The sequence below is a fragment of the Eutrigla gurnardus genome (genome assembly GCF_963514095.1).
Source record: "Eutrigla gurnardus genome assembly, chromosome: 22".
NCBI lineage: Eukaryota > Metazoa > Chordata > Actinopteri > Perciformes > Triglidae > Eutrigla > Eutrigla gurnardus.
The window spans coordinates 19,943,387-20,015,234 of record NC_139933.1 but is presented as its reverse complement, the minus strand read 5'-3'; the positions used below and the strand labels follow the sequence as shown (position 1 = coordinate 20,015,234).

At 43.8% G+C, this 71,848-nt stretch overlaps 4 protein-coding genes across 4 annotated transcripts in view; 2 read left to right on the top strand and 2 right to left on the bottom strand.

The window, feature by feature from the left end:
- Positions 1-26,663: 26,663 nt before the first annotated feature.
- Positions 26,664-32,616, bottom strand: nat9 (N-acetyltransferase 9). The gene is made up of 6 exons (XM_084002139.1): positions 32,472-32,616; positions 30,019-30,128; positions 28,605-28,742; positions 28,441-28,500; positions 27,322-27,416; positions 26,664-27,221 (listed from the first exon to the last, which is right to left on the bottom strand). The coding sequence occupies exons 1-6, from the start codon at positions 32,546-32,548 to the stop codon at positions 27,072-27,074; spliced, it is 630 nt and encodes a 209-aa protein (XP_083858265.1). The 5' UTR covers positions 32,549-32,616; the 3' UTR covers positions 26,664-27,071.
- A 446-nt stretch (positions 32,617-33,062) lies between these two features.
- syt15 (synaptotagmin XV) lies at positions 33,063-39,092 on the bottom strand. The gene is made up of 8 exons (XM_084002132.1): positions 38,966-39,092; positions 38,678-38,873; positions 36,848-36,996; positions 34,949-35,241; positions 34,695-34,862; positions 33,597-33,705; positions 33,322-33,504; positions 33,063-33,213 (listed from the first exon to the last, which is right to left on the bottom strand). Exons 2-8 carry the CDS (start codon positions 38,866-38,868, stop codon positions 33,074-33,076), a joined length of 1,233 nt encoding a protein of 410 aa, XP_083858258.1. The 5' UTR covers positions 38,869-38,873; positions 38,966-39,092; the 3' UTR covers positions 33,063-33,073.
- Positions 39,093-60,574: 21,482 nt separating this feature from the next.
- On the top strand, positions 60,575-63,785 carry LOC311033361 (uncharacterized protein). The gene is made up of 2 exons (XM_084040705.1): positions 60,575-60,748; positions 61,501-63,785. The coding sequence occupies exon 2, from the start codon at positions 61,517-61,519 to the stop codon at positions 63,569-63,571; it is 2,055 nt and encodes a 684-aa protein (XP_083896831.1). The 5' UTR covers positions 60,575-60,748; positions 61,501-61,516; the 3' UTR covers positions 63,572-63,785.
- A 4,121-nt stretch (positions 63,786-67,906) lies between these two features.
- The window catches only part of LOC311008444 (elastase-1), a 6,296-nt gene continuing 2,354 nt past the window's right edge, over positions 67,907-71,848 (top strand). Inside the window, exons 1-4 of the mRNA XM_084002137.1 lie at positions 67,907-68,276; positions 68,402-68,511; positions 69,365-69,459; positions 69,562-69,842. Coding sequence (XP_083858263.1) covers positions 68,141-68,276; positions 68,402-68,511; positions 69,365-69,459; positions 69,562-69,842 — 622 coding nt within the window. The 5' untranslated portion in view covers positions 67,907-68,140. The remainder of the gene's footprint in view (positions 68,277-68,401; positions 68,512-69,364; positions 69,460-69,561; positions 69,843-71,848) is intronic.

The window sequence follows — 71,848 nt, the reverse complement described above, 5'->3', positions numbered from 1 at the left end:
TATCAATAAATAAATCACTGTCCACACTACAATCAGCTTCTGGTAAGTTTATTAATGGAATAGGGCTGGAGCTGTGCAGTGTGGGGGACGCCGTGAGGTCCTCGTGGCCGTCTGAGTGGTGGTCGTCGGGAGGGGCGCGAAGGTCCGGGGGCGGGGGCCGATGAGGCGGCGTCTTTGGGCGAGTGCGGGGTTCGGTGTCCGGGCTCGGGTAGTCCTACGGTCCAGGGTTCGGCAGGGGGAATGGCGGTCAGGCAGGCGTGGGTCGGTACACAGGGGGGTTCTCAGACGATCCGGGGGTCGGGCAGCCAGCAGCGTTCTCCGTCCTAAGGGGGTCATACACAGCACTTTGTTTCGTCTCTCTCTAACTCTCCTCATTCACCTCTTCAACGTTTTGCCGTAGCTACTCCAGCGTCTCTGGGCATCACTTTCTCCTTTTATCTCCGCCCCCCTCGTTGCGCCAACTCTCTCCAGCTGTGTCTTCGCCGCACAGGTGAGGCCGCTTCCCTCATCGGAACTCCTTATCTGGTCCTCTGCGGAGGGAGAGCATACAAAGTGCCCCGCTGCTCTCGCATTGCAAGGGGGGGGTGTAAACACCATTGATCACTTGCCCACATTCCCTTTTCCCCATTCTTACCCAGCGGGCACCACAATATATATATATATATATATATATATATATAAATAAAATCTATTCATTTTACAAAATAACACGTGCTACCCAATTAATTTTTTTAACCATGATTGCAGCTAAATGTATGTCAATAATTATCAATATCAATATTTTTCATGCATCATTACTTTTTTGTGTAGTGACAGAAAAACATAAAAACTTCCTCTTGACTTGTTCGTGGACACAAATGGCCACCTCCTCTTTGCTTCTGCAAAATGCTATACAAACACTATACTGAAAATATTTGCTTTCACTGCTTAAACGTTTAATTTAGCATCACTCCTGATTAGGGTTGGGCATCGTTTGGATTTTACCGATTCCGATCCCGATCCCGATCCTCTGTTTCGATTCCTGTTCTAAACGATTCTCGATTCCGATTCTTTGAGGTGCAGGTCAACAGGTCCAGTGTTGCCACAGTTACTTTGACAAATTAATCTGACTACTGACTACTGACTACTCCTTTAAAAAGTAACTTGGTTAAGTTACTGACTACTTGATTTAAAAAGTAACTAAGTTAGATTACAAGTTACTTTATTAGTTACATTCAACAGCTGCCGACTACCGATTTTGTCACTTTATTGATGTGCTTTTTTAACAGTAACATCAACAATGTATCCACTGACATTTTAAGTTGCACTTGAAAACTATGTCCTGATAGAAAATACATGTTTTTATATAAAAAAATAAAGACAGACAGTCTTTCTTGACTTCACTTAACTTAAATAATTGTTTGCATATTGTAATGGCAGTAACATCATGAATGAACATTTTATGAATATTGAACCAGCATTAGAGCAGCAAGGATTGGTTTTATGAAACAAATGAGCACAGTCCTCAAGTATGAGCGGCGTGATGGCGAAGGGAGGGGGCGGGGCCAGCAACCAGCGAGACATTTCTCCACTAAACACTGTCAAGAGAGACTCCGCTCGCATTTCAGCACAGACTGAGTTAGCAGGAGCTCCGTGAAATCGAGAACTCGTCTTGTTTATTCACACGCTGCGCCTTTTCACCGCCACCGTCTATCGCGGAGTGTATGTATTCTCCTCACCCCCTGATGAAGCGGTATAAAGCTCCAGCTGGTACTCATCATCAGTGGTGATGCTGTCATCCTCTGAGGAGGGTGTCCCCTCATCTTCAGGAGAGGATGTGTCCTCATCTTGGGTAGAAGATAAGGTAAGCCATCATACGCCCCTATTGGAAATAAGAATTGTTACGGCCCCAGCCCATGGCTGTGTCCTGTCTGTGTATGTCTGTGTATGGTGGGTATGCTGTCTGGGTGTGTTTTACAGGCTGCTGATTGTGGGCTGGCTGGAAGCACCTGTGTATGGCTGATTGGCTTGCAGATATAAACCCCTGACGTGGGCTGCCTCGCTCTCTCACTCATCCCTGAGACCTCGATCCTGCTTGTCTAATCAATAAAACACATTGTATTTCGCTACATCGCGCTGCCTTTGCCTGTGTGTTGTTGCGGCCTCAGAGCCGGGCGTAACAGAATATTCGATGAAATTGCTCCCTTGGCCAAAAATGGAATATATAATCTGGTAGAAAACATTATAAACTACAATTTAACAGTGTTGACTTTAGAATTAAAGCATTTTACCCAAAATGTATGATTTGTTACTGTGAATAACAAGGAATAGTTTGCATGGGTTTCAATTTGCCAAAGGTGTCCACAATAGTCAAGAGGTTCTATTTTATTTAAACAGCATATTATTGATATATTTAAAGAGCTGAAGAATCATAAAAAATGCAACCATAGAGGCCGATATATATATATATATATATGTGTGTGTAGCGCTTCCCTCAGTAGTCATATTGATGAGGGCAGGGCTTTGGGGTTCTTTTTAGGTATTTATCAAATATTGCTAACCCTGATTAACTCAGTTTTAAGTATTATCACACTTGAAATGTTTTTAACCTACCTATGAATTCACCATTCTTAAGTTATAGTTTTAATAAGGAGTTTTAACCAAATGTGTCTCTCTCAGCATGAAATGATAACTTCTTTCCAGGTAAGTAATAAAGTAACACACACAAAGCTTGAGAAAAATAAGTCTCATTTATTTACTTAAGAAAACAATCACCATTTCCAATGAAATAATAAAATTGAATAAAAATATAACTGTTCTTTCCTTAAACCTTCAAAATAAAATATCCCTTTTCTTTGGGAAGACACTGTAAATTAATTCTCCCTCTCTTTTAAGGAAAACACTGTAAATACTGTAACTTCTATCAATGCACAGACAACAATTTAAACAACTTTAAAGTCACTTAAACACAATTTGTGGGCCCACATACACCTTGATGCACTATCTAAAGCCAGCAACTAAAATTATTATAAAAACCAAAATACTGTAGCAGGCCTGATGCGGTGCTCTTGGTCGTTGTGGCCCAAAACTTAATGGTATGACTTCTTAAAGTGTACTAGGGGAAAAGGTGCATGACCTAGTTTAAATTAACTATTGCCAATCTTAATGATAACACCTCTATGCACAATAGTGAGAGGCTGATCTTTTGCCCTACCAGGCTCATAATAAGTTAACCTAATGACCGTTTTCACTATCCTTTTTGGACGGTTTTCAGGTTTGCTAATCACTTTTGTCTTAGTGACTGTCTCTGGGTGCTCATCGTGGCAAGGGTTATCAGACTCTGGATCACTTTCTTCCTCAGGAACGGAATATTGATCTCCATCCTCTTCTCTCATACTGTGGTGTTCCTCCTCCAAACTGTTTCCATCTGACTGTTGAGAAGAATCCCTATCATCTTGGATGAGATTTGACTGTCCAGCAGTATCTCTTTCCTTTTCCAGGATCTCCTTCAAGTAAGTACTGTAGGGTTTTTTAGGTCGATAATATCTGAAGAGGAATCTGTAAACTCCTGTAACTCTTGAAGAGCTTCCTGTACTTCAGGCAAGACTTTCTTTGATTTCTTTTGTGTCTCGGCTCTTGTTCTTGATTTTGTCCTGTCTTGTGACTTGTCCTCAGTCTCCACTGTTGGCATTCTCACTGACTGTCCAATCGGCAGGAGATGATCACGATGGAGAGTTTTGACTCCTCCTCCTCCATTCTCCGGTTTCACTATGTACACTGGAAGGTTGGGCATCTTTCCCAGGACCACTTAAGGGATAGAACCCCAACGACTCTCCAACTTATGTTTTCCTTTCAATCCTAAGTTTCTTAGCAACACTCTGTCGCCGATATCCAGTGTCTGGAATCCCACTCTTTTATCATAGGACCTCTTGTTCCTCTGATGTGTCTTGTAGGCCGCTTCAGAGGCAAGCTTGTAAGCTCTTTGCAAGTCATCTTTTAGCTTGGCTACATAGCATGAATGGCAACCGACAGCTTTGCCATCAGGAGAGGTTACAAAGCACAAATCTATTGGAAGCCTTGCTTCACTGCCAAACATTAAGAAATAGGTTGAGTACCCTGTAGCATCACATTTGGTACTGTTGTAGGCGTGAACCAAGTAGCCAACATGTTTAAACCACTGCTGTTTCCTCTCACAGCCCAGGGTTCCCAGCATGGAAAGAAGAGTTCTGTTGAATCTCTCGGGCTGCGGATATCCCTGCGGGTGGTAGGGAGTGGTCTGTGATTTCTGGATCCCCGTCATCTTCAAGAGTTCTTTGATTAACTGACTCTCAAAGTCTCTTCCCTGATCTGAGTGGATTCTTGCGGGCAGGCCATAATGCAGGAAATGTCCACGAGGATCTTTGCCACCGTCTGCGCTTTCTGGTCTCGGGATGGGAATGCCTGAGCATAACGGGTGAAATGATCCGTGACCACTAACATATTGCTGATACCTGCAGAATCTGGCTCAATGGACAGAAAATCGATGCATACCAGATCCATCGGTCCATTGCTTGAAATGTGACGTAAAGGTGCTACCCTCTGGGACAGGGGGTCTTCCGAGTGACACACTCTCCATAGTTCTTTAGGTACTGCTCAACATCACATGCCAGTTTCGGCCAAAAGAACCTGCTCCTCAACAAGTCTGTAGTTCTTTCAATACCAAGGTGTCCAAGATCATCATGGGTGGCCTTCAGCACCACTTCTCTGAACTTGGCAAGACAAGTTGCGTGACTTCTTCTCCGGAGGGCCACTTGCTTAAGCAATGGAGTAACCCATTTTTCATCATCAGTTTCCCCATCTCTTTTCTTTTCTCTGAACAGGATCCATTCTCTTCCAGCCATCTTCCATTTTTAACAGCTTGTATGGCAGATCGGATGGCTGAATCATCCTCCTGAGCTTCAATCAGCTCCTGTTTTGACATCTGCCCCAATGATTTCAACTCCAGGTGAGTCAGCAATGCATAAATATCGGGCACACAATCTGGAGAAGCTCACAAATGATTTACATACCTCGGTGGACTGCCCACAGAACCAGGGATGCAGATTCGTTTGCAAATGGATCTCTGTCCATTCCTCTGAACTCTCATCAGGCATATTCCTTGAGAGCAGGTCGGCATCTATGTTGTGTCTGCCTGATCGGTACTGGACATTGAAGTCATAAGTGGATAACGCAGAGAGCCATCTGGACCCCACAGCACTGAGCTTGGCGGTCGATAGCACGTACGTGAGCGGATTATTGTCGGTACGTACGGTGAATCTGACCCCATACACATAATCATGGAATTTATCCACAACTGCCCATTTAAGCACCAGAAACTGATGAACGGGGTAGTTTCGGAGTAGTTCCTCTCAGATGTCTTTAGCTTCCTGCTGGCGAAGGCGACTGGTCTCAAACCCTCACTGTGTTCCTGATAGTGGACTGCCAAGCTTTTTCAAGCTGGTGTCAACATGTAGGACATAGGGTTTATTGGGATCCACAAAGGCCAACACAGGTGCATGAGTAAGGCAGTGGATAATCTTGTGGAAAGTCCCATCTCTCACCAAAGGGCTCGGACTCTTTGAGGTAAGTCTTTGTGTTGTCTTTCTAAGGCTTCTTGCCCCACTGTGTTGGAGCGTAGCCTTTTGTGAGCTTGGAAAATGGCCTTACAATGGCTGCATAATTGATGAAACGCCGGTAATATCTGCAAAATCCCAAAAAGGATTGAAGAGCCTTCAGGTGCGTAGGCTGTGGCCAACTTTTAACTGCCTCTATCTTGGCAGGGTCAGGCAATATTCCATCGGCCGATACAATATGTCCAAGGTATTTTATCTTTGGGAGGCAGAATTGACATTTGTCAAGCGAGATTTTCAATCCAACCTCTGCCAGACGATCAAGGACTTTAAGAAGTCTCTCTTCGTGCTCTTCTAAAATTTGGCCAAATACAATCAGGTCATCGAGGTAGACAAGGACTTTGAGCAGGTTCATGTCACGCACAGCCTTCTCCATTAATCTTTGGAAGGTGGCTGGAGCTCCAGTTATCCCCTGCGGCATCTTCTCAAACCCCAGTGGGCAGATAAATGCCGTCTTTTCCTTATCTTCTTCAGCCATGGCGATTTGGTAATAACCGCTCCGCAGATCAAGAATGGAGAACCATTTGCTTCCGGTCATTGAATCCAACACAACATCCATACAAGGTGTTGTGTACTGATCTGGGATTGTTCGACTGTTTAACAATAGGTAGTCAATACACATTCTCACGGCTCCATTCTTTTTGCGAACAATCACAATTAGGGATGCATAGGGGCTAAGAGATTCCTTAATGATCCTTGCATGCAACAGTTCTTGGAGGTGCTTTCTCACGTCTTCCAGGTCAGTTGGAGCCAGGCGACAAGAGCGTTCCCTGAACGGCCGTGGTTCTGACATCCGGATCGTGTGCTCTACTTCCTTTGCCAATCCGACATCCCATTCGTGTAGAGAGAACACCTGGGAACCTTCTGGATAGCTTTTGACGGAGTCTCTCCTTCCACTCATCCGAGACAGATGAGTCTCTCTGAAGTTGATCAGGTTTGCATCTAACTTGGTGGCAGCTGTCTTGAATGGAGAGAGAGGAGTGACTGCATTTGTCAGATACATATGCCCGATAACTGTTCCCACTGGTATGACTGTCTCTGACAACGACTGATTTTGGACCAGGATTCTGAAAAAGCTTCACTTCTTCGGTACCACCATGGGCTTAATAGGATAGTTTGGAATTTTGGACATAAGACCTATTTTCCAACTCAGCGGGTGTGTTCAAGACGTCTGGAGACGTTTTCAAGACATTTCATTCAGTTCTTCTAGTTGCCGAGTTCGCTTGTGCTATGGCTAGCACAAGTCAATTGTTCTAGTTAGCATGGCATTAAAAACAGTCTTGCCCACTCCACAGTGCACCCAAGGCAAATCAATTAAAACACTAGACTGTCGATGTACATATCTGTGTTGATAGAATAATATTTGAAACAAAACTAACCTCGCATCACATGATTCATCCATTTTTGGAGGGACTAGTTTCTCAGCAGCAGCAGAATTTTACTTTGCTCCGTCGGACTCAAAACTCTAAGACGCGCTGCTCGGAATCCAGCCCGTAAATACACACCTGAACACCGCTGATTTGTCGGCCCTTAAGCCCCCAAGGTTGTCTGAAAAGCGCTTGGACCTCACACAAACACCGGGCAGCACACGGCCATGCAAATCCACACATGCAGACTCTCCATCGGACTCAAAACTCTAAGACTCGCCGCCCGAAATACTGCCCCGTAAATGGGCAATCGAACCGGGCCGAATTGTCGGGCCTCATGCCCTCAGACCTGGGTGAAAAGCGATTGGACCTCACGCAAACACCGGGCAGCCCACGGCCCAGCCAACCCACAATTATGCACCGCGAACCCGAACCTCCCTCTCGCGCAATTCTTCCTCTGTATATTCAGGCTCGTACAGGTACGGTTGGGTTTGGGTGGAAAAAACTCCTCATCAGAGTCTTCAAAAGTTTCAGTATATTCTCCAAAAGTGGCCATTTCTGTGAGATTGAAGAATGACAGCAGGTAACCAAACTATTATAGAACCGGTAACTTATAAGTGCTAGGTGATATCAGTCCGCCGCTGCAATAGCCTACTAGGAAGTATGCTGCTGCTGCTGCTGCTGAGACATAAATCCTTAAAAATGCAAGGTTGGTTTTATTTCAAACATTCTATCAACACAGATATGTACATCGATAGTCTGCCGTTACAATTGATTTGCCTCGGTTGCACTGTGGAGTCGGTATGAGTGTTTTTAATGCCATGAAATGTCTTGAAAACGTCTCCAGACGTCTCCAACGACGAGTTGGAAAATAGGTCTTATGTCCAAAATTCCGTACTATCCCTTAAAGCCTTCTTAACGTTACGTCATTCGTAATCCCCGTTGCGCATTGAACTGCACATTGCCAGTGTTGTGTTTCACCAATAGTTTTAAGTCATTCATGAAGAAAATAAAAATAAAATGTGCATGCATTTCATCACAAGGCTAAGCTTTACCTCAACCTCAGAAGGAGCCTAGGTATATTACAGTGTCATTTAAGGCATGCACAATCCTGCAAGCAATTTTGGGAAATTGGCACATTGTCAAACAATTAGGGTCTGAGTGGCTAAAATGTCATAAATGGATGCCGGTGACGGTTGTGAACGGTGGCAAAACTATGGCAGCGATACAATGCATCCTCGTGCTGAACCAAAGACGTTGCCGTCCCCGGAGCCGTTTAGTTGAAATACATAATTTCATAAGGATCAACTTCAATCCCATGGATATATTGACCGACGCGGCTATATTGCATAAGTTTCGACTACAACGGCAACAAATACGCATGTGATTAAGGATGTAATTGGCTCAATCTCCCCCGCTATTTCTATGTTTTCTGTGGTAACTTGTACACACAAAGAAAAAGGATCACGCGGACTTTATAGAGCAAACAGACTTTATACTGCAACACACGAGCAGGCATACATGCATACATGGCGAGGTGGCATCCGAAAGAACAGGAAGTAACATTCACCTGGCGTAGAAGAAGAATAGTAGAAGAAGAATAGTACCCCCATAGCTGCCTATGTGGCCAGCTAACTCATTTTAGTTTGTTCACAACACTTCTCCCTCCTTAAGTTCTAATTTCCCCCTTTTAGTACATAACATGGAAAACATCATAACCGTGACTTAAAGTGCTATTTCCACCATACTCAACACCTGTAAATATAACAAAATTAACAGGCAATATAACATTCAAACTTAACATGCTCCATCACAGAGCTAGTCTCTCAGGAGGTTTTCTCACACGCTGCGACCTCCGCACCACCTCTGGTGACCCAGAAGGCACCACTGCTGTGGGTGCTTCAGGTGTGACTGGTGCGAGGGGACTGCCTGTTGTCTGGGCCTCAGTATTACAGTGTCCAGTCCCTCTGAGGGCCACAGCAACATCTCCTTGGGTCTCTCTCTCTGGAAGACCCACTTCCACAGCCAGTGGTCCCACTGGGTAATCCATGGACATCTCTGTCTCAGTCCCTGTGTCATGCCGCAGGCGCACATGGTCTTGATGTCTGCGGAATGTACGACCATTCGTCAGCTTCACGACATAAGACACCGGCCCGCTCCGCTTGAGAATAACCCCAGGTAGCCACTGCTGGTTGATGCTACTGCTGAAGTTTCTTGCATAAACACAGTCATTTAGTTGTAACTGTCTGTCTCGTGCACGTCGATCATGTCTTTCTTTCTGTTTTTCCTGCTTCTCCACCACTTTCACTTTCATGTCTGGACGCAGCAGGTCCAGTCTTGCCTTAGGCCGACGCCCCATCAGCACCTCCGCTGGCGTGCGTCCCGTTGTGGTCTGTGGTGTGAGGCGATAATTGAACAGGAACCGTGAAAGCTGAGTGCTGAGTGAATCTCCTGCCATCCTCTTCAAGCCCTCCTTCACGGTCTGCACAGCCCTCTCCGCCAAGCCATTCGAGGCTGGGTGAAAAGGAGCTGTCTGAACGTGCTGTATGCCATTCTGGTGCATGAATTCCCTGAACAGCTCACTTGTGAATGTCGGGCCATTATCAGTGACCAGTGTGTCCGGCAAACCATGGACAGCAAACACTTGCCTGAGCTTGTCAATGGTTGTGGGCGCTGTGATATTGCTCATGATGTGGGCCTCAATCCATTTAGAATGTGCATCCACCATTATGAGAAACATTTGTCCCTTAAACGGCCCAGCAAAGTCCAAATGTAACCTAGACCACGGGCGGTCAGGCCACTCCCATGGGTGTAAAGGAGCAGGTGGAGGCATGTTCTGATTGGTCTGACACTGCGTGCATGTTTTCACCTTGTTCTCCAGATCCTGATCCAGTCTTGGCCACCAAATATAGGATCTTGCCAAGCTTTTCATCCGAGATACCCCTGGATGCGTCTCGTGTAATTCATCAACAATCTGTGTACGGCCTGGTGGGGGCACAACGACCCTTGCCCCCCAGAAGATGCACCCATCCTGCAGACTCAGCTCTGTTTTGCGTTTAGCATACAGCCTCAGCTCCTCTCCTTCCACCACAGTGGGCCAGCCTTGTAAAAGGAAAAGTTTGACTCATGACAGGACAGGGTCCCTCTCTGTCCACTGTCTGATCGGGGACGCTCTTATCGGTGTCTCTGCGAGCCTCTCTATCGAAAACACAGTCTCTGGAGGCACATAGGTAGTGACAGGTGTTTCAGGCAAAGGCAGCCGGCTCAGGGCGTCAGCGTTGGCATTATCTTTACCTGCTCTGAACACTATTGAATACTGGTAGGCTGACAGTGTGAGCGCCCAGCGCTGTATCCTGGCTGAAGCTAGCGGCGGGATGCATCTGGTCTCGCTGAACAGACTCATCAGTGGTTTATGGTCTGTGTGGATTTTGAAAGCACGGCCATAGAGGTACTGATGAAAGCGTTTAACAGCAAAAATGATGGCCAGACCTTCTTTGTCTAGCTGCGAATAGCCCTTCTCCGCTGCTGTCAGGGTACGTGAAGCAAAACCAACCGGTTTCTCTGATCCATCCTCCATCACATGTGACAGGACGGCCCCGACCCCGTAGGGTGAGGCGTCACATGAAAGGATTATCTCTTTATCAGGGTCATAGTGAACCAGGAGTGTTGTTGAGTGGAGGAGCTCTTTCACTTCCTTAAAAGCCTCCTCTTGCTCCGTACACCACTGCCACTTAGTGTCATTATGAAGAAGCTTGTACAGTGGGGCTAAGACTCTTGACAGGTCGGGTAGAAACTTCCCATAATGACGCTCCGTACACCACTGCCACTTAGTGTCATTATGAAGAAGCTTGTACAGTGGGGCTAAGACTCTTGACAGGTCGGGTAGAAACTTCCCATAATAATTTACTAAGCCCAAAAATGATCTGAGTTCAGCGACACACTTAGGACTTGGGGCCTCTTTAATAGCTCTCACCTTATCCTCCACTGGGCGGAGTCCCTCAGCTGTGATCCTGTGCCCCAGGTAGGTCACGCTTGATGCCAGGAACACACATTTGCTGCGCTTTAACCGCAGTCCTGCTTCCGAGAGCCTCCTCAACACCTGCTCCAGGTTAGCCAGATGCTCCGCCTCTGTGGTCCCTGTGATCAAAATATCATCCAGGTACACCGCTACATGCGGAATCCCCTGCAGCAGTGTGTCCATTGTTCGTTGGAAAATGGCAGGGCTGGACGCCACTCCAAACACCAGGTGATTGTATTTAAACAGTCCCTTGTGCGTGTTGATGGTGACATACTCCTTTGACTCCTCGTCAAGCGACAACTGCTGATAAGCCTGGCTCATGTCCAACTTTGTGAAAAGCTTACCCCCTGATAGGGTTGCGAACAAGTCCTCTATGCGTGGCAACGGGTACTCCTCCAGCTTAGAGACTTGATTGACGGTGAGTTTATAGTCCCCGCATATCCGTGCAGTTTTGTCTTCTTTCAAAACTGGCACAATGGGTGCTGCCCACCTTGAAAACTGAACAGGCTCTATTATGCCCAGCTTCTGCAGACGTTCTAGCTCCTCTTCAACTTTGCCTTTCATGGCGTAGGGGACTGACCTGGGTTTGAAAAATCTAGGCGCAGCCTCAGGGTTCACATGGAGCTTTACTGTAACCCCCTTAAGTGTTCCCAGCTCCTCCCTGAACACTTCCTTGTACCGCTGCAGAATGTCCTCTGCTGTACATGCATATTTTATCTCATGCCAGTTCAGACGGATTTTGCGAAGCCAGTCACGGCCCAACAGACTGGGGCCGCTGCCCTTAGCAACCACCAGCCTGGCGTTTGCCTTCTGACCCCCTGCTGAAATGTCCACATACAGCACCCCCAAGTGAGGAATGGGCTGGCCTGTATAAGTCCTGAGTTTGAGCTTTGATGGACTGAGGGGAGGCAGGTTAGACCCCCACGTCCGTCTGTAGGTGTCCTCACTGATGACGGATGCAGTAGCCCCTGAATCAATCTCAAACTTAATGTCCTTCCCTGTGACAGTGACGGTAGCATAATAGGGCTCAGGTGGTTCATCGTCCGTTTCCACCCCAAACATGTTATAGGAGCATTCAGCCTCTTCGTCAAGGTGGTGTGTGGCTGCTACATGTATGGCAGACAGCATCTTTAAATTTACAATCATTAGCATAGTGTGCCCCACCACACCGGAAACATTCCACACGCTTTGCCTGCTTACCAGTGTCTTTCTTGACTTGGTGCACTGCTGCTATCTGTGCTCCTCCATTTCCTTTTTGGATATCTTTAGCATTATTAGCAGCCATCTCCATACCATGGGAAATCTCCAGAGCCTTCTTGAACGTCAGTGGTGGGGTTTCCCCAAGCAGGCGGCGCTGAATGGCATCATTATTGATACCGCACACCAGTCTGTCCCTGAGCATATCATCCAACACTGTCCCAAAGTCACAATGCTCTGACAGCTGTCGTAACTCAGCAACAAAGGTGGATACAGACTGACCTTGCTTCCTGAAATGGCTATGGAACTTGAACCTCTGGACTATCACAGAAGGTTTGGGATTGTGGTGGTTTCCCACGAGTGCGACCAGTTCATCATACGGAATTTCCCCTGGTCTCCGCGGCGTGGCCAAGTTCCTTATCAACCTATAAGTCTTTGCTCCACACGCACTCAGGAGAATAGAGCGCTGTTTAGCCTCATCCGTAATCTCATTAGCAGAGAAAAAGTGTCTCAACCTCTCCTCGTATTCAGTCCAGTCCTCGTTTCCCTCCACAAATTCACCGACAGTCCCGTATGTAGCCATCCGAGCTTGAACTCCGAGCCCCGGCAGCTGTCCTGCTGCCACCGGCGCCTCTTGCCCCTCCTCGCGCTGCTCCGCCGACGGTTCCACCGCAGCCGCTGCAGCCGCTGCAGCCGCTGGAGCCTCTCGTGCCTCTCGTCCCGCCGTGTCCCCTCCGTCCGGCGCTGTCCGTCCTCGGTCTTGCCGCTCGCAGACAGCCGCCTAGCACGCTAGCTAGCGCACTTTAGCCTAGCTATGCTAATAACAAAACAAAACGGAGACGTTCCCGTCGACACGGCCACAAACCGGTTCACCTCGTCGCCAAAAATATGTGGTAACTTGTACACACAAAGAAAAAGGATCACGCGGACTTTATAGAGCAAACGGACTTTATACTGCAACACACGAGCAGGCATACATGCATACATGGCGAGGTGGCATCCGAAAAAAAAGGAAGTAACATTCACCTGGCGTAGAAGAAGAATAGTACCCCCATAGCTGCCTATGTGGTAAAGGGTGACCCCTAGTGGCCAGCTAACTCATTTTAGTTTGTTCACAACATTTTCTATATCTTTTTTTAAATCAGTATAGGCTATGGTAGTGTGTTCGACCATGGTTAAATAAACGTTTAGGCCTAGATGGATTTCTAGCAATGTTTTATTCGCAAACACTGCAATATCCTACATTTTATAATATAGTGCTGTCATGCACCTGCGCATGAAATGGAAAATCGAACTCTGAGCAATCGATTTCAGCACTTTCTTTCTGGACAGCGCCGTGTATGTTATAAGAATTTTGTATAACATAATGATTCTAGTTTTCCTTGTTATGGCCTTAACATTGTTAAGATTCCAGAGTCTTTGATATATTTGTAGGGTTTTATGACTCTGGCACCTTCGTTGACCTAAGGGGGGGCCCATGTTTTCGAGATGTGTTGAATTGTTTATCACTTTAGTAAACCCACTGCTGACCTGAAGCTCCCAAGCTATATCTTAAAGTGTCTAAATGTTATTAGAGGCCTGGTAGTCTGGAAGTCTGTTCTGCACAAGGATTAAACGCCAGTGACGCATTATCTCTTCTACCCTTTAAAAGACTCAAGTCACAACACTGATTTGAGCACTTTCTCTGTAGCATCCTCACACGTTGTTTGTAACTGCTCCTCTTGATCAAGATTAAAGTCAGACGTCGACTTTACTTCTGTCTCTGATCTCCTCCTTGGGTGAATTTATTCGTTTACGGACAAATTATTTTAACAGTGTATGAACGACATAAGGAGTGTTTCTTAAGAAGACTCCTAAGAGACCGTTCGGGAACCACGACTATAGAGGTAAACAACTTTGGTAAGTCATGACGTAGGAGTCTTTGTAGCGCGCTAAGAGTGGACGTTATCGGGAAACCGGGCCCTGGATAGCTCGTCTGCAGTTACACCAGCAGGAGAGGAGGGAGGAACGGGAGTTTCAGCTCTGGAGGGAGTTAGAGCTCAAAAGGTTGGAGGCAGAGACCGCTATTAAAATGCGCCAGCTGGAGGTGTGGAAGGAAACGGTCAGCTCTCCTGGCAGTGTCTAGTCATCTAATAGCGCCTTCGACGTGAGTGGGAATGTTTCTTTAGTTCCTCCGTTTCGTGATAGCGAGGTTGAGTCCTACTTTACGTCTTAACGTCTCGCGGTTGCTTTACCCTGGCCGAGGGACGTGTGGGCCATCTTGCTAAAGTGTAAGCTAACCAGCAAGGCTCAGGAGGCCTGTTCTTCTGTCGTGGAGGACAGCCTGAGTTACGATAAGGCTAAGAGCGTGATTCTCTGTGTGTATGAGCTCGTGCCTGAGGCATACCAGCAGCGGATTTGCAATCTCCGGAAAACATCCTGCCAAACACATGCTGACTTTGCAAGAAAAGTGCTTCTGTTTGACCGCTGGTGTTCTGCATGCACGGCATGATGACCTAACAACTGTGCGCAAGTTAATGTTACTAGAAGAGTTCAAGAACTGTTTGCCAGACCGTATTGTCATTTACATAAATGAACAAAAAGTGACCACTCTGCAGCTGACGAGTTTGCCCTCATGCACAAACCAGTGTTAGCACCAGTCTGCAACATTTTATTTATCATATTCACTGAAGAGTTCACTAGAGTTCACTAGAGTTGTGATGTTCACAAACTAACCGAATCTATTGATTGTTTTTTTTGGGGGGTTTTTTATTTTATTTTTTTATCGCTGTCACGCTCACAGCATGCGCACACAAGCTCCTCCTCCTACTCCATTGAGACGCGAGCATGCAGAGTGCACTCGTGGTGGAGTGTTGATATGCAAATTTCACATGTCAGTCAGAAGGGGAACACCGTTTGTTTGTTTCACGTGAGTGCGTCCGCGGCGGAGAGGCAGAGTACTCTCTCCCTGTCAAAGCAGAGGGATATAGCACCACCTTGTGGAATGTTTACAATGAATGCAGATCAGACATTCAAATCTAGACCACACATGTTAAATTAAATTATAATCAATATTTAAAATATATCAAACTCAGATATCTGATGTCTAAGTCTGAATAATTCAGATCCAGTGATTATTTCCCAGATAAAATGGGTTACCACTAGGCTAGCTTCTTAAAAATAAATTAATATAAATGAGCCAGTCTTTTGAACAGCTCTTTGAAAAGAACGGCTCCTCAAGATCCGGCTCCCGTCAAAGAGCCATAAATCCCATCTCTACTCTACGTGCATGTAGAGCCTGTTGTTTGTTTTGCAAAAATCGACAGCGCCCGGATCATCCTGTCCACTCAGTGCGCAGGGCTGTGTTTGTGCACACACAGAGCCCCTCCCCCCCATCGGGCTCGTTCCACTATCACAGGAGGGAGGCGGAGGGAAGTAGCAACAAGCTTCCAAATTCTCGGTTAAAAACCGAAACGAGGAGGTCCAAAACAACCCAGGAAAAGAAAACACCGGTGGAAAATAAGGAAAAAAAGAAAGATTGCGACGGTGCCCATGATAAAACTAGAGTCAACATCAGACCCGCGTTTCAAAGGTGGCGTGATCTAAGGGATTTCAAAGGGCACGAAGTCGAGGGGAAGGAGCTCGGTGGTCGTGAGGGAGGAGCGTGAGAGTAGTAAACATTCAAAATCTGACAGAGTGCCCTCGATCCGACAGACTTGCAGACTGGGACTTTAAAGATCACTAGTGCCCCAACGGTTACTGATTTGATATACTCAACAATAGATTAGGCAGTCTGGCTTTTATAACTCAGTGCCTAGCTTCGTACTGACCTCATCGCACGTTACTGTGTATCAGTGGTCTGTTGTCCAGGAATTAAATGTGATTGATTTTTACTGCATATGATTGGTACTTTCAACACAATAAGGTATTGCTACAATTTTATGGTCAAACAAGGAGCAGTGATTTAGAGAGAAAATTCTACATCTTAGGTCTTTAAAACTAATGTATTGGCTCCTGGAAATTGTAGTCAATCTCTTTCTGATACCATAGCTTTTTACGGAGCATATATCCAGAATCCCAGATGATAAAACAAGTGATATTTCAAACTAGTGATATAATGATGCACAGTGTCCTTAGACCATTCAAAACCCAGTGGCAATGCTCCAAATAGCAGCAAGAACGTCTCTTTCAAAGTGACTGTACTCTTTGTAATGTCCTGGAAGTTGAAGCAGGTGGAAAACTGGGGAAGTTACTCTCCACCACGTTGAGATCCAGGTGTCTGGGCAGCACATTCCACTCTATCCAGAACTGCAGGAGTTTCCCAAGGATGATTGGAGATGCTACCGAAATAGAGAAGAAACTCAACATTTATTTTATCGCCTGAAAATATTTTGTGTCATTCATGAATGAGGTTGATAAAAAAAAACAGCATTTTACTTAATTGTGACCCACCACGACAAAACCAGCAGCAAGTCGGGTGGGACGAATTCAAGTAAAAGACGAAATAAGCTTTTTTTTTTCAGAATTAGTGATTTTCGTTTTTTGCAGAATATGCAAGTTGAGATCATGAAGAAGCCACTCCATGTTTCAGATAACAGTATTGATTGCCTTAAAAGTATACATTTTTGTATTTGTAGTTTCGGAAAAAATCTGCATTGTCTGTGTCTCTGCAGGGCCGTGTACGGCGATGCAGTTAATTTCCATACTGATCACCATTGGCCATTCACGCGCTGTTGTTATTTTTTCAGCAAATCAGCTGCACGTTAGAAATGAAACACATGGCTACTTATTCAGCGCCCGTGTCCTTCGCAGCAGAGGAGTTGGAGAGGAAGATATCAGACGCTATATCTACGGTTACATTTCAATGGGATAAAGACAGCGAAATGGAGGAAATCCGTAACTTTGACTGCAAATGCTATAAGAAGAAAGGAGAACAAACTTTCTCAAGAGCATTGTAGTCCTCCGTCTTCTCCTTCTCCTCCGTCTGCGCCGTCTTCTGCTGCGGCGTGATAAATGGCGCAGTTGTGCCGTGCGCCACTCAGCTGAACTATCTACTCAAACTATCTCCCTCCCACCACGACTTTATTGATTTGGTTTATTTATGTTGTTTGCTTATTTTGGTTCGTTGTTTGGATTAAATATTTACTTTTGTTAATTAGTTAGTATTCGGCTGGTGGGCTTATTGTGTTAAAGGGACTATAGTCTACTCCCGGTCCCTGCCCACAGCTGAGAGTTGGTGTTAAGTTTCTTTTGTTTATTATTTTCTTGCTACTTTGTTTCTTGTTTATTCATATTTGGTTTGTGTTTAACTTAGTTATTAGGTTTATTCTTGTTTGTCGTTGTGAGTGTTGTGGGTGTGCGGATGTGCGGATGTGTGTGTGGGTGTGTGTGTGTGTGTGTGTGAGGATAAGATCCTGTTTTAACAGTATAATAGTATGTTTGCCTAAGTGTCCCTGTTGAGCGGTATTATAATTTTGTTTTCTTTCTTTTCCAGGACAGGAGCTGGTGTAGCGTGCGGCAGACTCCCCCAGTGGTGGTTCCCCTCTCACTCCCCTGAGTTTGGTCTGGCACTTGGTGGTTTTTAGTGGTTTTCTTTGATTTGAGTTGTCCCCCTATTTGCTTTCGGTCTGTCCGCTAAGCTCAGCCGTAGCCCTTGTCCTGCAAATATTGTTTAATCCTTTTTAAACTGACCGTTGTCGATCTAAAATAAAGACAGATTCAGCAACTGCATAGCTTATTTCTCGCATAAAATGTTTTCAGAAACATTTCAATGAACTATTGTCGTAAAATAAGAGAGAGTTTCCAAACGAGCCGCCATGTTGGTCGGTTTGAAATCCGGGAGCAGACAGGACAGCTGTGAAAGCGATCGTCCAATCAGGTGCAGCCATGAAGTGTGCACGTGATCGTATGAAGGAGAGCGCCTGTCAATCATCCTCCTAGTGGCAGCCCACCAAATGTGCAATACTGGCAAGCAGTAAACGTTGTTTACCGTAATATGGCAGCTGCGGAGCCAAAGAGGAGACTTTTTCAATAAATTAACTTAGTATTTTATAGGTTCAAATAGACACAAAATATCGTTTTTATTCATTCTACTGGTAGTCCGTTTTGCTCAAATAGAAATAGGGGCCTGTCTCTAATTCTGGCCTCCTTCCAATAAAGCCTATAGGCCGCGTTGCGCTTGAGTAAATAAAGGCCTATATTAGAGCATATATTATGCACAATGGTACAAATTGATGAAGCACAAGGTAAATGTTATATCCAAAAGCTCCAATAGATGGCATTACACTAGTCTAATGGACATAAGTATTGAAAAGCCATTTTCTATGGGAAGTGGAAAGTAATCCATTTGAAGTGTCCGCCTGGTTGTATCCTTACTAAAACCTTTGTGGAGGCTTAGCCCTTTGCTCAAATTCTATCAAATTTGATAAACACGTAGTCAAGGATTTGCTGAAGGTAATCAATGGCATCTGTCTGCATGGAATCATTGTTGGCATAGTTTTATCCTCTGTCAAATAGGGGGGGAAATCAGCCGAGGATAGAGATTTCACATTTCTCCACTGGTTTATTCCAATTTACTCAGGCATAGTGGCAGACACAAACTTTTTACACTGGGAATACATTCTCTGAAGTCCCTAGATGTCCAAGGACACCAAGAACATGCACGTTTTTATAGTGGAGTAATTCTTCATTTACTTTGGGTATGTCCTTTTCTGCATTTTTTCTGAAAATATGGCCAGGGCTTAAGAGGTTATATTAAATTATTTAATATACTGTAGCAGCTCCTTTCTTGGCTGATTATGGGAAGCATCCATTCCAGTAGATCTATCCATTCCAGGTTGTAGAGCGCAATTCAAGTCTCCGGGTGCCAGGTAAAGTAGCCAAGGACAAAAACAGGTGTCTAAAAAAAGACCTGAGAGAACTTCACACTGAATAGTTAGGTATCTGCCTAATCGATCTTCATCCACACTAATAAGATAAAAAAAAGCACAGAATTGTGTATCAGTGTAATTACTCCACGTGAGTGTGAACTGAAAGAAGCTGAAAATACTCAACCAGGCCACCTCCTCCTCACTTTGATTACATCTTCAGGGGTCAGCGTCTCCTGGATAAAAACTATTTTAGCTTTTAACGGTTTGATCCTACTCATAACCTCTTTTAGCTTGACAAGTTTATTTAAACCCCTTACATTCCAAGATGTAAACTGAAGTTCAGATGACAGTGATGTAGTGACAAAGAAATTGGCTGTAGTAAATTTGAAATGACTGAAAACTAAAGACAAAAAATAATAAATAAATGAAGTGAAAAATATGTGCCTTAGAACACATAATTGAGTGTACATCCTGTGGAAGAAAACTCTCCAGGTCCAATTCTCTGGCTGGTTTAGATGTGCTTTAATCACTGCCAGTGGACAATTGAAATTACAACTTGGTCAGGAAAATCCTCTCTGACAAGAGTGGGGCAAAAGAGAGCTTCACACAGAGTTTACAGAGAACAAGGAGAAGGTGTGATGAGTGGATTTGCATTGATTCAATACATGTCTCTTCCAAGAGGAAGACACGGTCCATCAATCGCTGGAATGTTGCCTCATTGCACACTCCAAACGGCATAACGTTCCACTCAAACAGTCCATTTCTGGTGCAGAAGGCTGCAGCTTTTTGCGTGCTCTGGGGGTGAGTTCGACGGCTGTATCTGGTGGTGTTGTTTCTCACACGCCATCCGGCGTGGTGGCTGCTTCACAGGGATGCCTGGCCGGGTTATGATGTCATGCTGCATCAAGCTGGTGCGGCCCAGGTCATCCGGACCGGTGAAGAAGGTGTCATAGGTGCACGGATCGGACCGGACCGGTGTCATAGGTGCACAGCAGCTGTGCTAGCTGAAGCTGCGGTCTTTGTGGATGGCAGGGCTTTAGCAGGCTGGAGAAACCCTGCAATTGCCCCTTCTTTAATGGTTATGGCTGTTTTTCCGGGATTTAAAAGGTGGAGGGGAATGGTTTTAAGGTGTTGAGCTTCCACCAGGATGCAGGCAACAAGCACTTTTTCTCTACAAAGCCTTTGGTAGGGTTCAACATCACCTCCCCATTAAAGGGGCCCTATTATGCTATTTTTCCACAAGTTAATATAAGTTATTGATGTCTCCAAACCTGGTCTTTGAATTCCTCAACTGGAAAAAACAATCGGAACATGTATTTCGGAGTGGATCACACTCCTCATTTTCAGCTTTTTTGCCCCACTTTTTCAAACGGGTGATTCTGTCGGGGTGTAGCCTTATGCTAATGAGATGACCCCCGACCCCGCTCCTACTGAGGAAGTGGTTGTGTCTCTCCGCCCCGTGCTGTCCGCGTCCAGCTTGTTGTTATGGTTATGGTTCTACGCTACAAACTAACAGCGGTCCAGCCGTACCGCTTCGATCCGGACTCCGACCCAGAACCAGGACCAGCTCCTGTAGAAGTTCTACGGCGTGGATGCAGCAGGACGAACCTGAATGGTTAGTTAACATGTCTGTGTAACGTTTTGGACGGTAACTCGATGTGTGTTAGCGTAGCTAGCGCTAGCCACAATGACGCTCATGCTGCGTTCTTCGCTCTATAAGTAACGTATCTGTGAGCTATTTTGGCAACAATTAATATCATTAGTAGTGCCATGTTGTTGACAGTTCACAGTTGCATGTTTTCCAAATGGGGACGTAACATTATATTTAAACGGATGAAAACCCGATGAAAACAGCTTCCTGTATGCGGTCAGTTTGTTTACATCACATTAACGGGATTAAAAACCTGATCCTCTACACACATAAAGATATACAAGCAACAGGATTTGGTCAGTATCATGTCGTCCTCCAGAATTATGTGCTGAATTGTGAATTATAGGCTGTGTGCTGTGTTTTATAAACGTGATTGTGCTCCATCTCAACATTATGTGCTAAACTTACTGTTACAAAATTCAAACATGAGGTTTACACCTCAGCTTGTCAGCAAAGTCCGTCAGGTTACCATATTAACAAGATTTGTTGTTGAAATGCTCAAATTCTGTACTATATTCATCTAGGTGACTAAGTAGGCCTTCAGACACCGAACATGTCTGCTGCATGGAGACACCACGGGTAATGTTACTGTGTTACACCAAGTTGTCTGTTGAGATTATTATTCATATAACATGACGATGAACATGATTCACACTAGGTAAGAAGACGGATGCAGCAGCTGGAGGAGAAAGAGGCTTGCATGGTGGGACATCCTGGTTGGAACTGTCTGTCTGAATGTTCTCTCTCCAAAACGCATGAAATATACAGCTGGTTATGGTGCTTTACACGTAAGAGGAATACAGCAGTCTGTTGTTTGTTTATCAATTGTGTTTTATAAAAAATAAATCCCTCTATGCAACATATTATGCAGTCTTCCTGACCATTACTTCAGTAATATTAACCATGACACATTTTACAATTACTGTAAAGACTTTATTGTCAAATTAATCAGCAGTTGAAGTTCACAGTTATATCAGAACACAAACGCAAACTGTTTGTGGCCGACGTCATATCAAGCTCTTCTGAAGTCAAGGAAGAGCTGCCCTCCAAAGTATCCTCCTCCTCTACCGGGTCCAGGCGAGCTCTCTTTGATGGTCTCCTTATTGGAGTGGTCAGACAGACAGACAGACAGACAGACAGACAGACAGACAGAGTTTACAACTACATCTGAAATGTGGAACACGTTACTATTTCACTATAACTGATGTTGTGACGCACCAATAGCTCGTAAAATCCCTTCGTTAGCGGTGCAAAAGGGTCATTCCGTGTCATTTCATCAAATTTCTGAAAATCTTCCCACCTGACCATCTCAGAATGTCCTGAAAAGTTCAAGTACAAAGACACACTTGTTACTAGGACAAATCCAAAATATTAGGTCTCTACTGTCAATACTTTTCTCATGAAACATCATTGAATGAAGGGTAGTTTAGACGGTTTTTGGCATCATGCTCTGAAAAGCCATTTTTAAACAGCAATATCTGGAAAAGTATCTCACCTGTGGCCTTCAAATTTTCTACACTGTATATCTGTTACTAATAGCCTCCAGACATGAAATATCAGGGGTGTAGCTCAATGATAACCTAGTATGGTAGGTACTTAAAATTAGGCTTTTTGAAATAAAGTAGTACATTTGAAGAGTGGCTGAGCTCCCATTTTTGCAGATAAAAGACTTCTATCACTTCTGCCTCTATCTCTGGTGTTAGCTTAAACATTCTACAAAATAAGGTTTCTCTTAGATTATTAGTTTCACAGATATTAAGGCTCAAAAATGGAAGTAAACACATCTTTGCCCAACTTCAGAGTCATATTCCAAAAAACTGACAACACGCATCAGGTCCAAACTTACTTATTTTGAAAGATCATATTCTTGTTGAAATCATATTTAAAAAATCGGGAGGGTGTTTTGCCTCAATTTGTCGCAGTGATTTTTTAAAATCCTGACATTGGTGGGGTTTTTGTGGCCGTTTTTGGTACTGCATGTCTTATTATCCTACCAGTAAACATCACAGGCGGGCAATTCAAATGTGTTTTTTACCATTTACCAAAGACTTACATGTGACTAAATGCTACTGATAAATTTAGCCTTACAAAAACATTAAAATGTAGCACAGTTGTAGTTACAGAGGCAATAAGTCCTTGAATGTGAGTTAAACATGCTGAAAGCAGCTTTTAATGTCTTATGAACAAATATAGTATAATATTGAAGACTGTACATTTCGTCATACTTTAAGTATATAAATTACACAACTAAACCAAATAATAATCTTAATTTGAGCATAAAGATTTTACATTACAGTAGAAAAGTCTCCAAAGTTTGATATTGAATAACAGTTTGTCTCTATATGCTCACTATGAGACAATATGTGAGTTATGATCAGAAATGGTGGATAGGAAGTATCAGAGATGTTTCAGATCAAGATGAAGATGTACTGGTTCAGTTCATGCACCCACATGGCCCTGCCAAGAGTTTCTACAGGCCAAGAAGAGAAGATGTGCAATGTCCCACTGCAGCATAGAATTGCAAGATTTGACGTTCCCTCTACAGTAACTGGGTGCATGTATGCCATCAAAAAAGATGAGCACAACAGAGCAGAGATGTACATTAGACAATTTCTAAAGTGACTGCCAAATTAATGAATGTGACGAAGGAATTGGATCTAAAAGATGAAAAATGTGTCATCCCTCACAGTGAGCATAGAGACAAACTGTTATTCAATATCAAACTTTGGAGACTTTTGTACTGTAATGTAAAATCTTATGCTCAAATTAAGATTATTATTTGATTTGGTTGTGTAATGTATGTACTTAAAGTATGACAAAATGTACAGTCTTCAATATTATGCTGTTTGTTCATGGTTTAAGACATTAAAAGCTGCTTTCACCATGTTTAACTCACATTCAAGGACTTATTGCCTCTGTAACTACAACTGTGCTACATTTAAATGTTTTCGTAAGGCTAAATTTATCAGTAGCATTTAGGCACATGTAAGTCTTTGGTAAATGGTAAAAAACACATTTGAATTGCCCTCCTGTGATGTTTACTGGTAGGCTATTAGGACATGCAGTACCTAAACCAGCCACATAAACCCCACCAATATCAGGATTTTAAAAAATCACTGTGACAAAATGAGGCAAAACACCCTCTTGATTTTTTAATATGATTTTAACAAGAATATGAGCTTTCAAAAAAAGTACGTTTGGACCTGATACGTGTTGTCAGTTTTTTGGAATATGACTCTGAAGTTGGGCAAAGATGTGTTTACTTCCATTTTTGAGCCTTAATATCTGTGAAACTAATAATCTAAGAGAAACCATATTTTGTAGAATGTTTAAGCTAACCCCAGAGATAGAGGCAGAAGTGATAGAAGTCTTTTATCTGTAAAAATGGGAGCTCAGCCACTCTTCAAATTGACTACTTTATTTCAACAAGCCACATTTGAAGTACCTACCATACTAGGTTATCATTGAGCTACACCCCTGATATTTCATGTTTGGAGGCTATTAGTAACAGATATACACTGTAGAAATTTTGAAGGCCACAGGTGAGATAGTTTTCCAGATAATGCCGTTTAAAAATGGCTTTTCAGAGTATGATGCCAAAAACCGTGTAAACTACCCTTCATTCAATGACGTTTCATGAGGAAACTGTTGACAGTAGAGACCTAATATTTTGGATTTGTCCTAGTAACAAGTGTGTCTTTGTACTCAAATTTTTTCAGGACATTCTGCGATGGTCAGGTGGGAGGCATTTGATGAAATGACACGGAATGACCCAAAAACAAACGTTTGGTGACGTTGTCTTTGCATCGGCGTGTATAAACAAACACAGATCAGCTGCTCTCGCTGCCGCATTCCAGCTACAAAACGTTCCCAAGCAAACTGATGTCTAGCGTTATTTTACAGGTTTGGGCCCCCGCAGTACTACGTATCGTTAACGGTCCTCAATATCAATACAATGGAAGCTTTTAACGCAACACGCCAATGCTAACTTTAGCGCAACACGCCAATATTAACACACCAATGCTAAGAAAGCGACGGTAAACTGTAACACGGCATTACACAATATTTAGAAACTTACCGCTTCAGTGTCTGTGGTTGGCTCTCGGACTGTCGGTACTGATCCAAACGTTAGCCTCAGGTTAGAGGCATATCCTGAGCTGTAGCGACCCATGTTGTCAAAGCTCCTGTCGGTGAAGTGCGTCGCACACACAAACACATATTTACGGACGCGTGCGCGCACATTTTCATCGTAGATGCTCCGACGATGCCAGTAAATATCAGCAATTGGACTGCCAACTGCTTTCCGTTGATTTTGGCATTTTGGTTCACTGGTTTGTATGTACATCACACTGACAGCCAACAGGTATGGGGATTATGTGGGCAGGACCACAGAGGTGGAGCGATTCTAATGAGCCGAGATGACCCATATAAGGCACAGCAAAATTCGGTCCTGACGTCATTTAGTGGACATTCTGCAAACCGTTCGTTTATCGGGAGGATTTCTTTCAAACTGAGAAAGTGAAACAGGGAGATGGTGGTCTTTTCTGATACTGTGGGGACTTATTGACACCCCAGGGACCCATTTTAGGGTTGAAAAACATGGAAAAGTCGATTTTTCATAATAGGGCCCCTTTGATGCATATGATGTGTATTATGCTATTGTTAGTTGATTAATATTTTGATGATATTTGTCATGAGATATGGGTTGATGTTATTTATTATTGATTATTGTGATTGGGCTATTATGGTGAGTGAGCTGTGATGTTTGTGTTATGCACCTGAGAAGCTGCATTCCTTACTTTTCAGGTTTATTACCTGCTTCCCTTTTAGAGAAATAAATAAACAAACAAAAGTGGAATACTGAGTAATATCCTTTGTACACTGGGTTGCCCTTTCCGTGTGGAGAAAACGGAACAAACCCTTTCCAGGTTTATGCGTCAACAATTCTTAATCGTACATTTTCAGAGAGCTCTCTTGTGCGAGGCATGGTTCACATCACATCATATCAGGCAATGCTTCTTGAGAATAGAAAACTCAAAACTGGTGTGTTCAATAAAAAAGTTTAGTTTTAGTTTTTTAGTTTGTGTTATGACTTTGATGAAGATCATAACACATTTTATGCAGAATTCCAGGTAATTTGAAAGGGTTCACAACTTTTGCAACTGTAGAAAGTATTGCGAGTGTCACAGCATGAATTACATAATCCCAACATCCATACATGTTCCGTATCTTTGATTAATAATTACTCAATTAGTATTTTTGTGTAGTTAGGAATAATGTAACCAATTAGAAATGCAGCCTAATTGGTGTCAACATCTATAAAAGACACCTGTGACAGGTATTTGAAAATGTTACATGGCTCATCTCGCATTACTGGAAGATTAAGTAAACGATGTGCTCCGCAGAAAGTTTTCAGTGCGCTGATCTGTTTGGTGAGAGAACAGAGTGGCTTCTGGGTAAACGCTTTCCGAAACAGCTACCTATTGCTAGATTTTTGTCGTGATTTGGGACTATTCCTGTGCTTATACAAGTCCAGTCCAGTCTGGGTTTTTGGCAACCGGCACATTTGTAGCATGCCAATCAATCTCAAATGCCTGAGATAGAAATGTCCCTAAACCTGAACTACATCCACTTCCCTTCCAGGAATCCACAACAAGCCCAGATCAAACAGGGATTTCACGCTGAATTTGAAAATATAATAGGAGCGATAGACTGCACACACATGGTAATAAAAACACCGTCACACAACAAATGTCGATAGAAAGGAGATTCATTCCATCAATTTACAACTCATATAATAATAATAATAATAATAATAATAATAATAATAATAATACACCTGCCTTAAGTGAACTGAACAAGTTTCTTTTCTTTTCACATGGTCCTTAAACAGATGTTTTGTTACCATATATAGTTAACTAGGAGCGTTTCTGAATGCAAATGACCCCAAACATGCACAAGCATGGTGGGGTTTGATGAATACATATTTTTTTGTACGTACACACATCCTAAACTTCATTCGTAAGAACATTTAGAAGTTTTTCTACGCACTATTGATGAATGAGGGCACAGGCCTCACCACCCAGCATCAATGCCCGACTGTTGGATAAATACATGAACTAAAGTACAATATTTATCTCTGTAATGTAGCGGCGGAAAAGTAGACTATATCCCCAAATTTAAATACTTACATAAAGAACCAGCACTTTAAAATTGTACTTGGGTAAATGTACTTCCCACCTGCAGATATGTGTAAATGTCTAAAAAGTTTAAAGCACATACACCTTCAATAACCTTCAATTATGTGCAAAATGATCTCCTTCACAGCTGGAAGTCTCTAAGTCGTGTGAGTGCAGCACAGCACTACGCTGTGAAACCAGCCCATCTGTTGCTGCAGGCGCATCTGTAGTCCCTCTCCTTCATGCCGGCCGCATCGTCCAGCAGCCTCATCTGAACGGATTCGTCCACAGTCATCTCTAGGGTCACCTCTTTGAACACCATGCACGTCGACACCTGCAATAGACATGAGGACGACGCTTTGATTTGCTTATGGCACGTTCACATTCTGGGTCCATTGCAGTGGTGAGATCGTGTGATTGTGTGATCTTCTTACCTCCCGGAAGTGGAGTTTCTTAAACATGGTGATGCTGACTTGGTTGTCCAGCCCAATTTTGGCTTGAAACTTTTTGACCCCAAGTTTGGTTACTCCTGGTCAAGACAAGACCACAACAATTAAAAAAAAAAAAATAGCAATAGCAATATGCAACCGCACAGGAGTACTACTGGCTAGGGTTGTTCCGATTCCAATACCAGTATCGGAAATGCCTCCGATACTGCCAAAAATGCTGGCATCGGGATCTGAAAGTACTGGAGTCCAGGCACCGATCCGATACCACGTAATTTATTAGAAATAGGAATTTATTTACTGGTTAGCTCCGTTCGCTTTGACACAGTTCTTCGCCGCTCTTAAAACAGTTGCACTGTGCTGCCATCAGCAGAATTGATCACCTGAAACCTGTTCAAATGAGCTAATGTTAGTGCATCATGTCGGCCGTTTGGCAGTACTTCCCAGTGGATGTTCCCACCAGTAAGACAGCGACATGCAACATATGCAAAGACTCAATTTTGGGGGGTTGCACAAGTGTTGCAAATTTCAACACCAGTAACTTAATCAAACATTTGAAGACGCGTCACGCTAAAGAGCACGACGAATTTATCAAGCCAAGGGGAAAAAGAAGGACGTACTGCAGCAGCAAAGTCTGGAAACTGCCTTCCAGCGACGAGATAAATTCCCCAAAGACAGCCAAAAATCAACAAAGATAACCGACAAAATGTGGAGTTTATTGTCCTGGATGACCAACCCGTCTGTCGTGGAAAATGTGTTATCGGTACTCGGTATCGGCCGATACCCACAGCATGAGTATCGGAATCGGTATTGGGCGGAAAAATGGTATCGGAACATCTCTAGAGCTGGCTGTAGCTGAAAGTGAATCATGAATGAATTATAAGGCATGATGTAAAGCTCAGGGGTATCATTCATGAAATATGAGGGAAATTATCAAAACGTTAGTAGCTCTGAACTTTTCGTAGCAACTAACAAAATCTACTCCTGCCTCTGACTGCTCGTAGGCAAACAAGGCAAGGGGGGCACCAAAAGACAAATGCTCAAATTTTACAAAGTAACAATACATGCGTCATTTGACAATCCTGACTGAGTGTATAAGCTGCTCACCGTAGCTCATCATCATGCACGTCACTTCTTTACCGATGCCCTTGCCTCTGTGACTGGGCTCTGTTCAAAACACGAAAGTATTAGGGAATGCAAACAGCTGGAGCGTTGAAACAGACAGATAAATAGCAGGTTAGCATGTAAATTTGTCGTTTTTTCGATAACACCTGCTATCATGATCTCCAACTCAGCCAGGGATGGGTCCATGGGGTCAGGCAGGAAGATGTTGACGTCTCCCACCATGCACTGTTCCTCTACAGTGCTGGCTGCCCACCGCTGCTTGTCCAATATTATAAACGTGCACTCTGGAGAGATGGAATTTAAAAAAAATTAATAACAATGAAAAAGCTTTTCTTTGAAGCTATGGTCTACGATTTGAAAGATTTGTCAATTGAGCCAAAATTAATCCAATAGGAGCCATCAGGTCCGCATGGCTACTATTGGATACATTTTCCAATCCAATCCTCGCTCACTCTCCTGCTCCTGCTCACACCTCGTCCCGACCCACTTCCGCATTTGAAACTACAAGCGGACAAGACGCTTGTTACCCTGAGCAGTTCAGGTATGGAGGGAAAGCACAGCGGCGGTAGCAAGCGTTCTCTGCTTGCCCCACCGGCAAAGGCTGAAAGAAAGAGAAAGTCTGTCACTGAAAAGACAGACACAAAGCGGAAGATGTGACGTAAAGAGGGCTCAAACCCGAGTAAACCTTGGGTCATCATTTGAACGGTGGCCAAAGCTCCGCGAAGACATGGATCTGAAGCGCGATGCTGATACAGCGGAGTTTCTGTTGAACAGCAGGGCTCTCAAGTCTCATGCATTTCAACCTGTTCACACGCTCACACGCCACATCTAGTATTTCTCACGCAGACAAATTACGGGGATAATTAAAAAAACGCTCTTATTTTACGCAAATAGTTCACCGAAATGTGTTTCTGAAAACATTTTATGCGAGAAATAAGCTATGCAGTTGCTGAATCTGTCTTTTTTTTAGATCAACAACGGTCATTTTAAAAGATTTTCGAGAGCTTGCGGGAGGCGGCGCCCTGTCTCTCAAAACGCGCCGCAATGCAAAGGTATTGCACGGTCAGCCAAAATCTCACTCTGGACTTAGTTAAAAACTTGAGAGCCCTGGACCAGGTAATCTTTCGTCTTTATTGTGGATGTTGTGACACATAACTCTCATGCCGATGCTGGCTTATGACTGAAAGCTGCCGTTAGTTTGTTTTTGTGTTATTAGGTATCGAGACTATTTCTGTCTCTGCAGTATTGTTTATTAGTTCGGCGGAGACGTTTGCCTGGAGGGGGGTGTGTGTAGGGGGGGAATGCTTTTTTCAAACCTTTCAAATCGTAGACCATAGCTTTAAGTAAAGATTGAAATAATTGACTTGTGCACGACCTCATTATGGAGTGATCTCTTATTTTCATGTCATACCTAATAATTACCAAGAGCAACGAGAGAGTCTGTTGGTACACGTTGGCTGATTTGCATCAATGACAACAGCTCCTTGTATTATTGTTTATATTATTAAGGACCGAAAGTTTTATTTTCTGTGTGCACATTACAGGAAAATGAACCCTTACTGTCATTATCTTCCCTCCAGCTCTTCTGCATGTCGTACTCTTGTTTCAGGGTCAGCGGCTCTGACGCAGTCAGCTGCTGCAGCTCAGGAGACTTCATCCACTCGTGATACCTAAAACAAGCGCATATAAAAGGTTTTGACTCATTAAACTGCTATACACTCTGCCATGTACTAAACATTTACAGAGTCTTAAAAACTAGATTGTGTGCTACGTCCTGATTGTACTATCTTTAGACAGTATTTTAGGGAAAAAAAAAAATCAAATGGGCAGTATTTACCATTTCGTAACCCTGAGGGCAGGGAGGCAAAGCTTTTAGTGTTGTCTTTATTTATTATTTTTAAAACCCGTGTGACTCGTTTTACACAAATCCAGCGGTGGAAGGCGTACTCATGAATGTTTAAGTAAAATAAGCAATATTGCAATCCAAAAATACTCTGTCCAAGCAACAAGTCCAGCATTTCTATTTCTGTTATATACAGATTATGGGTAAATGGATAAATTATACTTAAGTACCAAAAATAACTAAAATACTCATTATGCAGAATAGCACGTTATATTTTTATTTTTATTATTGTTTGTGTTGCGCTGTTTTTAACAAATGTACAGTGTCCTTGGGTGTCTAGAAAGGCACCTATAAATAAAATGTATTATTATTATTATTATTATTATTATTATTATTATAATATTGTATATAAACTAGTGGTCGACCGATATGGGTTTTTCAATGGCCGATGCCAATAGAGAGCAGGGCGGCCAATGGCTGATCAATAATGCCGATATCATGTTTTTGTTGTCATCATGTTTTACTTTGCATCTCTGTGCACTTGATAAATAAAGAACCTTGAACCTTGTTTCCTTTATCTGCCTCATGAGCAGTGATGGGAATAACGGCGTTACTTTTTTCAGTAACGAGTAATCTAACTAATTACTTTGACTGTCACTATAACGCCGTTATCATTGCCGACACCCCGTTACTGCACGTTACTCAAGTCGCACAATGAACTTTTTTTTAACTTCATGATAGGACTCGTGCGCGTGTTGTCATGAGAGAAGGGAGGATGAGATACCGGTAACCTCTCAGCAATTATTAAATTATTAAAAAGTAACGCAATAGTTACTTTTACTGGTAACTAGTTACTTTTATAGTGGAGTAACTCAGTTAGTAACTCAGTTACTTTTTGGGAGAAGTAACTAGTAACTATAACTAATTACTTTTTCAAAGTAACGTGCCCAACACTGCTCATGAGCGCAGGCCGATCGACATTGGCCGATGCCAATCATCTCAAAATGCCATTAATCGGCCAACCAATTAATCGGTCCCCCACTAATATAAACACACACACACGCCACTTTAATATTGCAGGGGGTAAAGGTGGGTTGATAGTCATCTAAATCGAATAGATGATCAGATAGCAGTGTAGCATTGACATAAATTGGGAATACTCAAGTAAATTATAAGTACCTAAAAATTGTACAGTACTTTGGTGTATTATAAGAACTGATATCTTCTAGTGATGTTACGAGATGTGCCGAGGCTTCAAAGCGTGTGTCGAGTAATGAAGGGGGCGTTTCCACGAAGCGCGTATCGAGGCTTGCTGGTGGTTTTACAGCTAAATAGACCCCTCAGGCTCCATTCAAAATGTGGGTTTTTGAAGGAGAGTTGCGATCAGTTGAAAGTTTGGATAGTTTGAAGAGTTTGGATACTAGAGTTTAGATAGCGTTTACATAGTTTGGAGATAGTTTGGAGAGTTAAGGGAGAGAGAGAGATTTAGGAGAGTGATGATATTACCATTTGGGGAAAATTTACACACAGAATACATTGAAACAATGTATTATACACATATGTGATAATTTATGTACAGAAATTATTTCGTCACGGGGCGGCCGGTGGCGCAGTGGTTAGGGCAGCCGCCCCATGTACAGAGGCTCAACGTCCTTGACGCGGCGATCCCGGGTTCGACTCAGTTTCCTGCAATGTCTTCTACCTCTCTCTCATGTTTCCACACTGTCTACAGTATAAAATAATAAGGCTTGAAGGATCTTTAAGAAATTATTTGGTCATACATTTTTTGTAATTCATAGTTATTCCCAACAGACATAACAGACACAAAAATGCAATGCATCACACATTATGTGGTTCAGATACAGCTGCCTGTGATTATACACTTGGCCAGTAGGTGGTTTCGTGTGCACATGAAGCTTCGAGAAATGAACCCTTTCTCGAACCAATTGGCTCAAGTGGTTCAATGCCTCATGAGGCTGCATCTCACCATCACTACTATCTTCATTTAGCACTATATTTGGGAACAAATTCAGCCTTTAAGCTTTAAGGTATAACACAATACTGTGCTTACAAGAGGACAACGGCAGCGCAACACGTGAAAAATAATAAATAAAGATAACAGACATGTCTCGTGCGTCTAGCAGCAGCTGCTCCCAGCCGTTGGTGTTACCTGGGCACGTGCTCTGCTTCGTAAGGCACCAACACGACTCTGTGTCCCTCCAGTAAAGTGTTCTCGTTTATCTTCATGGTCTCAAAGTAGATAGAAACTAAACATGTAACTCCTCGTCCATGATGTTGTTAACCTCCCCCTCCACTTCCGCTTTACCACTCGCTGGTTAAAACTGCGGCAGCAATCACTGACGCAATTGCAGACCGCGCCACCTCCTGGACTACACTAAGAAGTACGTTTACTGACTGAAAAAATAAATCTTTATTTAAATTAACCGAGATTTAGATATATTAAGCTCTTTTACTGAAGTAACATGTAGTAATAACACAATATAAAAACACTCCATTACTAGGCCTGCATTAAAACTCTAACTCAGTTAAAGAAAAAAAAGTGTTAGCATGAAAACGTACTGATAGTACCCCTATATTCCCTCAATATATCATATTTGTATGCTACTGGGAAATTTTACCATGGTGTGATAAATGTCATATCATGAAGGGTAAGAATGAACTTAAGTTCCTTTATTGGGCTTTTACAATCGATGATGTTAATTTTGACTTCATCAATCTTTGTGTATACATCATGGGTGTGTGAGATTGGTGTTAGGTGGCCCTGCTGAGACCGTGCCACAGTTCAACCGGCTCCTGTGGTGTGTTGACCATGTCCATCCAGTGCTGCAGCTGTGGGCCCCTGGCATACATGAAGGGACCCAAGACCAGGACTCCCAGCAGGCCCGGGGACTCTTGGAGAACCATAAAGATTGAGTGGAGGCAAAGTGAACACACAGCTTCTCTGATACTGAAGTTTATGTAGCAGTGCATCAGTTATAGCATGCACATTTAGGTTTCACCTGAGTGGATGTTGTTCGGCTGCTGCAGCTCAAATCTCAGACAGGCCTCGTCCAGGTGCTGTGAGCGCAGTTTAAAGGTCACCCTGTGGTCGAAATAGGGGTCGCTTTCACTTTTCACCACAGAGCTGCACTTTATTTTCACCACCTGAGTGTGAATCTGCAAGCTAACCTGGACACAGACACCTGGGAAACACACAGGTTGCTACAGGTTGCAACTTGCAAAAAGGATTCCACTGATCTCGCAGAGACTCGCCCAAACCTGAAACACCTCATACCTGCATCTTTGAGCATCTGTATGCCTCGAGCCCTCAGAACCACCACAGAGAGGTGCTGCAGAGATGGACTGTAGCTGAGAGATATCTGCACATCACCCAGCTCTGAACACTGAGAGGGATCAGAGATGGAAAAATAATTTTGAGCTTTCATGAATGAGCACATGGCTGCCATTGCAACTATTAAGATGCATAAAACCAGCGCACTCTACAGTGACGGCATGTCACTCACACATCAGTTCTCAATTAACTGATTATCTGGGGGTTGGGTTATGTAGGCTATTATACGGTAAAATGTTTTCTCTTGCACAGTAATTCAATGTTAAGAAAATAAAAGAACAATAAGGATCACTCCTGATTCTGTCTACATTTGAAACAAAGATGTCTTGCAAAACCTGTGTGTTTCTGTTTGTATATATATATGCAAGTCAAATATATGTGTCTGTGTCGCATTGTATTGCTGTAGAAGTTAAATAAATTATAATTTCAACTTCTTTCATAGACTATATTATTACTATATTATCTTATCAGGATGGCTGTGGCTCAGAAGTTGAGCGAGTCGTCCTCTAATCAGAAGATTGGCGGTTCGAATTCCGGCTCCTCCAGTCTTGCCGAAGTATCCTTGGGCAAGATACTGAACCCAAATACTCAACAAACATACACACTTGGGGTGTGTTAGATAATATTAGATCCTGATATGCCGGTGGCTCTGCCATCAGTGTATGAATGTGTGTGTGAACGGGTAAAAGTGACTGAATGTAGTGTGAAGCGCCTGGAGCAGTTAGTAAGCTAGAAAAGCGCTTTATAGATCTAGGTCTATTTATATAAAATCATCATTTAAATGCAGCTTTGCTGTCTCTGAGAACCATGTAGCCTATCTCTAAAATTCTGTGTTCTGCTGATACAAAAGGGTTTTTAAATAGTTTATTCAGCTTAAGAAGTTGGGAATGTTTTTCTCAACACACGAAGGAACACTGCATCCTTCAGTTTATCACAAACAATTAAAATCGCCAAATTTGGAGGTACGTGGTTTTCACCAAAGAGTGACTACAGCTGTCAGACAAATGCAGTGGAGTAGAAGGGTGAAGTGCAATCTTGTACCTGTGTGTCGTCCTCCGTCTCCAGGTCCCTCCAGAGCACCCTGCCGGCCTGGCCGAGCTCCCCCTCCAGAGGAAACAGCACCCTGCCCACTGCGTGGCGTTTGCCGTCCTGCTCCACACTCAGCACACAGACGCTCAGCGTGCTCTGAGGCACACAGACACCTGACACCTATTGGATGAGAAATATATACAGGAAGTGTGTGAGACACAAATTCTTCTTAAGTTTTTTTCTTCAGCTTACTTTGGCATCCTCACCTGGAAAACAAAGCAGTCGTTGAACTCCGGGTCCGGCCCTGTGCCCCGGGCCTTGGCCTGGCGGGGCCGCCGGTCGTCGGGGAGAAGCCGGAGCTCCACCAGCGTGACATTGCCATGGAAACGTGGTGGAAGGTTGCCGAGGCGAAGCAAGGAGACCATGAGCTGCTCGCTGCTGTGTCGGTACTCCACGGAGAAGCAGAGGCGGGTGGCCATGCCGGGAGGAGGGGCAACCACCTTGTTCAGGGAGGGGACGGAGTAGAGACCGGCCAGAACTGTCCCCACTGGGTACCATCCTGGTGGAGATAGGAACAACAAGAAAGAAAATGGATAGGATAGGATAGGAGTTTATTTATTTAAAACAGGGACAATGCACAAAAAACATTAATCTCATAAAACAAGAAAAAATGTATTGAGGCAGCTTATAGCAATTTTGCTAGTTTCCGCCTGTAGTCCTTGGGCAGGTAAGAACAATGAACAACAATATTAAAATCGTTGAGATATGACAGAATAAAAAATGATGTGATGGCCATAGTATTTTAAAAGTAGACAAAACAAACTAACAGAAACAGGGAACGAGAGCACCAGGGGCCTGTTGCACAAAACTAGGATTAAGACATCCAGGATAAGTGACTGAGCTGAGCTCAATCGATCCAAAACAAGAGCGTCCAGGCTTAATTGGTTGCACAAAGACCAAGCCAGGATGAGCAGAGACGGATTCATCAAGCCAGGTGAAACCAATCCTGGATAAGTGCGCGCTCACGGCTCCCTCAAATAGACCCCGCTGCCAATCACAGATTCATTGATTCACCATGGCAAATAGAGCGGCATACTTTTCCCCACCAGAGGCAGAAATCCTCATGGAGGCATACAAGGTCAGGCTGTTCTCACTCAGCTTTCGTACTAAAAAGTACGAAAAGTAAAGCACAATATTTTCGTATGCTTTCCTTCGTATTACACAGAGCCGTGGTCATGTTATGCTGGTTATTAGAGAGCATCAGACGTAAATCTAGACCTAAACCTAACCATAACCCTCCGAGGTTTAGCTCAGGAGATAGAGCGGGTTGACTGGCAACTGCAAGATTGCCAGTTCGATTCCCTGTCTCCTCCTATGTAGCATTTACCTAACCTTAACTCTAACCCTAACCAACGAAAGATCATATACATTCACTGAAGTAATAATATGAGAACAAAATGCAGATTTTTTGCTAGGAATGTCATCAAAACGTACTTTAATACTCTCCTCCTCTAAAACAACGGGTTACAATATTATGACTTTATTCTCTTAAATTCATGACTTTATTCTCGAAGTCTGTGAATTTTTCTCAGTGGCTCTAATATTCCGTAATTTTATATATAGCCTTATAGTCTATGGGTAACTGTAAATTACCTAATGATAGCAACATCATCTAAAATCGTAATTTATCCAAAATGATTGAAATAAATGATCACAAACGTTTAAATAATGACAGTGGGTCTAGTTATATGTGATAACAATGTGTAGTGGGCAGTGGAATAACTATTTGTTTCCGTTTGTGGTGACTGCTGACTGAGATAAGGGATGAGATTAAATAGATCCTGGAATTTAGCCTGGTCTGGAGCAGGCTCACTCCACAGAATAAATCTCCATGGTTACCTATACCATAACATATCCTACTGCCCCCTATCCCGCTTTTGTGCAACCGGATCACGGATAAATTGAACCAGGATAACCAAGATATCCCGGCTTAATCCCTTATCCTAGTTTTGTGCAACGGGCCCCTGGTCATGAAAATGCACAACAGAGCTTAGCCCAACATCACATACTCTCTCTTATTTTCATCACACATTCACACACATTGTGAAACTTTGAAAACCACCACCATCTTGACATGCTGTCAAATAAGTATATTAATGACCTACTCCTTACTGAAAGTGATCCACGGTGGCCTAGTACGTTCCTCCGGGCCTCCATCATCATTTCTTCTTCATCTTCATCCTCCTCGTTTTTCAGGTCATCGTAGTTTTGTGTTGTGAAGCGGGGAGGCAAGGTGAAACGGATCTCATTGGGCCTTTCTCACACAAACAGAGACACACAGAGAGGGAGAAATGTTAATAATTGTAACTGCAGCATCGTAAATATCAACTAAAGTAAAATTGGTCCCAAAGAACTAAGAACTGAGAGGCTCACGGTTTTGCTTCCTCCGTCTCCTCTTCCATCTCCTCTTCGTCATTGGTTCAGTTCTGTTTGTGTTTGAAAACAGCTGATGGTTTCACTATTTGGCTTCAAATATGCACTAGAATAGACTTTACGGTTCTCCTGCTTGTCTGGATGGCTTTGCTCCATCATACGTACGTCAGTCTTCTTTTGTCATTAACATTTAAAAATACATTGAAATTTAGGGCATTTAGCAGACGCTTTTGTCCAAAGCTTACAATAAGTACATTTGTCGAAAGAAAGAAACCACAACATATCATTGCCGATAAAGTAAGAGCGAAAAAAATAGCAACAAGTGTTAGGTCCTCATCTGAGTAAAGTAGTACCTGTTCAGCAAGGATACCTTAAGAAGAGTGCTATGATCAAAGTGCTACAGGTAAGAACATAGAACTGATTTATTTATTTTTTTTGGAAGGGGGGGGGGGGGGGGGGGTGTTAGTGGGTAACGCTATGCAGAGTCGAGGTGAAGTCTGAATAGGTGAGTCTTGAGCCTTTTTAGGAAGATGGCAAGTGACTCTGCAGTCCTGACATTGGTCGGGAGTTCGTTCCACCACTGAGGCGCCAGAACAGAGAAGAGTCTGGACTTTGCTGAGTGACATTTGTTTGATTTCAGCGATGGTGGTACTAGCCGGCCAGCTGAAGTAGAGGAGGGAAGTGCTCGCGTCAGGCGTGTGGTTTGACCAGTGTTTGGAGGTAGATGGGTGCCGCTCCATTGATGGCCTTGAATGCCAGCACCATCATCTTGAATTGCATGCGAGCTGCAACAGGGAGCCAGTGGAGGTCATGGAGGAGGGAGGTCACATGGAAGAATTTGGGTAGATTGAAGACAAGGCGTGCTGCAGCGTTCTGGATACGCTGCAATGGTTGAGTCGCCGAGGCCGGGAGTCCAGCCATCATTTGGTATTGTCTTGCAGTATAAAATACATTTGATATTGTCTTGCAGTATGAAATAGACTTGAAACATTTCTTCTTTTTGTTCAGCTTAATGAGCAACTCATCCTTCATAGTTGAATGATCTTTATACAAGTATTCCTGTTTGGAATCCATCCATTGTCTACCGCTTATCCTGTATTCAGGGTTGCGGGGGTGCTGGAACCGATCCCAGCTGTCAATGGGCGAAGGCAGGGTACACCCTGGACAGGTCACCAGTCTATCACAGGGCTGACATGTTGAGACAAACAACCATTCACGCTCACATTCACACCTACGGGCAATTTAGAGTCATCGATTAACCTATCCCCATCCTGCATGTCTTTGGACTGTGGGAGGAAGCCGGAGAACCCAGAGAGAACCCACGCGTACACGGGGAGAACATGCAAACTCTACACAGAAGGAACCCAGGCCCGACCCGGGAATCAAACTCTGCGACCCTCTTGCTGTGAGACGACAGTGCTACCCACTACACCACCGTGCAGCCCCCTGTTTGTAATATATACTTTAAAAAGACTGGGATGACAGGGAAAATATAACTTTTGTACTATTCCACGTAAATAAACCTTTGAAAGAAAGAAAAACATTTATTTCATTGTACTAACGTGGTCCAGGAGCCTTGAGACGCCAGGATCACTGCAGCAGAGGATGCTGGTACTGAAGGCACAGCAGACAGCAGCTCCTCATATTGGCTCCGACCCTTCGTTTTCATCCTCCTCCACAGATAAAACACCATCAGACCAAGCAGCAACAGCAACAGGAAACCCACAGACACGCCAACAGCCAATAGCAACATCTGGCCTGAACAAGCAAACAGGTCACCAAAAAAATAAAACATAAACCTATACTGCATCTGACTGAAGTTTATGGGTTCAATGCAGATTACAGCTCACCTGCCGTGATTCTTCCTCAGTCTCGACTTTGTGAAGCTGCTTTTTAGCATCAGTCATTAGCGTGAGAGCCACTTGTTGTTCTCCTGTTTAGCTGCAAAGTGTGTTAAATTTCTACTGGAGAGCAGAGAGAGAGAGAATGACACAGCTGGCTGATTCTCATTGCGTCATGCTGGTATCTGGCGCCGGCAGTTAGTCAGGTGCAAATATGACTTGACCCCCAAAAAGTTCTAACAAAAGGTTTCTCGGTAGATTATAGTAGTATCCGATGTACTTATAAACATACTAAAAGTTTACCAAAGCGTGATACTAAGAAAAAGGCCCATTTTCAAAATGGCGGCCGCCAGGTCCTTAAAATGACCATTACTCCTTTGTATTCCTCCTAGATAGGGGTGTGAATGTTTGGCTTCACAGCAATTCATTTACATTTACATTTAGGTTATTTAGCAGACGCTTTTGTCCATAGCGACTTACAATAAGTACATTTGTCATAAGAAGGAAACAAGAAACCACAACATATCATTGGGTCATTCCGTGTCATTTCATCAAATGCCTCCCACCTGACCATCTCAGAATGTCCTGAAAAAATTTGAGTACAAAGACACACTTGTTAATAGGACTAATCCAAAATATTAGGTCTCTACTGTCAACAGTTTTCTCATGAAACGTCATTGAATGAAGGGTAGTTTAGACGGTTTTTGGCATCATACTCTGAAAAGCCATTTTTAAACGACAGTATCTGGAAAACTATCTCACCTGTGGCCTTCAAAATTTCTACAGTGTATATCTGTTACTAATATCCTCCAGACATGGAATATCAGGGGTGTAGCTCAATGATAACCTAGTATGGTAGGTACTTAAAATGAGGCTTGTTGAAATAAAGTAGTACATTTGAAGAGTGGCCTAGCTCCCATTTTTACAGATAATAGACTTCTATCATTTCTGCCTCTATCTCTGGTGTTAGCTTAAACATTCTACAAAATATGGTCTCTCTTAGATTATTAGTTTCACAGATATTAAGGCTCAAAAATGGAAGTTAACACATCTTTGCCCAACTTCAGAGTCATATTCCAAAAAACTGACAACACGTATCTGGTCCAAACTTACTTTATTTGAAAGATCATATTCTTGTTAAAATCATATTAAAAAATTAGGAGGGTGTTTTGCCTCATTTTGTCGCAGTGATTTTTTTAAAATCCTGATATTGGTGGGGTTGTTGTGGCTGGTTTTGGTATTGCATGTCCTAATAGCCTACCAGTAAACATCACAGGAGGGCAATTCAAATGTGTTTTTTACCATTTACCAAAGACTTACATGTGACTAAATGCTACTGATAAATTTAGCCTTACGAAAACATTCAAATGTAGCACAGTTGTAGAGGCAATAAGTCCTTGAATGTGAGTTAAACATGCTGAAAGCAGCTTTTAACCTGTCTTCTTGTCAGGCCCGCCGACGGGCCGTTTTGCACTAGTTTTCCCATTCATTCTGTTTACTCGCATATTATTTGTATGTGTCTGAGTCATATTACACATCATTTGAAAGCTACGAGTCTCGCGAATCGAAAAAGTACGCCGTTTTATGCTCACGGAAAACACATCAAAAGCAAACACAGCATGTGTGCAAGGAGTGCACAGAAAAATAACAACAATATGACAGGAGTTCCCTACCTTTCGAGCTGTCTCGAAGTCCAAAAAGAACATGTTGCATGCTAATCCTTATATCCAGAGAACGGTAAGAGTCCAACGAACAAAAGTAGCTACTTCGTTTAGTCCCACGAGCACGCGATCTCTGGTAATCATCCATAACACGCCATGTGTTGACGTTGTGAGTTTCTGAACAAAAGATTGTTTATAGCTGTTTATCGCTAGTTATCGCTCTTCGATGACGGACTTTGCTAACTCCGTGTAGCGCTACTTCCTGGCGACAAAACAAGCCCCCTTCGATGATTCTGCGATCCCAATTGGCCGAAAAATCTGTCCATCAAGAGAGCCAGTGCTTCACTGGCTCTCGGCTGACCAACCACGAGAATCCCCAGGCAGAGAGCCAATAGGCAGAGGAGTACATTTTTGACTGACAGGTCTTATAGCCAATGAGCTTACGATCCCAGCGGTATGTTACATGAGGGGAGGGGGCTTGAAGCTGAGAGCGCAGCAGCTCAGAAAGGTCAGACTGTGACCTGCAGATATAGTTATGCAGCGTCTCATTACAGAAGGCTGTTATGTAAAGAAACATTAAAAAAATGTTGGTTTTATTAGTAGTAGTTGTAGAACTGGTGAAATAAACAACAAAAAAAAGTAGAATTATATACCTAAAAATACCCATAATCTCATTTGGAACACTTTGGCTACGTTCACACCGCAGTTACAAGTGACCTGAATCTGATTTTTTCGCTCATATGTGACCCATATCTGATTTGCTTTTGACAATGTGAACAGCACAAGTCGCATTGAATCTGACATTTTCTAATCAGATTCAGGCCACATTTAAATGTGGTACTGAATCGGATACGTATCAGATTTTTTTGAATGCGACCGCAGTCTGAACAGCCAGGTCGCATTTAATGCGACTTTGACGTCATTCTGACCCGCGCTGCACTGTTTTGTAAATTAATGACAAATAAAGTTGATTGAAAAGCGGGCGGGAGCCAAAACAAACATGGAGGACATTAAAATGTGAATTTTCTTTCTCCTCTTCCTCCTTCGTGCAATCACCCGCTCACAAATTTGCCGGCTGCCGCCACACACTGTTTTTAGCATGAAGCCATACAGTCCCACGTTACCGGTTGCCGTTGCCATGTTCGCTTCCGTAAACACCGCTGTGGCGTGATGTCATCAATGATCAACTGCGCATGCGGGTCACTTCAGGAGCGTGAGCTGTTCACACAGCAATCCGTAGACAGGCCGCATTTAAAGAGGTAATGTGAACAGCCAAACAAAAAATCGGATTTGAGCCATAAATCGGAATTGTGCATTAAGACCTGCGGTGTGAACGTAGCCTTTGTTCCAGATGCAGCTCCGTCTGACATTGCCCTACAACACTGCACTTGCAAAGCTCATTTTTGGGTGTCTTTTTATCTACTTTCTACCAGTTGTTGATCAGGCTTGTGGCTGTGGCTTCATTCAACTTTTAGGCCTATCTATAACAGCCACAGCGAACTTGTTTCATTCAAAAAGAAAAATAATTTAGGCGAGGCAAAAAAAATGCAATTTCCACTATGTTTGAGCTGCAGTAACTCAGTGTCAGTAACACTTAGAGTAAATCTGACACCTGCAGAAGAAAATTCAAAGGGTTATCTTTCAGGAATGCTCAGCTTTGTGCCTGTAGTCATAAGGGTTCAAAAACAGTAACCATTTTACTTTGGGTATGTCGTTTTCAGCCTTTTCTTCAAAAATAGGACGGCAAAGCAAGAGGTAATGTCTTAAACCGTGAACAAACATAGCATAATATTGAAGACTGTACATTTTGTCATACTGTAAGTATATAAATTACACAACCAAATCAAATAATAATCTTAATTTGAGCATGAGATTTTACATTACAGTACAAAAGTCTCCAAAGTTTGATATTGAATAACAGTTTGTCTCTATGCTCACTATGAGGGATCACACATTTTTCATCTTTTAGATCCAATTCCTTCGTCACATTCATTAATTTGTCAGTCACTTTACAAATTGTCTAATGTACATCTCTGCTCTGTTGTGCTCATCTTTTTTGATGGCATACATGCGCCCAGTTTCTGTAGAGGGAGTCAAATCTTGCAATTCTATGCTGCAGTGGGACATTGCACATGTCTTCTCTTCTTGGCCAGTAGAAACTCTTGGTAGGGTCATGTGGGTGCATGAACTGAACCAGTACATCTTCATCTTCATCTGAAACATCTCTGATACTTCCTATCCACCATTTCTGATCATAACTCACATATTGTCTCATAGTGAGCATAGAGACAAACTGTTATTCAATATCAAACTTTGGAGACTTTTCTACTGTAATGTAAAATCTTTATGCTCAAATTAAGATTATTATTTGATTTGGTTGTGTAATTTATATACTTAAAGTATGACCAAATGTACAGTCTTCAATATTATGCTGTGTTTGTTCATGGTTTAAGACATTAAAAGCTGCTTTCACCATGTTTAACTCACATTCAAGGACGTATTGCCTCTGTAACTACAACTGTGCTACATTTTAATGTTTTCGTAAGGCTAAATTTATCAGTAGCATTTAGTCACATGTAAGTCTTTGGTAAATGGTAAAAAACACATTTGAATTGCCCTGCTGTGATGTTTACTTGTAGGATATTAAGACATGCAGTACCAAAAACGGACACAAAAACCCCACCAATATCAGGATTTTAAAAAATCACTGCGACAAAATGAGGCAAAACACCCTCCCGATTTTTTTATATTGTTATGTCCCAGTCTAGGGGTCTAGGACACAACACGAAAAGGCCCCCATCTTCCCCAAGTCCCAAGTGACCACAAACACAATACTATGAGAATAATAAGAAAATGATTTATTTACAAACTAAAGATGATGACAAAACCAGTTAAGTATAAATACAAATAGCTATAGGCTCCAGGGTGGACCAAGGCCAAAACAACAAACATAACGGTTCCTGGGAAGTAAATCTTACCTAATAAACTGAGGAGAACAGAAATGACACAAAACTTACCTCCCTAACTAAATAAACAGGAGAAAACGATGTTAACAAAACTGGCAGTCCACCCTTACTACTCAAACCAACAAAAGACTACTCAACAACAAAACTGATACATAAGTGTGGCCGGTTGGGAGAGGAGGAGGATGAGGAAATGCCTGCTGCCCCCGGCGTCTGCCATCTTGGCTCTTTAAATATCAGCTGGGCTTGAGAGCCAGCCAATCGAGTGCAAAGCCTGGAACCACTCCACCAATCAGGACACGGGCACGGCACACACCTATTTGCATACGAGATCAGGGAAAAACAAAGCAAGCACAGTGCACAAACAACTCACGAAATGACTACAGTCATAACAATATGATTTTAACAAGAATATGATCTTTCAAAAAAAGTAAGTTTGGACCTGATACTTGTTGTCAGTTTTTTGGAATATGACTCTGAAGTTGGGCAAAGATGTGTTTACTTCCATTTTTGAGCCTTAATATCTGTGAAACTAATAATCTAAGAGAGACCATATTTTGTAGAATGTTTAAGCCAACACCAGAGATAGAGGCAGAAATGATAGAAGTCTTTTATCTACAAAAATGGGAGCTCAGCCACTCTTCAAATGTACTACTTTATTTCAACAAGCCCCTTTTTAAGTACCTACCATACTAGGTTATCATTGAGCTACATCCCTGATATTCCATGTCTGGAGGCTATTAGTAACAGATATACTCTGTAAAAAATTTTGAAGGCCACAGGTGAGATAGTTTTCCAGATATTGCTGTTTAAAAATGGCTTTTCAGAGCATGATGCCAAAAACCGTCTAAACTACCCTTCATTCAATGATGTTTCATGAGAAAACTATTGACAGTAGAGACCTAATATTTTGGATTAGTCCTATTAACAAGTGTGTCTTTGTACTTTAATTTTTTCAGGACATTCTGAGATGGTCAGGTGGGAAGATTTTCAGAAATTTGATGAAATGACACGGAATGACCCCATTGCCGATAAAGTAAGAGCTAAAAATAGTGTTAGATCCTAGTCTGAGTAAAGTAGTAGCTGTTCAGCAAAACATACCTTAAGAGCAACAGTGCTATGATCAGAGTGCTATAGGTAAGGTTTTTTTTTTTGTGGGGGGGGGGGGGGGGGGGTTGTTAGTGGGTCATGCTATGTAGAGTCGAGGTGAAGTCTGAACAGGTGAGTCTTGAGCCTTTTTTCGGAAGATGGCAAATGACTCTGCTGTCCTGACATTGGTCGGGAGTTCGTTCCACCATTGAGGCACCAGAACAGAGAAGAGTCTGGACTTTGCTGAGCGACATTTGTTTGATTTCAGCGATGGTGGTACCAGCCGGCCAGCTGAAGTAGAGGAGCGAAGTGCTCGCTTCGGGGCGTGTGGTTTGACCAGTGTTTGAAGGTAGATGGGTGCCGTTCCATTGATGGCCCTGAAGGCCAGTGCCATCGTCTTGAATTGGATGCGTGCTGCAACGGGGAGCCAGTGGAGGTCACGGAGGAGGGGGGTCACATGGGGGAATTTGGGTAGATTGAAGACAAGGCGTGCTGCAGCGTTCTGGATACGCTGCAATGGTTTAGTCGCAGAGGCCGGGAGTCCGGCCAGGAGAGAGTTGCAATAGTCAAGCCGGGAGATGACTAGTGCTTGGACCAGGAGTTGCGTTGCATCCTTTGTGAGGAAGGTCCGAATCCTGCGGATATTGTAGAGGGCAAATCTGCAGGATCAGGCCACAGCAGTGATGTTGGGGGTGCAGGATAGTTGGTCATTGAGGATTACACCCAGGTTCCTCGCAGTTGAGGAAGGCAATACTGTGATGCCCTCGACAGTGACCAACAAGTCCATGCAAGGGCAGTCTTTCCCTGGGATGAAGAGGAGTTCGGTTTTATTCAGGTTAAGCTTGAGTTGATGTGCAGTTGTCCAGACAGAGATGTCAGCCAGACAGTCCGAGATGCGAGTTGCAATGTGAGTGTCAGAGGTTGGGGGAAAAGAGAGGAACAGCTGGGTGTCATCTGCGTAACAATGGTAGGAGAATCCATGCGATGTAATAACAGAACCTAGTGATCAGGGGCCTCATTTATAAAACTGTGCATAGGATCCTTACTAAAAGTGTACGTACGCCAAAAAGCCAAAGTTTGCGTGTGCCAAAAAAAAATCAGATTTATAAAACTGTGCGCACGCAAGCTATACACAATGTTTCCTTTATAAATCACAGGATCACCTACAAGTGTGCGTACCTGAATCCCGCCCTGTACACGCCCTCATTTTACTATATTAATGAGCCGGCATGCAATCGTTTCCGTGTGGTGAATCACGGCGACAGGCCAGGAAGAAAAGCGAAGAAACGTAACTTTTCAGAAACGGAGAAGAGACACTTGTTGGGGAGGTGGAGGCCCGGAAAATAATTTAGTGGTCACAGCAGCGGGATCACGAATAAAAAGAAGCAGTGCGAGGGGCAACACATTGCTGCTGCTGTCCACGGCGTCAGTGGGACGGAGCGGACGGTGGCGAAACTTACGAAAAAGTGGTCCGATCTGAAGGTAAATGACATCTTTCTGCTCCTTTACCAACATGTATTCAATGTATCGCTTGCGTATTTGAGGAAGTTTGATTTTGATGTGACTTTGACGGGGATTGTGTCTGAAAAGGAGGGAGATCAGACGCGACTGAGACCAGAGGGATAAGGGTAAACAGATTTTAAACTTTTATTATATATAAAACAAAACGTTAAATCGTTTCTGTCCTTCCAGAGTCTGCAGCGTTGGGCTCAGAGGAGGGTGTCGTGAGGAGGGTGACGGTGACGGGCCTTCGGCACAGCGTCCGGGTCCGGCGCAAAGCAGCAGTGCACCCCAGGCGCATGGCACATCAAGCGGTCGGGTGCACACTGATGCCGTCCTGCAACTTCAGCGAGACACAATCACCGCCATCAACAACGTTGCAGATGAGCTACAGCAAACGCGCACTGTGTTGCAAAAAAATGGCCTTATTAATAAAACAATACGTTAAAAATGAACATTGTTGTCTTCCTTATCTTACAAACGCAGCATGACATCCTCACGGATTCTTGGGCCCTGTTGATACCCCTCCAGTCGGGCAGGGGGCCGAGGCTCATCATGCTGGGGACTCTACCACCTTTGCCGGGTGGTGGAGTCTGCCTCCTGAAGTTCGGTAAAGTTGCGCTCTCCACACTCCACGACTGAGCGCGCACGAGCGTGGTAAACATTATAGAGCATTTCCTCTGCGCTCTGGTGGTTTAAAAACGAGGATAAAGTGAAACAGGTATACGATGGCTTAATGGCTGTATGTATGTGTGTTGATGCACAGTAAATAAGGAGAATATTTAGTTATTCCCGCTTGTTCTGCAGTGATCTAATGGAGGGTATTTGTTGTATCCTGTATTACATGCAGACGGGCCGTCTCCTCCTCCTCCTGCGGTGACAGCGCTGATTCAATATTTCGAAATTATTTTGATTTAAGATACGGGTTGGATTTTAAAAGAAGGTGTTTATGAAGTTGAGTTCCTCATGATAACGCGGATCTAACGTATGATATGGAGTGAAATTAAATGTGTGCGAGTCATCAAAACTATAATAGTTCTTCTCACGTTTACTTCCTACAATCTGACATCTGTATTGCTGATTCCCCTCCAGTCTCCAGAATTTGCGTACCGGTACACATGCCTCAGAGTTTGCTTTCGGGTATGCACACTTTCCCGTCAAGTTTGGTTTTTATAGATCACAACCTTTGCGTGGAAAGGGGCGTACACACGTTTCCAGCCCCGTTTTGTGCGTACGCAAGCTTTATAAATGAGGCCCCTGGTGTATAGTGAGAACAGAGGCGGTCCAAATACTGAGCCTTGAGGGACACCCGTGTCCAGAGAACAGGGTTTGGACATAGAGCCATTCCATGTGACCTGAAAGGTGCGATTTGTTAGGTATGATGTAAACCAGGTGAGAGCAGAGTCAGTTGTTCCAAGTTCAGCCAGGGTGGAGAGGAGGATTTGGTGGTTGACTGTGTCAAATGCAGCAGATAGGTCGTGGAGAGTGAGAACGGAGGAGTGGGATGAGGCTCTGGCATCTCGCAGGGACTCTGTCACTGTGAGGAGGGCCATCTCAATGGTGTGAGCAGTCCTGAATCCTGATTGATTAGGGTCAAGGAGGTTGTTCTGCGAGAGATAGGATGACAGTTGGTTGTAGGCGGCACGTTCCAAGGTTTTAGAGAGGAATGAAAGAAGAGATACAGGTCTGTAGCTTTGGATGTCAGCAGCGTCTAGGGTGGGTTTTTTAAGGAGGGGCTTCACTGTAGCTTAAAAGTCTTAAAAGCCGCTGGAATAACACCTGAGGTGAGGGAGGAGTTGATCAGGGTGGTGAGGAATGGCAAGATGTCGTGTGAGATGTCTTGGAGAAGAGAGGAGGGAATTGGGTCAAGAGAGCAGGTGGTGGCACGGTTAGACGTAACAAGTGCGTGGACGTCTTCAGAGGTGAGGGGGCTAAAGCTGGTAAGGCCATCAGAGTTGAGAGTTTGGGGAGACGTTTTCTGGGAGGGTATAGGCGTGAATGAGGAGCTGATGTCTTATACTTTCTTGGTAAAGTAAGTTGCAAAGTCATCAGCAGTAAGGGAGGAAGGAGGGGGAGGGGTAGGAGGGTTGAGGAGAGAGGAAAACATGGAGAAGAGTTTCCTGGGGTTGGAGGCGGAAGAGTTGATCTTTGCCAGGTAGAAGGCAGATTTAGCTGCCGAAACAGTTGAGGTGAAGTCAGAGAGGAGATGGTGGTAGTGAGCAAGGTCCTCGTGCTGGTCCGATTTCTTCCATTTTCTCTCTGCCGCTCGCAACAATGATCTGTTGGTTCGCAGAGGTTCAGACAGCCAGGGAGGGGAGGGAGATGATCGCGCAGGTCGTGAGATGGGGGGACAGAGAGTGTCCAAAGAAGAGGAGAGTGAGGACGGAGGATGGAGGAGGCTTCCTCAGTAGACATTAAGGAGAACTGTTCTGTGGATGGTAGTGAGGAAAGAACTGTTGAGGAGAGTGGAGGGAGTGAGGGATTTCAGGTTGTGGCGGCTGGTGACAGTTCAAGGTGTAGAGGGGAGGGATGTGGTGCGCTTCATGGGAAGGAGAAAGTCCCTGAAAGTGAAGAAAATGGTGGTCGGACACGGTGAGCGGGGTAACAGAGAGTGCCGAGATGCCACAGGATCTTGTAAAGACAAGGTCAAGTTGGTTCCGGCCCGGTGAGTGGGTGGAGAGAGGGGGAGTGTAAGGTCAAATGCGGAGAAGAAGTCAATGAATTCAGATGAGTGCAGCTTTCCCGGGTGGATGTTGAAGTCACCGAGGACGAAGAGTGGTGTGCCATCATCAAAGGAGCAGTTCAGGAGGGCATCCATCTCATCTAAAAAGTCACAGAGAGGACTGGGTGGGTGATAGATCACTATGATGTTGAGCTTGAAAGGAATGGTGACAGAGACGGCGTGGAATTCAAGTGCAGATCGGGGTAGGTGGTCCAGAGGAAGGACCTGGTAGGACCACCTGGGTGAGATGAGGAGCCCAGTTCCTCCTCCTTGCCCTGTTCCTCTTGGGGAGTGTGAAAACGAGTAGACAGTTGAAAGGGCAGCTGGAGTGGCAGTGTTTTCTGGGGTGATCCAGGTCTCCGTAAGGGCCAGGAAGTGAAGAGTCTGCACGGAGGCATATGCTGAAATGGTGTCCGCCTTCTTGACTGCAGACTGGCAGTTCCACAGCCCCCCTAGTACTTCAAGTTTCTTACCGGTGGGAATGGTGGGTAGCAGAGATTGGATGGGTTACAGCCTCGAGCGAAGGGTTTCTGGTCAAATCTTCTCCAGTTTGATGTCCTGACTGGGATAGGACACATGGCTGCGAAGGGAGGGGGTTGAGATGTTATGCCTACCTCAATGGACATCCTCTCTGGACTCCCGCAGATAGACTCCCTTGTCTTCGTTCTGCTGTCCTGACGCTGCAGCTGACGCTGTAGTGACAACCTTTTAAGTGCTCAGTTTACCTCATGCGCAGACTGGGGCCCCTCCCTCCAATCAAGTCTATTGACAGCTGAGCTGGCTGAAACTAGGTAATTGGCCACTCAGTATGCACAGCTTCACAAGAATTTAAACAACAAGCTATCTAGACAAGACTTAGGGCCTGTCCACACGAAAACGTTTTCAGTGCGTAAACGCAGAAGTCTTGTGCGTTTTCGCCCTGCCGTTCATACGGATCCGGCGCTTCCGCGGCGTAAAAATGCCCTTTTTTGAAACCAGCTCTCAGGGTGGAAAAGAAAAAAAAACGCCCCCCCTCCGTTTCGTGTTCGTTTTCGTGTGGATGGCGAAAACGAAAACGCTGACGTCATCGCCCCGCTCCTCGACCCTCGAGCCTGACTTCTTCCCCCACGACGTCCCGTAACAACAACAACAATGGCGGCCTCCGTGCTCGTAGCAGATATTCTGCTCGTCTGTACGACGGCGTATCAGGGCCGCTGTATGAAAAAAAAACGGAGCCGAGAGAGGGGGGCGATATTCTGGGGAAAAAGCTACTTTATTACGATGCTAACAAACAACCGCTAGCTAACTTCCCATGAATGTAGGCATTTATTGGCTGTTGGTGCCATTTATTGGCTGTTGGTGCCAGTGTTGGGCAAGTTACTTCAAAAGCTTAATGCATTATTTATACTTGTTACTGTCATTTCAAAGTAATTAGTTACATTACAATATTACTGTCTTTGAATTGTAAGGCATTACACTACTTTTACATTACTTTTGCATTACTTTTCGCCAAAAAAAAAGGAAAAATAGATTTTTTGTTCTCAATAGATCTTCTTGTGTTCAATGCAGCTCATTACACAGCAGGATGTGATGTTTTTCGCTTCAAAATAAAAGAACGAAGAACGGAAAATGACTCGTATCCCGTTATTCGTTTTAAAAACGGGAAACGGAAAACGACTCGTTAACTGATATTAGATATTGTGTTCATGAATGGGATTCGGGGATGAAATAACAGTGCCATTTTTCATTCCAGATTTGCCGTTCGTCCTTTTTAATGACCCGGAAGGCGCTGTGTTATGCCGTGAAATTACCTGAAAGCCTACCTGAGACATTTAGGGGGAGCTCTAAAACACTGTTCATAAACGCTCTGACAGCGTCTGACGCTCGCGTTTTGAAGTAAACTTACTGTTTTAAACACGCACCAAAAGCGTTATGACGCGGACATAAAAGCGGTTCAAAACCGACGGAGAGAATAGGAGCCTCCGCCTCTTCGCCGGCGCCCCTCAGCTGTTGATCCTCGGTGTGACTGCCGGGGTCGGCTGCGCTCTGACCGACCGGGAGCCGCTCCGTGAGTCGGTGTCCAGCTCATGGAGCCTGCTAACAACAGCGATGAATTAACATAGTGTAGAGTTACACGAACCGGCTTTCACACTTTTCCAAAAGTGGAGCGTATGCCCATCTCGCGATCGCGAATGTAGAGTCAATTGATTTCGGGTTTAAAATGCATTGTAACGCGCGTTACTGAGAATTGTACCGAGTAAAATATTACCAGTTTTTTTTTTGTAATGCCTTACATTACCGCGTTACAGCAAAACGTAATGCATTACAGTAATGCATTACTTTTGTAACGCGTTACTCCCAACACTGGTTGGTGCTTATTGTTGGTTTTATTTATACGGGCCAAATTGTCATCTTATGGGTGTTTATTGATCGGGTGGTAGCAGAAACAGCGCCGCATAAGGGCCTGGAATATGTACTACAGCGCGCTGAATCGTTTTCAGTGGATTCGTCTGGACGCGGATTTTCTTGAAACGAGGCCAAGGCAAAACGGAGAAAAAAAGTTTGTTTTGCTTCGTGTGTAGGGGGCCTAAATGTTACAACTAGCTTTACTCACAGAATGCCTAAACCCAAATCTACAATTAGTTTCTGACTTACCAACAAGCTTCCTTCCTTTCTCCAGACAAAATGTGGTTTTCGATTTGATTAACGATATACAGTAGTTGGTGATTTGATTCAAGGACGATATTGTTTGTAACGATTCGATTCTGTAAACCACGATTCGATTCAGTAACTTGTAACCAGAATTCTATATCCATTAAATAAACATGCAATAATGCGAGTGAGACTATCTGTATTCTTCTGAAAGGTGAAAAAATAACATATTTATTCTATAAAAAAGTAGTCCTGCATAATATTTTATGCTGAATACAAAAATGTAATTAAACATTGCTCAGTTATTTTTAACATTTTCATTACACATGCTGGATGGGGAAAGAGTGTCTTAAATGTATTAATTATTAATCATAATTAAGAATCACAATTCATACGATTAAACGCATTTATATCGATTATTGGTGAAGCCAAAACGATTCATTCTATTTATTTATTTATGCATATCGATTTAGTTGAATCTATAGGACTGACAATCGATGAATCGATTATTCGAATGAATCGTTACACCTCTACTCCTGGACCAGGAATGCTAGTGCCAGATACATGTTTTAACCATTTAATATTCTAATTAGCATTATGTGCATGATAAATAAGTGATTACAAGTACAATTATATATTAAAGTGATTGTTTACAAGCATATTTATGTGAAAAATAAGTACAATTTCCCTGAAGTAATTGCATATTTCTCCTTTCTCGTATCGTTTTGCCTTGTATTGGTGGTTTCTGTGGTTCATAACCATTCTTTCAATTCCAACAAAGAATAAATTAATTAGAACTGTGTGGTACTGTAATCGGCAGGCAGTTGTGTAATTGCAGTGGCTCATCTGCAGGAGGTCTTCTGGGGCAGCAGTCTTGCTGGTCATAACTGGCAGGAACCGGTTCTCCACCAGTTTCCATCCCCAATCCATTGTGTTCATGTCACCTTCCTTTCCAATCCACGCCATGATCTGGAAGTAAACTCTTTGGCAGTGGTGTTTGGTTGAGGACTCAGTTGGAGGCAGACGTTCTTGAGCAACACATTATTTGGCGGTAAAAAATGTCTTGCTAAAAAGTTTGTACCGCAAAGAGGCAAGTGAATCGTTACTCTTTTTACGCTAAAACAAACTGCCATGGCCTTGGTCCCATGGTCCTCTATGACATCCCTTGCTTGATGTTGGAGCAGAAACACATTTGCACAGGACTGGATGGTTGATTTCCCATTGACAAGTGGATTGCTGTCTGTTTGCTAACACTAAAATTGCGGGACGTTGTATCACATCCTGTCAAGGCGTGTATAAACAGCAACTGGGAACACAAGTTACTACCCAAGACTTGTTTCATCTCACTGATGTTGTACACTTTATAAGCTTTGGACTTGTCTGAGCAAAAATAGAGGCCTCTGTTGTTCATCCCAGCATAGTAGAGGAGAAGAATGAGTAGGTCTGTATCTTCTCCTATCAAGGTTGTTGGCTGATGTTCTGAGGCCTTGACTTCAGCTTTGACAATGTCCACATCTGCATCAGCTAATGCATTGATAACAGTGCAGCCCTTTTTCTTCAGCTCCATGGTCTTCAGATTGATAAGACCTTGTTTGTTAGAAGATCTGGAAAGGAAATCATCCTTTCTTCCCACTAACGATGGGATGAGTATTTGCACTACGTCTCTGATGTGTATTTTCTTTGATGGAAGGATCTTCATTATAACCATCAAAAACAACTGTTGCTTTACCATAATTGCATACAGTAAAGTCTGCATATGGCAGCACATGTATTGAGCTGATAAGGAAGTGCAATACATTGATCACATGTTGATCAAAACTGTGTGTGAGTTTGGATCCCCTCAGATTAGCCTGATCTATTTGTTGTTAGCTCACTAGCAGCTAGCTGCCATTACGTTGCACATAATCGACTAGTTAGCATTAGTTTAGTTAGCATTACTAGTTATTGTGGTGGAAATCAGTTTATGATCACCTGATGAGAAATAAGAATACAACTCCTAACAGCGCTTTTAGTAATTTATTCTATAAAGAGTCCAAAACAGGCTAGCAGTCGCTACAGACAGACTGTAAACAGACAAAGTCTAATAAGTCAAAGCCCTCGCAAACAGGGTGTCTAAGCGGACCGCATCACCGACATACAGCTTCAGAGCAAACTATCTGGCCAGATAGGGGCAGACTCCTTAAGAATCTGACAAGTCTTCAGTCTTGAGAAGGGCTTTTTATACAGTTGTTTGTGACGTGTGATCAGAGAAGCATTGTTCCGTTGTTTGTGTAGACGGAGAACTTTGTCCAGAATGTGGTGTTTGAACCACTCATCAGTGTCCATAGATCCATATTGACTTGCCAGCTGTGCTGGTGTCACAAGATGCATTTCACAACTCATGTAACACATGACATGACATAAGTGGAGAATACAGGTTACCTCATGACACTTGGAATAGTACGAGTTAAAACTACTCAAACTACTAATTATACTATAATGAACTACTAAATGAAAAATTCCCATCACATTTCTCCCTTTTTGTCATTCTCTGACAAACACAAAAGACAGTCGAACAGCTAAGCATACAACTTCATTCAGTACACAAAGACTTTAAGAGCGAGACATCAATGATGTAAACTCACAGTGATTTAAAACATCACATCATAATAACTCTTAGTCCCTGAGAGCTTTTGCTGTCCTTCTAACTCATAGAAGACACATGATTTTATTCCTTACAAACAATCCTCATCACTATCTTTGTCATCCTTAGCTTTGTTTGCAGAAGTCTTCTCATCCTCTACATTGATCTTCTCCTTTTCTGTGGGCTCCTTCAGTGAAAACTCTCCATCATCTAAACTCTCATTGATAAAAGAATGTCCACCAGATCCGGATGGACGGTTGTAGTGTGAGAAGGTGATGGAGCTCGGTTTGTGCTTCACCATGCGTAGGAGATCCAGGACTTTCGGCCCGAAATCAAGAACAGTTGCGAGGATAGTGAGTAGAGGACTGGAGTCCAGATTGAGAGTAGGGCACAGATCCTCTGCTTCATGAACCTGTGGACTTGGGTCCACGGGTGCTCTGCTGAGAATGAGTGTCCAGGCTCCTGCAAGCACACAGCTTCCAGCTTGTGAATGTCTTCATCCAGTTCCCACAGTGAGACAATGATTCCCTCTGTCTGGTCTTTGGAGAACTCACTCATTCAGGGCTTGTTGTAACGTGGACTTTGAAAAAGCATCCTAGGGTGCAGGGTGTGTCGGAGGGGGAGGAGTTTGCACTCAGAGCCCTCTCTATGTCTAGATTAAGGTGGTCCAGTTTCCTTATCAGCTGGTTCATTGACTCCGACCAGGAAGACTTGACCTGCGGAGGCTCCTTCTTACTGCAGGTCTCCTCCTCCATGTCATAACCATACCTCCTGGTCGTGCGATTGATTTCTGTACTCACAGTATCTCTCCTCCTCTGTTTGTCTTTGCCTGTGTTCCTTTGTCTGCCATTGACAAGATATTCTCCACTCTGAGGCAGCTCTGGGAACACATCATCGTCGTCACCATCTTCGTGGATGATTTTGTTGTTGTGGAGGACTTTTCCAAAGGCTGTAATTCACAGATGAGGAAAGGTGCCATTACTAGTTAGTGATAGTAACACACATGCTTCTCCTCTCAAACTCCAACCATGCAACCTGAAAGGGTGCCATGGCTTCATTGTTGGACAGAGAACGTCTCCTACATCACCACAACTGTCACACCTTCTTGACGTGTATTGAAGCTCGGAGTGCGGGCAGAACCCAATCTGCACTCCTCCCCTCGCGTGGTGTTAGGTTGTGGTGATGCGATTGACTACTCACTGTCGGTGGTGACACAGCTGTCACTTGTTGGAGCTTGGCATGCTACTGGTGGAGGAAGGTGTTATTTCATCCTTGCCTCTTAGTCGAACCAGTGAGAGGATCTTCTCTCTCCGGACTTGGAATGTGTTTGCATTGAATGCACTGCTCTCTTTGTGGTCAGGAGAACTTGGAAGGGATCCGTGTAGTGTCTTTGCTTCCAGGGTTTTCTCCTGTGATTTTTGATGATCACCCAGTCTTCAGGTGATGCTGGAATGCACTAGGTGGTGATGGAAGTGTAGCTTTCACCTGTGCATGAAGGCCATTTCCATCAACGTTGTATGATATCCAAGTCATCTTTGAGCAGATTGATGAGATGTTTTCTCCATCCATCCATCGTCTACCGCTTATCCTGTATTCAGGGTCGCGACGGGCTGGAGCCGATCCAGGCTGTCATTGGGCGAAGGGTACACCCTGGACAGGTCGCCAGTCTATCACAGGGCCAACATGTAGAGACAAACAACCATTCACACTCACATTCACACCTACGGGCAATTTAGAGTCATCAATTACCTATCCCCATCCTGCATGCCTTTGGACTGTGGTAGGAAGCTGAGCATGCAAAATATGGGAAACAGCAAGTGTTACGTCTGAGTAGGGTTTTGGTGTACGTGGCTAAACCCATTTAATTTATGCAAACGGTTGAACCGCATTTGTCCTTACAACAACCTCTCTGCAAAATTAAAAACATCAGAAACCTATTTTTTTATTTTGCCTTTATTTAACCAGGTCGGTCCCATTGAGACACAATGGCCTCTTTTTCAAGGGAAGCCTGGCCAAGACAGCAGCAGAAAAGTTACTACACATACATGACACAGAAATCACAAAACACACAGATAAAATACAACACAAGATAAAAGCAACAGGACTAAAAGTTCGGATTCACATTAAAACAAGAACAAGTGCGGTATGAAGCTGCTCCAATTTCTCTCACACGAGTTTTCAAAGATCCAAGGTTGATCAGCTCCTTTAGCTTTAGAGTTTTCTGCAGTGCATTCCAAGCAGCAGGTGCAGCGTACTTAAAACAGTGCTTACCAAGTTCAGTGTTAACTTTGGGCACGTTTAATAAATAAAACTCATTTGAACGTAGGCGGTAATTGCTTTGAGATTTGGAGAGATAATTACATAAATAGAGGGGCAGCAGACCCAAAATGACTTTATAAATAAAAATATGCCAATGTATAAGGCGGCGTGCTGCCAGAGATGGCCACTCAACTCGGGCGTATAAAGTGCAGTGGTGAGTGAGGGCTTTACATCCAGTGACAAACCTTAAGGCACCATGATACACGGTGTCCAGAGAGCGCAGACAGTTTGCAGCGGCATACATATAGAAGAGGTCCCCATAATCAAGTACAGGGAGGAAAGTGGCAGCAACCAACTTTTTCCTGGTAGAAAAAGAAAAACAAGATCTGTGACGGAAAAAGAATCCCAGTTTCAGTCTTAATTTTTTTACCAGGTTTTCTACATGTGGTTTAAAAGAAAGCCGATCATCGATTAAAATGCCGAGATACTTGTAACAGGTCAGAAGTTCAATCTCACAACCTTGTAATGACAAAATGCTGGGAGGAGACACAGGTACTTCCCTGCCATTAGAAAATATCATCAGTTTAGTTTTGACAGCGTTTAAGACAAGTCTTAGCTCAATGAGCTGACTTTCCACAAGGTTAAAAGCAATCTGTAAGTTGCCAAGGGCCTCAGCAAGAGTGGAGCCACAACAATAGATAACCGTGTCATCAGCATAAAAATGAAATTTGGCATTTGGAATGTTTCTGCCCAATGTATTTACATAAATAACAAACAAAATTGGTCCCAGAACTGAGCCCTGAGGCACACCGGTAGAAACATTTAGCAGATTGGATGAACTGCCTTCAAAGTGAACACATTGTTTTCTATTAGACAAATAATTATCAAACCAACCAACGGCCTGCTCAGATAAACCTATGTCGAGCAGTCGTCGCTTCAGAATAGAATGATCGACTGTGTCGAAGGCCTTAGAAAGATCAACAAAAAGAGCTGTGCAAACGTGTGCCGACGGCATCACATTTCAGTTGAGGTGGGAGGGGGAGATGCCACCTTGTGTTTATTTACGTCAACGTTTTGAAGATGCGTTACTAGACAAGCTGAGTTTAGCTGAGAACGTCGATCTGAGGCAGATAAAAAGCTGGTAGTTGCTCGTACAAGGCCGTTGTTGTACACAGCAACACGTATATGATGCACGGCAAATTTAAGCTAATCGTAGTTCCGACGCTCATTGAATACATCACACGGCCTGCGGTGCCGTGTCCGTCTTTCTCTTTTTACAAGAGGGGAGGAGTTACTGACACAGCAGAACATTAATCTGTCCAATAGAAATGCTTCAAACATAACTTTTCTGGTTCTTTCTGTACTTCATACCATAGTTTCTCAAAATCTCTGTCTATCCTTACGTTTACGTGCGAGGTGCAGTGTAATGACTGCTCCTGCATGTAATCTCCTGCTCCATTAGCCTACTGTGTACCACATGCTTTCTCTTTCTGTCTCTCTCTTTTCTCTGACTCACATTTCCACATCTCAAATGCCCCCTAGTCTGCTCTGAATGGCACAATCTTTCTCTGCTTTCACTTGGACAGAGTTGTGTATTGAGCTGCACAAGTTATCTCCATTCTCCTCAGTTGAACCTTCAACTGTCTTAATTGATTATTAGTTACACCGCAAAGCAAAGTTATTTATAAATGGTACGATCGCAGCATATTTTCACTCTCCTTTCTGTGCAGTTGGCACAAAATTGATGTCATGTAACAGTCCTTCTGGTCTATCAACTGAGTGAACGATAAGTCTAGTCTAGACAGGCCAAAAGTCAGGGCCTGAGATAAAGAAGTCAAAGTTTAAGTCGTCAAAACGTTTTAATTTTCGAGAGTCCAAGTCAGTTTGTCATGCGCGCTAAGAGTTTTACCTCTTTCTAAGTCATTTTGGGATCCACTACCTACAGTATGACGTCATCAATTGGTTTCAACATGGATTGAATTGCTGCAATACATTTGGGAGAAAGGAATTTGCCCCTCTTGTGATCACGTCCCAAATAGATTACTTCTTTTTACAATTTGGAGTTTTTTTCAGGCTAGCCTTGTGTCTAAATTTTTAAGTAGCGCTACTGACTAGGAAAATTGGTGTGCACACACATGGAACAATAATGCCTAATTTTAATAAAGATTCCATTATAATTTTTATACCATCGATGGCTTCTTGTTTGAGTGGGTATTGTTTAAGGCACGGCCTATAATACAATTTGGGGTGCACTATCAATAGTGCGGCGCCTTTCATGAGTCCCACATCATATTTATGAGTGGCCCATAGTGAAGGAGGAACCTGGGACAGCGCAGGGTTTTCTATCCACTGGTATCAGTGAATACAAATATGTGCTGTTCATGTACCTCCAAGAGCTCTGCTGTTCTTTACAGTACTGTTCTCATTCCTGCGGTTTTCAACACTTTACCGCTAGCGCTATATTCCCCCCTGGGATCCCTTGCAGCAACCGGTCTGAACTCTATAAGCCAAGACAACGCTGCAACCACGGCTCCCCGTTTCATTCTTCATGCTTGTCTCCCCTTACGACGGTTGCCCATCCCTAGTTATCTGTCTCATTATTACCCGCTGTGCACGTCAATGAATTACCAGGATTCACCGGCGTATACTAACAAATAAATACAGGTTTAACTATGACACGTCTGTCAACAACTCTCAATGGTTGTGAGAAATACGTATTCAACATTCTTTTGCTCTGACTCTGTAGGCTGTTTTAGACAATTAAAAATTTCTCACCGCGTTTTCTGTTGTCCTTTCAACTGGATTGGATCGGCAATCGGGGCTCCGCTGGAGGGCAGCTTCTCACCCATCCGACGGAGTCCAGATTACACGTCCAATCCCATCCTCGTCGCCAAGTTTTCTGGACACTGAAGTCTTCAGTGTCCAGAATGTGGTGTTTGAACCACTCATCAGTGTCCATAGATCCATATTGACTTGCCAGCTGTGCTGGTGTCACAAGATGCATTTCACAACTCATGTAACACATGACATGACATAAGTGGAGAATACAGGTTACCTCATGACACTTGGAATAGTACGAGTTAAAACTACTCAAACTACTAATTATACTATAATGAACTGCTAAATGAAAAATTCCCATCACAGTTATTACTCTTATTATGCACTATTTCTACTCATGTTGCTCATGTAACGGACCTATCCAGACTCTCTGATGCCCAATCTTTGTTCTGATGTGTCCTCGCCTTTACATGACCGGCTAAATCAATCTCTGGTTCACCCCAAACAAAGATAAAACCTTACAGTAATTTACAGTAATTTAAAGTATGTGATCATGTCAGTGCAATTTAGACAAGTCCAATGGATTCATAGACCCAGAAAACATGGGGTTAGATACCAAGATTACTTGACAACGTCAAATATTGAAGGAACTAGGCTAATTTAAGGGTTTTCATACACATCTTCGACGCCATCTTGAAAATGACACTGTGCTGCCCTTCAGGCATTTCATTTAAATTGTGATGCTTTTCGTTTGTAAATTTCAGTTCTTCCAGACTTTTATTTTGACATTTGTATTGTTTGAGCTGTATAGGAAGTAGGCGGGAAAATGTCTAGATTTACGTTCTGAATTCGCATGTAAAAATGGGTGGGTGGGTTAAGGAGGTAAAAACACTGAAGAGGTAGATATTTGTCTCTTTGCTTCATGTGATTTTTAGTCGCATTGCAGCATTGACTTTGGGAACAGTAATGTCGGTATATCTGAAAAATTGTTATGAAATTTGACGTCCGGAGGATGAATCCCACTGACTTTCATCCTAACCCTTTACATTTAAGCAAACTGTCTCACAAACTGTTGGATGCTCTGACCACTGATCTGATCTTAACTCAGCATCAAAATGCTCATTAGCCACTCATCCATGCACTCACACACACACACACACACACACACACACACACACACACACACACACACACACACACACACACACACACACTCTGTTCAGAGATTGGCCGGTAGCTAATGAGATAACAGATAATCCTCAGAGCTAAAAGGTTAGAGTAGGCCCTCTCTGTTTTACACACACAAACACACATTATGTGCACAATGCGTTCACAAGGAGAAACCCTCAATTTCACGCTGATGCCAACTTCACATGAGGTCCAGTTATGAGGGAAGAGACAGAGAAGAAGACCAAGCTGAAGATAGTGTGTGTTTAACGCTCGGAGGTTAACCCTGCTTTAGGAGGTGAGGGAGGAAGAGGTGGAGGAAGGAGAGACGCCATTTAGCACAAGCTGCTCTGTGCCAGCAAAGAGGGCAAAACAGGACACGAGGCGTAAATTTAAAAGGTAAGATGTTATTTTTCGACTTTTACATGATGTATGTGTGTCACATCAGTGGATTAACTGGTAGCTCCATTTGACATTTTGGTTGTTAGTTTGAACATAAATATGGATTAATATGTTTTTACGCCACTATCAAGCAGAGGAGCATTGGTTTTAAATAAGCAATCGACTGAATGACTGATATAATTGTCCCTTTAAAAGCATAATACAGGTGAATAAAATAAGGCGATAGAAGCTGTCGGGAGATGTAATTTCTTATAATCGCTATAATTCATTCCTACCGTTGCTGACTTTCTTTGTCTTATGTCAACTGAAGGCCAAAAGATCTCTTAAACTGCCTCAATCAATCTCCATTTTGTCTCAATAGTCAATTAATCTGGATTGTGTAATCCCATTAGGCTAATCTGGGAGTGCCTGCAAATGTGTGGGCGTCTGTGCCGATGTACGTGGGGATCTATTTCAGCGAGGACCAATTTGTGTTTTCAGGTCAAATGCCTATTTGAGGGTTCAGACTTGGTTTTAGGGTCCAGGTTGTAATTAGGTTTCAGATCAGGGTGGGGGTTGGGCATTTAGTGGTGATGGTTAAGGGTAGGGAACACATGTCACCGAGTGTCCTCACAAAGCTAGAAGTACAGAGATGTGTGTGTCTGTGTGTGTTGATGTTTGTGTTCATAATTTGTTTTTGCTCAAGCGGTTGAAAAAATAAATGATTGAAGGATGAGAAAAAGGAATTAAACACTCTTTTTTCTTCACAGTGCTGGTGCTGTTACCATGGCGAGGCCCGGGCGCCCCATAGCTGAGAGCTACCAGCCAGTCTGTTGCTCAGTCAGCCAGTCGGCCTCTTACTCCAGTGAATCTAGGCTCATGGAGGCGGAGGACAGCGATGATCGGGCGCCCATTTTCTCCCTCTCAAAGAGCTCCATGGATGTGGTCATGGCAACGGGGCCGTCGCACAAGCAGGACCTGGCCTGGACCCGCATGAACCTGAGACGCAGTTCCAGCACCAACACGCATGCTGAGCGCAACTCGGTGACGCTGCAGCAGCTGCACCCTCACATGTGGCAGCACATCAACTCCGCAGATGGCCACCAGTTGTCCCTCGCGACTGACCAACACACGGACGTGCACAGCCCTCCCGCCCTCAGCGAGCGCTGGATCGCCAACATGCATCGCTGGAGCGAGTGCAGCGGCAGCACACACAGCCGCAGCAGCACTCCGGACACGATCGTGTGGAAAGGTGGGACCTCGTGCCCCTCGAGTCTCATCCAGGAAACCCCTTCCTCCCCCATGTCCAAACCAACCTCTTGGTCAACCACACCCTCTCCCTTAAACTCCCCCCTGCAGACGCCAACTTTAACATCAGAAGGTCCTTCAATTCCTTCTTCTTCTTCTTCTTCTTCTTCTTCTTCTTCTATGCCAACACAAAGCACACATCAGCAGGATGACTTCCTTGCATCCTCGCCCTCACCCTCAACGCTGCCTTCGCCCCTGCAGGGTCGCACCTCCTCACCCTTGCCGTGCGATTCCCCTGATATCCTCCGCCTCAAAAGCACAGAGGATGAGGGCTTCCTGGAGAATAACTCCCTTTCTTTTACACTCCCAACCCCAAACCCTGTTAGCCTAGCCGAAGCAGGTGCGTCATCTAATGCCGAATGCCTCATTGACAATGTGGTAGAAACGCTGCACAGTCCTGGAGGCACAGAGGTATCCGAGGGTGGAGGAGTGAGAGGACCAGCGCAAACGTTAAGCTACCCGACAACCAACTCTCCCACAGATGGACAGGAATCAGGAAGAATTTTCCACCTTGCGTTGCCGTGGCAGCTGGGGCAAAGCTGTTCAACTGAGCGAGATTGGAGGTCACCCCTGGTCTCTTCTTTGAGTGACTCCCTATTGGGCTACTGCTGCAGGTGCAACTTGAACACCCGAGGCACCTTAAAGGCTCAGGTGTTCAGGGAGGAAGGTACAATGACTTCACAGCCGGAGCTGGTGGATGCAGCGGTGCAGACGATCTCTCCCATCAGCTCCTCATGGGGCCTCAGAAAGAACACATCCAATTCCAACATGGGGTCCCACTCCTTCCTGGGCTCGCCGCCTGGATCGAGGCTGAACCTGAAGTCCTCAGTCGGCTCCAACTCCAATCTGGTGTCCCCGTCCTCCAGCATGTTCCCGGCGAGCAGCAGCGAGGAGGCAAGGCAAGGGGAGGACCCGACATGGGATGTTAACTCTGCCTCCTCGCAAGATCTGGAGAGGAGGCGATCGTGTCTGAAGATGAAGATCCTCCAAGAAGAGGAGAGGGACTCGATGGGGAGGAGGAGCAGCATGAAGCAGGTGCAATGGGACGAGGACGGGATGACGTGGGATGTCCATGGAGCGACGCTGGACCCGGAGGTGCTGAGCTCAGCCATAAGGAAACATCTGGAGCTCCAGAACAGCCCCCGACCTCTGAAACGTACCTCGAAGAAGAAGGCACCAAAGCCTCCCCTCATATCCAACGTGGTGAAGGCCACTGCCCCACGACTCCATCCTCCTGTCATGGTTAATACCTTGACTTGTACAGCGGAAGTTGAGAGCGAGGGGACACCGGAGGAGAACAGAGGGAGGCAAGAGGTGAAGGAGGAAGGAGGAGGAGAAGGTAAAACGGAGGAAACAGTACAAGCTTCTCGTAGAATAAGCACAGCCAACGCAAAGGAAGATGATGAGGCAAACGGAGAGGAAGGCCATCCTAAATCCCCCTCAAGTGGGAGCGGACACAGCCGCAAGAAGAGTGTGATCAGGTCACTGAGGAGGCCGGGGTGGTGTGGAGGCTCCAGCAAGGCAGATGACTGATCCCGGAGACTTATTGTATTGATTATTCACAGCTGATCACGTCAAGAATTTGCACAACAAACTCATTGGCATTCAGGAGCAGTTCTCACTTTCATGTGGCTTCAACTAGCCATTGTTTAGACCTTCTTTCTGTTATTTGGTATAAAAAAGGTGGAGATCAAATCTTAGAAACATTGTTCTTCCTCTCATTAGGATCCACTGTTTAGAAAGGGCATAATTTCCATATAGGCTGCCCTCACTTATTGATTGAGTTGATTTTTAGGTCTGTATGAAGCCTCAAAGAAAAACAGTTTTTTGTTTGTTTTCTAAACAACAGCCGGAACAACTGAAGTCACATGTGTAAAAGTCTAGTCTGCACAGCAGCAGTTCATGTGGACCAAAATCTAGCTTCTTTTTCATTGCTTGAACACAGTTTTCAAAACTATACACTTCTCCCATGTCTTTAACCACAACCTGAACAACACTGGATTTACAGCACTTTTCAAATGTTAATTCAACGCTGTCTAAACTGTAAACCATCCATCCATCGTCTACCGCTTATCCTGCTCAGGGCTCAGGGGGCTGGAGCCGATCCCAGCTATCATTGGGCGTAGGCAGGGGCGTAGACAATGGACTGAACAGGTTGCCAGTCCATCACAGGGGTGACATGTATAGACAGACAGGTAAACAGTCTATCACAGGACTGACATGTAGAGACAGACAGGCCATCCTGCATGTCTTTGGACTGTGGGAGGAAGCCGGAGAACCCAGAGAGAACATGCAAACTCCACACAGAAGGAACCGGGAATCAAACCCGGGACCCTCTCGTTGTGAATATAAAATATAATATATATATATATATATATATATATATATATATACACTCCCCTTAAAAACTGGCATGTTACAAAATAAACATTTTCACATGAAAGAATTTCACTCTTTTCTTTAAAGAAAATATTGATTTGTGTGAAGTGACTCAAATTATTATTATTATTATTGAAACTGTAAAACTTGTGTATTAGTACTTGTGTAGTGTTTTTCCTGTCAGTGTGTTCTGAGTGACAGTTGTCTCCATGACAATTGTTCAAAGTGTTTCTGTACTGAGCCGGTTTTGCAGGTGATGCAAACTGTTTAGCTGAGGTAACTGATGCAGACTGTGAGTTTTGCACATAGCTGCAGTTGTGCTCATTGTTGTTTAGCAATCCTAAAAAACTGTAATACCTGCAGACACTATTCATGACTCAAAATGTTCACCTCCTCTGCATCTTTTTAGCATTAAACAATTATTATCATTATTAAGACACAAACTCGGTGACTGTGTGAAATCTTATAGGGGCCATATTATGAAAAACAGGTTTTCTCTGGTCTCTACACCTATAAACTGGTCCTCCCTGAGCCTGTCAATTCCCAGGATGAGGAAAACAAGCAATTCCTGCATGGTCTCTGCAGCCCACCCTCCGGTAAAACGGTGCTCCTACAGGCTGTTCAGATTCAGTTCCTTTCGTTACGTAACGAAAGGAGTCATTTGCATAAGCCGAACTCCTCTGCAGGATGATAGGAGATCCAAAAGGGGGGCGTTTCGCAACACAGCGCAGAGAGCAGACAGCGCGGACGGACCCACGGGGAGCGCTGACAGAGAGCACGGACGGACCAACAGCAGGACCGAAAGCGCAGACCGACAGCGGCACGGACCGGCACAGACCGGCATGGACCGACAGCGCGCACGGAGAGTGGCCCGACTTACCGGTCATGGCGCTGGGTGATCTGGCTGGTGCTCCATGAATAAATCCCATTGCGAGTGAAGCTGGAGAGGAACCTCCCTCTGTCTCACGCACTCTGGTGCGTCTTCACTGCTGCCTCCTGTCGGACGGAAAAAGGAAAAAACAAAGATTGCGACGGTGCCTGTGATAAAACGAGAGTCAACATCGGACCCACGTTTCAAATGTGGCGTGATCAAAGGGATTTCAAAGGGCACGAAGTCGAGGGGAAGGAGCTCGGTGGTCGTGGGGGAGGAGCGTGAGAGTTGTAAACATTCAAAATCTGACAGAGTGCCCTCGATCCTCCGGACTTGCCGACTAGGACTTTAATAGTCGTATAATATGACTGCCCCGTCATAAGAGCACTACTAGATCTGACTGATTAAATGAATGTGTTAAGTGCACTGATACTTCAGTGGTAGAATTCTGAATCTGCCCAATAAAGATCAACAACCAGGATCAGCTTTTTCTCCGAGGTTTATTCGACAAAGTATTTTCATCCACAGAGGAAAATAATGTTCGCCCCTGCCTTCTGATGCAAAGGTTCAGAGTCAGCAGAAACGACCCTGAGTCTAACAGCAATCTCCCTTTTAAGGAGGAGGAATCATACTGTAGACAAAAGACGGTTCATGTCCTATCTAACAAAGACAAGATGTACAGAACACAGATGTCATAATGTCCTCTGAAATTATCTTATGTCATGTGGCACTCATGCTTGTATCACCTACAAACAGGCATTCATTTTAGTCATAGCATAACAGTTGAGAAGAGGAGATGCGGATCAACGTCTGACCTGACAAAGATTCTGATTATAAATTACAAACATCCAAAATTCCCATTACAAAATGTTGCTGTTTTCATGACAAAAGTTGAGGAACCCCCCCAGACTAAAAGATGTTGGATGACCCACCCCTCAACAATGAATATTAAGACAAACCCCCAATTTTCCTCGGTGGTCCATTCCATAAATACCGAACGGTCCCTTAGCTGACAATAAGTCAATACTTTCACTTAAAAAAAAGACCTGCATACTTAAGCCCCCACTTCTATTTATGCATTTGTTTGTATGTTGTTTCATTTTTAAGTTTCTTGAGTCTTTGCTCATCACAAATCTTTGACCCTCAGACGACTCATTGTATCGAGCGCAAGAAGAAGAGCTCAGCCAAGATCTATGAATCAATTTACTCTCAAGTATTTACATAGGCGGTGACTCAGCTCAATTATGTTGTGTGAGAGTAAACACCACACACACTAAATGCTCCCTCCCTCTCTTCCCACACTCGCTCAACTGATCCACTGTGGAGAAAACATACACAAATTTGAGTTGTACGTAAACTTGGTGAACCACGGTGGTGAGGTTTGACCATTCAGGCGTTGCTGTGCGGATGAGCGGGCACATTCTCTCTCATTGACCACATGGGGAAAAAAGCTAAACTCACTAGTGGCTTCCACTGCAGTTATTGTTGTCATATTTTCAGAGATGTGTTCTGGAGCAGGCCTCAAGTTCTCTGTTGCTTTTCATTTATTGATTATTATGGTCTCTTAGAAAGGCTCAATGCAATCAGATTACATTCATGTATTTTCCTCTGCCCTGCCTGTGTTTAGTGTCATTTGCCCAGGCTAAGGTCAAATCAGTGTTCAAATATATTTCTTCTGTAGTGAGTACCGTAGTTCCACTCACAACTGCAATTATGCTACCAAACAGTGATAAATGCATGTTTCTTTGTTATTGGTATGAATCAACTACACCCCGAAGGAATCCCTTAAATGTGTTTTTAAAATTAGTATTGAATGCCAGGACATTGTACAGTTGAGAAACAATGCCAGGGTTGTGTACAAAATCACTCACTACTCACTATATAGTCCACCATAAAGTGAGTTTAAAGTCCATTATATAGTGAGTTTGCCATGTTGTGGTGCTGTACAAATGTAGAGTGAAAATTATTGGACTCCCACAGTTTGCACTCCGTGGCTCACGTTGTCTTGGAAAGGGAGGAGTCATTGGAGGGATATTAAGTCAGTTGCAATCTGCAAAAACACCGCTAGATGCCACCAAATCCTACACACCTTCCCCTTAAAATTACACATAAAACTCACTGTGGCGCTCGAGCTTCATTAGGATTCATCCTCCAGGGATCATGAATGTATGCGCAACAATTTGCGCCAATCCATCGATTGGTCTGGAAAGTGGTGGAGGACCATGGCCAATCTATAGAGCCATGCTAGCTAGCTTTATTTTCTATATTGCAATTCCTTGTTATTTATCAACCAACATCTAAGCTGATGACAATGTATTTGACATAAGTCTTTCCTCTCTCAGTTGACCCGTTTATACTAGACAAGTATAAATATCCATACAAGCCGCCTTCAAGCAGGTAAACACGCCGGCATCAACACCGTTTTTACAAAGTCATGTTATACGCAGGATGAACTATTGTGGAGGCTTGGGATATCAGACATAAATGTCACGTTCAGGTCACTATGTCACCGGTGCATGTCACATGACATGACGTGATGTTTGTGTACAGTGCAGTATTGCCTTTGTGCTGCATGCATGTTGGTGTACTTTGAGCAGTCTGTATGTATGTGAAAAATGCTGATGGGACTCCACAAAATCCCCTTTTTCTCAGCGGCAGTGGAAAACTCACAGCTACAGGAGAAAAATCCAGCGTTCAGCCTTTGTTGTGACACAGCTCATTGTCCCCGCTGTTATGTGTGGGTGCGTGTGTGTGTGCTCTGCATGTGTACCTGTGTATGTACATCTGCATGCGCTTGCTGCCTGGTATAAATAGCGCGGGACGTGTGCCGGCCAGTGATTCTGTGATAGACCATGGCAGTACCCGGACCTCCTCTCCTCTTCCTTCTGTCGCTACTTCTGCCGCTGCTATTGAGCAAGGCATTTCTGCCTGCAGCTGCATACACACTCACTCCCGGACGACAGCCACAGCACAAACTCCTCCACCTGGGTGAGGGCAAACATAAACACACACCTCCGATGCTCCTGTTAAAACACACATGTCGAAACACGTTTTATCTGAATGTCTGCTCATTGTGTTTTGGGGGCTTTTCCATTGTTCTTTTCTCCTCTTAGACTGGCCGAGGGATTGTGGTATGGCTCACTTCAAGCCCAACATGGCTGAGAGGATTGTGTCTGGGAATGAGGCCAGGCCTCACTCCTGGCCCTGGCAAGTGTCTCTGCAGGTAAATTGTATTGATGTGGTTCCGTATTGGGTCTTTGTTTGCATGGAAATGTTACATACAAAACTCCAGCAAAGTTACCACCAGCCAAGTTCTTATCCCTTCTAGGGCTGCACAGGAAAAAGTCAATGTTGAATTATGTTTTGGGTTAGTTATTTTGTGTATTAAGAGTCTAAATAAAGTTAAAAAGAAATGCCCATGGTCAAGGTGAAGCCTTAAAATGACTTGTTGCATCTGAATAACATTAATTTAAATGAATGTAAAACAAAGAAAATCTGATTATTTCTTATAGAAGAAAAAGAAAACAGTATGGCAAATCACCAGTTAATTTTCTGTCAATTGCTTATGGATTAATTGCCTTATACTATGACTACATTTTAGGTCAAGTAATAAATCAATTACCCATTTTTATCATTGAGTGCATTTACATTAGTAGCTCCAGTATCAGTTTTGGTCATATTCCAAATATCATGTGCAAATGATGAACATGAAAAACCTGGTTACTGAGATTACTAAATACATTATGTTAGTATGCAGGTTTCTGATCATCTGTTGTGTTGCAATTATGTCCCAATGTCTCACCATCTCAGCGACAATGTTCTGTACCACCAACAACAAAAATAGCTTCTTAGTTTTTTTAATTCTTAGTTTAGTTAATTTGGTCGCATACCACACTGGTGTGGGAATAACTGTGAAAGAACATTCCTCGACAGATGATCTATTAAAAGCACATGCATTCATGCATTAAAGTTAGTCATACATTATAGTATGTTAGGTTTATGATGTGTTCCCTTGTTAAAAAGGGCTTCCAAATAATATCCCATCACTGAGGAGGCTGTCTGGTTGTTTCACGTAGGTCCGTCCCAGGGGAAGTAAACATTACATCCATGTCTGTGGAGGAACTCTCATCCATAAAAACTGGGTCCTAACTGCTGCTCATTGCTTCCAAAAGTAAGAAACCATTAACACAGCAGCATTTAGTTATAGTTTCAATACATACAACACAAGGACAACCACAAGGGCCTTGCTTCAACTATATTTTTGGCCTCTCAGAGGTAAAGCGGAGGATGCTGGAAGCTGGAGGATCGTCCTGGGGAAGCACCAGCTTAAGCGCTCAGAAACGGCAGAGAGGATTTTCCCCGTGAAGAGAATCTACCGGCACGAGAACTTCCGTTACCCGGCTCACAGCGAGCTGGATTACGATATCGCCCTGGTGAAGGCGGCCACAGACATCGTCCCTTCGAACTTCATCCGCTACGCCTGCCTGCCGCGCAAGCAGACCAGCCTCAATCCGGGACACTACTGCTGGGTCACAGGCTGGGGGGACACCCGGGGTGAGTGGAGGAGCGGGGATGTAACAGGAAGTGGGGAAAAGCCCGGGGACAGATCATTGGGCGGGGCCCACTGATCAAAGTTTGTCAGCCTACAGGTAAAGTCAGGGAATCAATAGGATTCATCCTCTGGGGAATGTGAATGTGTGTACACAAGTGTAGCTAGTTATGAAGCTCACATACACGGACGTAATTTGGTGGGGGACACAGGGGACATGTCCCCTGCACTTTTTCAAAAGGCCGTTTTGGTCCCATGCACTTTTTACCGTCTAAAAACAATGTTACGCTATAGTAAACAGAGACGCATCAAGCACTAGGACCAAGCGGAAAACGGCCACTCAAGCTGACGCCTGTTTCCCTTAGTTTAGACCGCCCACAAGCTCCTCAATTGGCTCTTCCTTTTTTCTGTGTGATTGGCCGTCCCCGCTGTCACTCCATCTTGCTTGCACACCGACCGGTCTGCTCGTCTATGGTCAGGGGCCCATTCCAGAAAGCAGGTTCAACAAACTCTGAACCTAACCCTGAACTCTGAGTCAACCAGCTCTAAGATGGGCAACTCTGAGTTTTCGGTTCCAGAACGGCAGTTCTGAGTTAGTTCAATCAACTCTGACATGTATGACAATTCTGAGTTACACGCGTGCCTGCCGACTCTACAAAGCCATCATCAATGGAGCTCCAATACTACGATTCACCATGGCAACCGGGAGAGCGTTATTCGATATTACTGAGTGTTTATGTAGAAAACGAGCTCATCCGAAAGCGGAGCAACGTAACTGCAGCAAAGTAGAGACAGTTGTCTTGGCGGACATTTACGGCCCAACTTGAAACAGTCGATTAGTGTACAGGTGATAATTATTTGTATTCAGCCATGCAGAGTGGCACTGTGGTGTAATGGTTAGCAACGCTGCCTGGTGACAGGGGTTCGACTCCCGTAGATCTCAAAGTAGCACAATGAACAAATAAGAATTTTTATTTAGGTGTAATCCCCCAGGCACAAAAAGAAACTGGCTTCAGCTGAAAAGTAACCATACAAATATTGCACAAATACGTAGACTAAGGCATATCATTTTAATCATATTTCACATATTAAACAGTAAATATAAGCAGCTATTTCAATAAAGAAATGTCCTTTTTCAGAAAACTCCCGTTCGCAAAAAAATCTTAAGAGCTCTGCAAAGAATCTGCATTATGTCCGCGATATGAAATGTCGAAAATGTCGGAGAATATTGTTTAGATATGTGATTGGTAGGAAAAACGTTTATTTCCGTATCGATTAGGTTGACGAGGAAAGGACGGCACATTTTTTTAAGAGTTGGTTCAGATTCCAGAAAAAGGCAGAGACATGTAGGGAGAAATTCAGGGTATGTTGAAGCAAACCTGCCAGCGAGCAGGTTAGGTTCACAGAGTCAGTTACTATGGTAACTGACCTAAAGGTTGAGTTACCTCTCTTTCTGGAATGGAAAACAGAGTTTCAGGAAAACCTACTTTCTGGAACTGGCCCCAGGAGTCCTACACGAGTCTGCTATTGTAAACTGCCTGGTTAACGTTGTCGTGTGTTACGCCGTTCACGGGATATGAAGCCAGACCAGAACTGTGAATGTCGAATCATCGAGAAAATGGCAGAAAAGACCAGAGCAAAAATGATTGATGGAACTGTACGAGGAGTACAAACCCATCATAACCATAAAAGGGAATACTGTAGTGATAAATAAAAATCGCGAGGCTGAGCCGAGCGATTAAGTGCGTAAGTACCGTTAAGAATAACATGTTCTAATATAATACTGACAAACATTTCACGAACGTGAGGATAGTGTAGAGGTAGCGTGCCGGCTTTCCAGGCGACGGTTCGACTCCCGACTACGGAAGTTTGAGAAATTTCGTTCTTTAGCCGGAAATCACTCACTCTCTCTTTCTCTCTTTTTTTAAATAGGCCTAGTAAATACATTGACCAACTCATTTATCTCAACAATTCAATGAACACATTCAATGAACCTATTAATGAACTCACC

Coding starts and splice junctions, on each gene's coding strand:
- nat9 (XM_084002139.1), bottom strand. CDS start 32,548: ATGAAGATAAACGAGAACACTTTACTGGAGGGACACAGAGTCGTGTTG. Junction 30,129..32,471: donor GAAGCAGAGCACGTGCCCAG/GTAACACCAACG, acceptor CGCTTGTTTTAG/GTATCACGAGTGGATGAAGT. Junction 28,501..28,604: donor GTTGGAGATCATGATAGCAG/GTGTTATCGAAA, acceptor TGTTTTGAACAG/AGCCCAGTCACAGAGGCAAG.
- syt15 (XM_084002132.1), bottom strand. CDS start 38,868: ATGTTGCTATTGGCTGTTGGCGTGTCTGTGGGTTTCCTGTTGCTGTTG. Junction 33,706..34,694: donor AGACGGAGGACGACACACAG/GTACAAGATTGC, acceptor GATCCCTCTCAG/TGTTCAGAGCTGGGTGATGT. Junction 33,214..33,321: donor GCCGAACAACATCCACTCAG/GTGAAACCTAAA, acceptor TGGTTCTCCAAG/AGTCCCCGGGCCTGCTGGGA.
- LOC311033361 (XM_084040705.1), top strand. CDS start 61,517: ATGGCGAGGCCCGGGCGCCCCATAGCTGAGAGCTACCAGCCAGTCTGT.